The sequence below is a fragment of the Chenopodium album genome, chromosome 18 (assembly GCF_948465745.1).
Source record: "Chenopodium album chromosome 18, dcCheAlbu1.1, whole genome shotgun sequence".
NCBI classification, from domain to species: Eukaryota; Viridiplantae; Streptophyta; class Magnoliopsida; order Caryophyllales; family Amaranthaceae; genus Chenopodium; species Chenopodium album.
This window is the reverse complement of record NC_137851.1, coordinates 12,782,163-12,854,251: the sequence shown is the minus strand read 5'-3', so window position 1 is coordinate 12,854,251 and position 72,089 is coordinate 12,782,163. Positions and strand designations below refer to the sequence as shown.

The 72,089-nt window shown below is 35.0% G+C and overlaps 7 protein-coding genes across 7 annotated transcripts; 2 read left to right on the top strand and 5 right to left on the bottom strand.

Annotated features, from left to right (window-relative positions):
• Positions 1 to 257: 257 nt before the first annotated feature.
• Positions 258 to 1,773, top strand: LOC145591847 (F-box/FBD/LRR-repeat protein At1g16930-like). Its single transcript, XM_081648339.1, has 2 exons — positions 258 to 1,376; positions 1,546 to 1,773. The coding sequence occupies exons 1-2, from the start codon at positions 258 to 260 to the stop codon at positions 1,771 to 1,773; spliced, it is 1,347 nt and encodes a 448-aa protein (XP_081504465.1).
• Positions 1,774 to 9,721: 7,948 nt separating this feature from the next.
• On the bottom strand, positions 9,722 to 11,062 carry LOC145591846 (F-box/FBD/LRR-repeat protein At5g22660-like). The gene has a single exon (XM_081648338.1). The coding sequence runs from the start codon at positions 11,060 to 11,062 to the stop codon at positions 9,722 to 9,724; it is 1,341 nt and encodes a 446-aa protein (XP_081504464.1).
• Positions 11,063 to 24,477: 13,415 nt separating this feature from the next.
• On the bottom strand, positions 24,478 to 25,767 carry LOC145591845 (F-box/FBD/LRR-repeat protein At5g22660-like). Its single transcript, XM_081648337.1, has 2 exons — positions 25,363 to 25,767; positions 24,478 to 25,221 (listed from the first exon to the last, which is right to left on the bottom strand). Exons 1-2 carry the CDS (start codon positions 25,765 to 25,767, stop codon positions 24,478 to 24,480), a joined length of 1,149 nt encoding a protein of 382 aa, XP_081504463.1.
• A 13,739-nt stretch (positions 25,768 to 39,506) lies between these two features.
• On the bottom strand, positions 39,507 to 40,858 carry LOC145591844 (putative F-box/FBD/LRR-repeat protein At1g66300). Its single transcript, XM_081648336.1, has 3 exons — positions 40,375 to 40,858; positions 39,943 to 40,270; positions 39,507 to 39,873 (listed from the first exon to the last, which is right to left on the bottom strand). Exons 1-3 carry the CDS (start codon positions 40,856 to 40,858, stop codon positions 39,507 to 39,509), a joined length of 1,179 nt encoding a protein of 392 aa, XP_081504462.1.
• Positions 40,859 to 42,450: 1,592 nt separating this feature from the next.
• LOC145591843 (F-box protein At4g09920-like) lies at positions 42,451 to 44,698 on the bottom strand. The gene is made up of 4 exons (XM_081648334.1): positions 44,694 to 44,698; positions 43,233 to 44,075; positions 42,658 to 42,996; positions 42,451 to 42,526 (listed from the first exon to the last, which is right to left on the bottom strand). The coding sequence occupies exons 1-4, from the start codon at positions 44,696 to 44,698 to the stop codon at positions 42,451 to 42,453; spliced, it is 1,263 nt and encodes a 420-aa protein (XP_081504460.1).
• A 1,855-nt stretch (positions 44,699 to 46,553) lies between these two features.
• On the top strand, positions 46,554 to 49,568 carry LOC145591842 (PKS-NRPS hybrid synthetase cheA-like). Its single transcript, XM_081648333.1, has 3 exons — positions 46,554 to 46,607; positions 47,025 to 49,047; positions 49,312 to 49,568. The coding sequence occupies exons 1-3, from the start codon at positions 46,554 to 46,556 to the stop codon at positions 49,566 to 49,568; spliced, it is 2,334 nt and encodes a 777-aa protein (XP_081504459.1).
• Positions 49,569 to 53,871: 4,303 nt separating this feature from the next.
• LOC145593127 (F-box/FBD/LRR-repeat protein At5g22660-like) lies at positions 53,872 to 58,144 on the bottom strand. Its single transcript, XM_081649638.1, has 2 exons — positions 56,491 to 58,144; positions 53,872 to 54,373 (listed from the first exon to the last, which is right to left on the bottom strand). The coding sequence occupies exon 1, from the start codon at positions 58,036 to 58,038 to the stop codon at positions 56,557 to 56,559; it is 1,482 nt and encodes a 493-aa protein (XP_081505764.1). The 5' UTR covers positions 58,039 to 58,144; the 3' UTR covers positions 53,872 to 54,373; positions 56,491 to 56,556.
• Between the last annotated feature and the right edge of the window lie 13,945 nt (positions 58,145 to 72,089).

Sequence of the window (72,089 nt, the reverse complement as noted above, 5' to 3'; positions counted from 1 at the left end):
GATTTTTACTGTACAATTGCAGAAAGTGGGTATATGAGGGAGATTGTTAAACGCATCGTTTAGAGTGGGGGTGTAGGGTGTGGTACCTACACTAGGGTCTAGTGTATAACAATTACACAACCCACTTGATTTGGACAATTTTGGTCACTGGACTAGCCTCCTTTCTTTGCCTTTTTCTGTAAACTCCGGTACCTAAAAAGGGGGAAAAAAAACACAGAGAGTGAGAGTAAAGGGCGAGAGTGATGGAGAAATTAAGAATGGGTGATTGCAAAATCATGAAATACTACACCAGAAAACGACCCAGAAGCTCAATTGAGGAAGAAGAAGACAGGTTGAGTTCATTTCCAGACGCCATTCTCACCGATATTCTTTCTCGCCTCTCCATTTATTCCGCCGCCAAGACCTCCGTCTTATCTCACCGGTGGCGCCGCCTCTGGACCGGCGTCCCCCTCGTTGATCTCGAAGTTTACAATGAACCAGAATCCACCGCCGAAATCAGCTACATCCTACGCCAGCTTACCTGTCGGAAACTCCGCCACTTTGGTCTCACTTTGGAAGGGGGGTATCATTCTCCTGCAATTTGTGTATCAGAATCAGATTCATGGTTCCGCGAAGTTTGCAGCCGAAATGTGGAGAATATTCACATCTATGCAGAGTATGGTATTTCCTCGAATTCCTTGTCATTACCCGCTTTTCTGTTCAATTCTCAATCTTTGGTAACTTTGACAATAAAGGGTTTGCTTAATTTGCCGAAAATTAAAGATTTGTGTGTTAATCTCCCGAATTTAAAGAAGCTTTCCCTGAACTACCTTGATGATTTCCCTCTTTGTTTGGAGACTTTAATTAAGTCTTCCCCACTTTTGGAACATTTGGGTTTAGTCTTCCATTTAGGTCGGTCTAGTCATGTTGTAAATATAATTGCTTCCAAGTTGAAGTCATTGTCTATAAATATGCTAGGCAGTACTCGGGACACTAGAGTATGTATTGATGCACCCAAATTGGCAGACCTTAAAACTGAAGATTGGACTTCAATTTATTACTTTCTCTGGAATCCATCTACATTAGTTAAAGCGTGTATTGGATTGAAGAGTGTTGACGAGTATTGGGTGGAATTAGAAGGTGGAGAGGAGGATGAGCAGGATTACGGCTCATTATCTGGACCACGAAAAAAATATATTCGCCAGATGACCAAGTTTGTTGGAGGATTATCTAGTGTTAGCAAACTTGAGCTGAAGCTAGAGAGTTGGACCAATATTTTGAGATATTTTAATTATGTGAATCTGCCAATCTTCTCAAATTTAACCTGTCTTAAGACAAATTGCTTTAAGGATTTGCTCATTTCTTTAATTTGTTTTCCCAACTTAGAGCATCTTCAGGTATGCTTAAAAATAAATGATGATAAAATGGAAAAAAGGAGTTGGTGTGCACCGGATTCAGTTCCAGATTGTTTAGTAACTAAGCTAAAGACTATACTAATAACGGGACTATGATGATGAACTCAGGCTTCTAGCATACATTTTGAGTAATGCAATTGTTTTGAAAAAGCTTCATGTAGATTTTTGTCAAGAGGCATATGTTGAATTTCTTGATAATGAACGTGAAAAAGCATATGCAGCGTGGAAGGAATGCCATTTCTGTAGGTCATTGTTAAACCTTCCAAGGAGCTCCTCGATGTGTGAGGTTGTGGTTTCTGGTTGGTTTGTCAAAGCATCAAGTAATGCCGTACAAGACGAATACCTTACATGTCAAATGTATTTGGGTGAATATACCTGAAAGATGCAACTTGTTTTCCAATGCAACATTCTACCGTATGGGTTGCAGACTTGCAGGTGTTGACTATTAAGTTACATGTAATTTTTGTTTAGGCATAGTTACATGTAATTTTGGTTTAGGCATAACAATGTATCTAGAAATGCTGGATATTACCCTCAAAAAAAAAAGAAATGCTGGATATTTATCAAGGTATCCTAGCCTTGCAATGTATTTTACTCTTTTCTATAAAGTTTATATGATGTATTCAAGTTCGTTTACTTCTCTGTATATGGCTATGCATGATAAATCTTTCATTTATTAATGCCTTAGTGTATGTAGTATGAGCTCTGAAGTACGTCTATAAATGCAAGGAAATAATTTAAAAGCTCACTAGTGTATCAATAGATTAAGAGGCTGTTCTAAGCTAATTTTGGAATTAAAAGATGAAGAGGATGATGAGCAGGATTACGGCTCATTATCTGGACCACGAAAAGAATATATTTGCCAGATGACCAAGTTTGTTGGAGGATTATCTAGTGTTAGCAAACTTGAGCTGAAGCTAGAGAGTTGGACCAATATTTTAAGATATGTTAGTTATGTGAATCTGCCAATCTTCTCAAATTTAACCTTTCTTGAAACAAATTGCCTTAAGGATTTTCTGATTTCCTTAAATTGTTTTCCCAACTTAGAGAGTTAGAGCATCTTGAAGTCTGCTTACAATTAAATGATGATAAAATGGAGAAAAGGAGTTGGTGTGCACCGGGTTCTATTCCTGATTGTTTTGCAAGTAAGCTCAAGACTATACAAATAAGGGGACTAAAGATCGTTGGTGATGAACTCAGGCCTCTGGCATACATTCTGAGTAATGCAATTGTTTTGGAAAATCTTCTTGTACATTTTTGTACAGTGGACGGGGCATATGTTGAAAATGAACGTGAAAATGCATATGCAGTGTGGAAGGAATGTCAGTTCTGTAAGTCATTATTAAACCTTCCAAGGAGCTCCTCGACATGTGAGGTTGTGGTTTCTTGTAGGTCTGTGACACAGCATCAGGTAATGCCGTACAAGGCAGATACCTTACATGTCAAATGTATTTTGAGTGAATATACCTGACACGCAACTTGTTTTCCAAATGCAACATTCTAGCTTATGGATTGCAAACTTGCAGGTATTGCCTATTGACTACTAAGTTCTGATTGATTTTTGGTTTATGTATAATTACATATAGTCTTGGTTTAGGAATAACAATGTTTCTAGAAATGCCGGATATGTATCAAGTTATTGTAGCCTTGCAATGTGTTTTACTCTTTTCTGTAAAGTTTATATGACGGATTCAAGCTCATTTACTTTCTATATATAGCTATGCATGGTAAATCTTTCATTTATTAATTTCTTAGTGTATGTAGTATGAACTCTGAAGTACGTCTATAAAATTCAAGGAAATAATCCAAAAGGTCACTGGTGTATTGATAGATTATGAAGCTTAAATTCCAAAGCTGTTCTAAGATAATTTTATGAGTTTATGACTAGCATTTCCCTACATTAACATGTACAACTGACTAATGAGAACAGGGTTCTTCGCAACTGGCGATCTATTTGTAAATACTAAATAAAAAAGAAGATCAAAGTAAGAAACTGCTAGGCTGCTAGCTCCATTTTATTTGTATAGATATTGAAATTTTATAGGGAGTAAAGATTACTAAGAAAAGGTGGGGTGGGGATGTAAGGATTAAGGGCTCAAACTCACTTGCAATTTACCCACAACAACAATGAACAAACAAGCATAACAATCAAGAACAACCATGAAAGAAAATTAAGCAAATAAAGGAGACAATATTACCGTGGGAAAACCCGAAAATCGGGAGAAAAAACCCACCCTTGCACTATGGAGTAGTATTGATGATGAATGAAATCAAGATTACAAGCATGAATTGTATGGAATTCAAATGCTCCTCACAAACTCTCTCAAACCCTCTCTTAGTGTTTAATGTTTGTGAATCATGAAAAATAAGAGATCTAAAGCAATATATATAGTCTAGGTATTAGGAGATAATCAAAGGCTAAGATTAATCAAGAGGGAGGAAAAAGTTAATCAAGGCCACACAAAGAAAAACGGGCCTGAAAAACAGAGCAACTCCGTGAAACCCAGTGGAGCGGGCGCTACCCAAAACATGAGCGGCCGCTCAAGCAAACTGGAAGAAAAATAGACAAAACGAGCCTCGAAAGGAGCAGGCGCTCCTACATAGAGGAGCGGCCGCTCCGTATTCTCCTACTGGACAGCTTCTCGTAAAACAGTCATATCTTCCTCGTTTCTTGGCCAAATTTAGCTAATGACCAGTCGTTGGAAAGCTCTTGAGATAAGCTATCACCTCCAATTGGAATCATCTCAAAATATTTTCCAGATTGAGAGATATGCTCATTTGAAGTCAGCCCTTTTCTTAAAGTGGTCAAATTCTTCACCTCATTGATTTCACCTTATGCCTCCTTGATTTATCCATCTCCACACAAATCCTAACAAGGGATTCTTTTTTTTTTTTTTTTTCATGACAATTTCCGATGAGAGGACATTGCAGAAGCTGTATTTACTGGTAATGGGAGTTTAGGAATCCTGTATATTCCCTTTTGGTTTATAATGCTAAAGTTAGGCAGCTTCTCTTTGTTCGTATACAGTCAAACTCAGATTTTTGCACTACCCTAGTCATCTAATTAGCAAGTGGCTAAAATTGCTAGGATATCTAAGAAAGGAAAGAGAGTAAGAGAGGGATGACCTTATGTTCACTTAATCACTTGTGTACTACCTGGGTATTGAGTGGTCAGACACTCCTCTTGCTAGAGGTGGCTCAGTTGGCGTAGCAAAAACCATGTTACTGCTGCTTTAACTCTGAGAATTCTGAACTCTCTAGTGCGTTAGATTTATATCCTGATCATCCTGAATTGCATTGCAATCTGCATCAGTCCCTTGCATGAGGAAAAGCTGCCTTGCAGAATATCTAACATTTTTACAGCTGAACTCCATTTTTCTCTAAAAATCCCAATAGATAGGCCCCAATAAACCTTCAGATTGCTCTGCAAACTGAACTCCATTTTCAGTTTATGAGAATCCCAATAGATAGACCCTAGTAAACCTCAGCCATTGTTTTCTAAGCACCATACAGGGAAGTAGCAGAGCATTAGCTTCAAACTTGTGCCCTTGCATTTCTCATTGTTCTGTACACATGTGCTGACATGATATATGATTACCATCTGCTACAGAAATAGCTTCTAATGGAATCTGATCCAACTTGCACCCCAACTTATTAGCTACATTCACATCCACAAAAATATGAGTGCTACCCGAATCAATCAAGATATGCAAGTCTTTTCCATTTACTACAACCTTTACTCTCATAGTTTGAAAAGATTGGTTACCAGCCAGAGCACTCACTGAAATTTGAGGTTCCGAATCACTTTTCTGATTTTGAATCCATCTCTTCTTCACACTCTTTTCCTCAAGAACCAGAAATTTCAACAAAAAAGCTGAGGCTCCTTGAACTGACACTTATGCTCTCTTGAGTAAGGCTGGTCACATTAATAGAATAATCCCTTGGCAATCTTTTCTTGCCTAACATCAGCTGGAATATGCCTATAATTTCTTGAATTTTGTGATGTTTTAGTCAAGGAAGAAGAATTAGGTTTAAACTGAGTGGGTAGCAAGGGTGGTTTTGAACTAGGCAGTGAAGGATAACTATGGTTCAACTTAGACCCAGGCAAATTTTGCTAGTAATATTTATAGTTTTGAGCAGCAGCTCAAAGACTCTTCTTGCAGTGTGGCATATTCAATTGCCTGAGCAATTGTAGCTGGCTTAAAGTGATTTAACTTTCTTGACTCTACATTGTGTGTCTCTGGTTCTACCAAGCCACTAATAATCGACTTTGCTGCGATATTGATGGGACCGGATCTTCTTTCGAAATGAATGCAATAACCTTTCTATATCTCTTTGGAAGTCTCTCTGTTCCTCTTCCTTTTTTTTCCTTTCAGCTTGTATAGAATCTTAAGTCTCAACTGCTTCAGGTTATTTGATAATATTAAGGACTGACCAAGAAAAAGGTGTAAGAGAACAGGGTTGAGGAATCCTGGGGTAGGGTACGAAAGCCTATTAACGTTCTCCCTCAAAGTCTCAAGCAAAGTAAAATAAAACAGGGAAATGAAAACGTCTTTAGGCATTATCCCCAGCTGCCTTTCATTGCTTCCATTCACAGGTTTAGGGAGTTACTCCAAGGTCCGAGGTGAGTTCATGACCATGAATTCGGAGAACGGTCCAGTTCTGAGACCGTGCTGAAGGGCGAAAATTGCTAGCCCTTGGTCCAGTTGGGAAATGCTGGATGACTCGTTGCTGAAGCGAGTCAGATAGTCGCGGAGGCTTTCGGCCTCCCCTTGCTGCAGACCCATAAGTTCTGCAGTATTCTTCTCCTGGCGATTTGCCGTAGAAAACTTGCTCTTGAACTTGGCGGACAGATCGTCCCACCCAGTTATCGAGCCCTCCTTTACTCCCTTAGAGATCCACACTTGCGCGACCCCCTTGAGAGTGGTGGGAAAATATTTGCACCAGGTCGCTTCGGACCTGGGGCAGAGGTGCATGTGTGCCTTGTATGTGGCAATATGGTCCTTCGGATCCGAACTCTCATCATAGGTAACGTGCGACGGGATTTTAACCGTTGGCACAGGGTCTTCCAATATCCATTGCTCGAATGGAGAACTGGAAGGAAGCATCACGACCTTGCCTTTATTCCTAGCCGAAGGGACCGCGCTCCGCCCTCTCAGAGAGGTAGAAGTGGTTTTCGTCCCTGGCTGGGAAGTCTGGACTTCGGCTGCAGGAAAGGAGAGGCGGCTGTGCACACTCCGCTCCCTGTCGCCGAGACGTTCAAGAGCGCTTCGGCGAACGGTTTCTGGCCGAGAGGCAGAATTGCTGCTCCTGTTTGTTTTGCTCAAGGTGAGCTGGGTAGTAGGTTCCTTGAAGAAATGAGAGTTCCTGTTTCTTTCTCTTTTGGTTCTCCAGGTTTCCTCTTCCCATTCTACCAATTCCCTGAAGGATGAGGGTTTCCCCCCTTCCCGACCGAGCTTTCTTCGCTGATGCCTGGTTTGCGGAGGAGTTCGGTCCCGTGGAGGTGGCATGTTCTGGGCCTTCATGGCATTCATGAGGACCGCTAGGGCTCTCACTACCTCCTCCGAGTTGGGCCCTGTCTGGGGTGTTCTCTGCTGAGAGCGAGAGTGAGAATGAGCAGCAGTAGAGGGAGAATGAATACTCCGAGGTTGACTCCGAGTATGAGAATGAGTCCTATGAGTAGACTGATTGTCTTCATTCGACCGAGGTGGACTCGGTTGATGATTGGATCGAATTATGGGAGAAAGGGTTCTCTCCCTTGATTGCCCCCGGAACTGAGCTCCTCGGACGGGCTCCGGTCCCGCGGAGGAGATGAAATAGGAGTAGGGTGGTCCAAGGGCCCCCCACCTAGTGACTTTCGGCGTTTCCTCGAAGGAGAAGCACCGTTGTTCTTGTTCTTGTGATTCTTAGCCATTGATACTAAAATTATGGTAGAACGAATGAGATTGGCTTAAAGATTTTTTGAAAGTCCTCCCCACAGACGGCGCCAAATTGTTTCGGGTGAAACAATGGGACCTTGCCGAAGGTCCTGAGAAGTGGTGAAGACTGGGTTCAGTCCAAGTGATGTTGGGCCGAGGATTTCCTGCACAGCAAACACACGTAAACTAGCCTCGGGGGTATTGTCGAGGAAGGCCCCTCAGATGCTAAAGTCAGTACAATGTGTAGAGAGAGAAAGCTATGCAAGAGAATTAATTGCTTGAGGCTTTATGTGTGTGTATGTAAAATGGTGAAATTGATGGCTTTTATACCTTCGCACATATTGGAGAAGTGGGCCTAGGCCCAATTGACTTGCCACGTTTGACTGACCTTGACTTTAGCACAAATGGAGAGTTGAACCTTGACCTTGGGCTTTTAATTGGGTCATTTATGGACTGGGCCCAATTGGACTAAATTGGACCTAAACACAATGTACCTGAATTAATATATCTGTGTAAGATTTGAGTTTATTCTGCTGAAAGCTTATGAATGGAAGCTAAAAAGAATGGCAACATGGTTTTGTGAGATGGGAGTTTGTTGAATTATTGGTATTAGATAGTTCAACCATATCTCCAAGAAAAATTGGTGCTGGTTGTATGAATCATGATGGGTATCCAATTGATCGGCTTTAATGACATGAATCATGATAGACTCTAATGTATATAATGACATGAATCACAAAAGAAAAGCATAGGAAAAGGTTCAAAGTGAGGAACTGTACTGCTTGCCACGTCTCTTCTTAGTATAATGAGTTTATATTGTATAAAAATAACTATGTAGAGGTGAAATTGGGTTCTTCAACATGTAGTAATTTGGCTAAGCTAAAGTTCCTCTGAATTCCCATTCTGTTCAGACTGCTAATGGTAGTTACTTTCTGTCGGTGCTCAATTCATTCATAATTCTACACTCACCTTTTGTTTTCTGCGCGATCTTACAAACCAATATGGCCAGAAACTAATAATATGGTACTGACAACATATGACCAATCTTTTGTGAAATTCCTTGTGGAATTTTGGAAATGTATTACATCTTTCCGAAAAACTGCTCAAAAATTCCAGTTTGTTTACCATAATAATTCACCATATGTTATAAAGCTATAAACGAGTCACATTGCTCTGCACCACTAATAAGTTTTGACGATAATGGTGTGAAGGGATCAACTTTAATATCCAAACAGAGAAAAAGATTATAATGGTGTACCAGAGTCATATTATGGTGTAACAGAGAAGAAAATTTTAAGATGCCTAAATCATGCATCTTGAAATGCTGGATTTTTCAGGGTGTATTGGGTTGCAATGTATTGGTCTTTTGGTTTATCCTATACTCTATATGTTCACTTCTACTTGATTATAAAAATTCTAGCTCTTTCTACTTAATTGCACTATTGACTGAAGGATGAAAACAGTAGCAGACTAGCAGTCATCTGATTTCAGAGGGTCTTGTGCTTTTGTCATTACGTCTACTCTTACAAGTAGCCGAGAGTAGAATTAGAGTTCACAGCAACTAATAGAACATTAAAAAGCCTATTTGATGGAGTGCTCCTTATAATATTTGAGGATGACAATTTTATTGGGGACTAACGCTTACTTAATGTTACAAAAATTGAATTTGATGTTCATGCTGCAAAATAGCCTATCCTATGCCATACATTGTGACACTGAAGTATTTTGGATGATGTTAGGAAAACAGGTCAGCCAACATTTGTCCTCGACGCATTAATTATCTGTATGTGCTATATGTTTGATTGCAATTAAGGTCTTTCTTGGTTAGTTTGGAGCGAAGTATCTATGTAAGTGTGAGGAATGAAAAAAACCAGGAGAACGCTAAACACTACTTTAACTTGTTACAATTTGATGGATTTCTAGACAATTTAAGGTTTTGAATCTGAAATTCTCAAATTCCCCAAAATCAAATCACAAAGCAGCATATCACACAGTCAAGTCACATAAAAAAAGACTTTCATGTTGAGATAATCACACAAATACTAATACAGAGTACAATGTTAGATAGTAGTACTTCGTATTAAGCTTGATTCATCCAATAATGGTTTAGCCCTTTTCAATCACACGAAAAACAAAATCCGCAGCAATTATCTAAAAATTTGCAAATACTTTCTATTTAATTACAAGCATATACTAGTATATACATACAGATGGAAATCAGGCAATCACTTCAATTATCATAATAAAATTACAAACCTGCAAGGATCAAATTCACTAAATGTTCAAAACTCTTCATTATTATTATTATTTCTCTTCTAAGCAACACAGAGTACGAATAAGACTTAAATCAACTTAAATATCTTATACTGAACAACCAAAAAAAATTAAGAATTTTGTAGTCAATACCTGCTACCCATACATACATACATACCTACCATAAACCATAACCTCACAAGTAGATGAGCTCCTTGGAAGCATCAACAATGACCTATAGAACTCACATTGTACATTTGATTCTCTATATAACTGTACGACAAGCTTTTCCAAAACAATTGCTATACTCAGAATGTATGCCAGAGGCTTGAGGTCATAATCCTTGCAGTTTAGGTCCCATATTTTTATATTCTTGAGCTTACTTACCAAACTACCTGGAATAGAATCCGGTGCACACCAATCCGGCATAGGATCATCAAACCACCATAAACACGCGTCAAGATGCTCTAAGTTGGGAAAGCAATGTAGTGAAGACATCAAATGATTAAAGAAACTTGTTTCAAGACGAGTTACATTGTAAAAGATTGGCAGATTCACAGGATTACGATATCTGAATATATTGATCTGAATATTATCTAGGTTCAGCACAAGGTGGGTAACACTAGACATTCCTCTAACAAACTTGATCATCTGGCAAATATATTTTTCGCTCTCCATGTCGCCTTGCCATGTATTAGCGTCAATACATGATTTGACTAATGTAATCGGATTCCGGAGAAAGTAATAAATTGAATTGCAATCCTCAATTCGAAGGTTCACCAATTTGGGTGCATCAATAGATACTCTAGTGCGCTGTGTCCATTCCCGGTGCGAAATTTTCATATTTATAGACAATGACTTCAAATTGGGAGCAATTATATTCACAACTTTACTAGACAAACTCGAATATGAATCTAAACAGAAGACTAAATCCAAAAGTTCCAAAAGTGGGGAAGACCTAATTAGAGTCTCCAACCACAGACAGATATCCTCAAGTTGATGTAGGGTAAGTTTTTTCAAATTAGGCAGATGAAAACGCATTTTCTCAATTTTTGGCCATTTAAACGAACCGTGTAAATTCAAAGTTACCAGATATGGAGAATTGACCAGAAAAGCGGGTATGCAAAACGAGGGTATAAAGTAGTCACGTTTACCATCTCGCGGTACATTGAATGTGATATTCTCAACATTTCGGCTGCAAACTTCTCGAAACCAAGACACTGATGCTCTGCACTTCGGATCATCGTAAAAATCGTTCAAATTACTCAAATTGAGAGCAAACTTGTGGAGCTTCCGAGATGTAAGCTTCTGTAGGATGTGGTCAATTATGGCGGTGGATTCTAATCGAGCATCAACGCAGGTGACATCGGCCCAGAGGTATCGCCAACGGTGGGATAAGACGGAGGTGGCGGCGGCGGATTTGATCGGAAGGAGTGAGAGAATTTCGATGAGGATGGCGTCTGGAAGCGAGCTCAATTGATCTTTTTCGTCTTCCATTGTCAAACTCTTGCTTGGTCCAATACTCTGATAGTCTGATCTATTGCTAAAATTGAAGAACGATTTGCTAAATTGGTGCTAAAAAATAAAGAAATTACTAAAATAGTGTTCACTTTAAAATATTTCTCATAGTAGTGTTCACGTAGGATTGGAAAACTTTAAACCTAATTTTTATCGCTTCGTATATAAAATCTAAATAAAAAAATCATTGGAGTCTTAATACTATTCTCTAAGGGTTTTAATTCACCATTGTTCCAAACATTGATATTTCATGTTATATATATTTTTGACAATTTATATCCATAACAAATATGCTACAAATGGATTGCAGCAATCAATTCACTTATTTGAAGCAGGGGAAGCATGAAATGTCTAGCTTTGGTCATATCATTGTTAGGGACATCCTTAAACTAGCTTCTTTAATTACTCGCAAGTCAGCAGATGTGGGAATGTGGTTGCCGACAAACTTGCTCAAAATAGTACGTAGAAACTATGAGCATTTGAGAGTTTGGGTGGAAGACTATCCTTCTTGTATTAGCTCTGCTATTTTGCTAGATATTCTAGTTTAGCTTAATAAAATTCTTGGTTACTAGGTCTGCTATTTTGCTAGATATTTCTAGTTTAGCTTAATAATATTCTTGGCAAAAAATTTTGTATACACCCGGTTTACACTAATATTAGTGTATATCGAGCAGTATAAGGGTAACATTTAGCTAATTTTAGGGTAACTTTAAACATAATATAATTTTTATATAAATAGACAACAAGAAAAGTTTTATAAAGGTAATTTAATTACATTCAATTACTAATAATTGATTTTTAGTCATTTAAAATGTGATTCTTTACTAATAAAGCTTAGATAATTTTTATTTGTATTTGGTTACTTTTATGCATATTGGGGTAACTTTTATTCATTTCAGGGGTAACTTTTGATCACTTTAAGCTATCTTGGTTACTTGCTGTCAAAGAAAAAAAAAATGCTAGAAAATTTTTAAATATTTATATTACTGCATCATATTCATACTCCATAGTGCTTAATTTCATTTTTACTATTAATTAAATACAAAAGCATTAATGATGAGACTCAATGCTAAATAAAATTAAGATATCGTAAGCATTATTTAAGATAAATTTTTTGATGTTTGACTTAATAAAGATATATCTTATATGCATAAATGAAAGTTTGGATTGAAGAAATCCTACCTACTGTAATCTCTGATGTTCTCCTTGATTAAGGTTTGAGTAACTAATAGAAAAAACCCTCTTCGTGTCAAAAAACATAAAAAAATAAAAAATAATTTGATGGTATACATATTTTTAGGATTTTATTATAAAAAGGTCTCTTCAATGATTTTTTAACCATACCCTAGGTTCGTAAATTTCCGAACCTACATGAACACTAAATTGAGAAATATTTTTAAGTGGACACTATTCTAGTAATTTCTTTATTTTTCAACACCACATGGGCAAATCGTTCAAAATTGAATGAACATAAATGCTTTGTTCTCATTGATGGCCATCATGACCAATATATAATACAAGTTTAACATAAGATAGAATTAAGAAAATAACTAAAAGATAACCAAAAAATATTCTAGCCAATATTCTAGCCATAAAATATGGTCACAAAACATATCATATTATTTCTCTAAATATGGTCACAAAATATATCATATTAATTTTCTAAATATATCCTCAGTATCTATATATACATACGTAGGGCCTGTTCTTCACTTCAGCTCTAATCAGTTTAATTCAGTTATGATAAAAAAAAAAAAAAAAAAAAAAAAAAAAAAAAAAAAAAAAAAAAAAAATAAATAAAAATTGACAATAGTCATTCTATTACCATCGTTTATGATAAAACAACTCCACTAAAATTTCAATAAGCCTTCCTTGAGTGTAAGCTATACTCTTTGCGTCCCCCAAATATTACCCAATTTTCCTTTCTAGTTTTCCACCAAAAGACCACCCCACTTCATTATCTATTAACAAGGACCCTACCCTCCTTCTCCACTACATTTCTTACCCCGTAAAACAAAGGAAAATATATGTCTACCTACATAATACAGGTTTAAGGAAAGTGAAAGACTGGGAATGGCCGGGGCTAACACAAAAGGATGGAGGGCGAAAATCTTTAGCATCAGAATCATTCATTTTAGTTTGTATATAAAGACACTATACTAGTATAAAATTTACTCCATATAATTCTACATGTTGAACCCACCAAATTCCCCTTCTTTACTTGAAAAGCTTTCATGTTCTTCATAAACTCATGTAGTAGTGCAAATTAATAAGAAGGAACTTTCCTCTTTTTAGTTCCTAGCTGTCCTAATTTGTACTGAAGCACAAAGAGAAGCTACCTACTTATAGTAGCAAGAAAAAGAAAGGTAAAAGGCCTCCCTCCCAATCTCCCATCAACAATTGGACATGGGTCTACATGGTTTCCTGAGTTCTTGATGTTACAAGGAGTTCCTCTATTCCCCAATTTCTTTCAGTTACAAGAGAAATATGACAAGAGGAAGACAAAATATCAGAATAAATACTATACCATACTATTTATTTTAATATTTCTTCACTTAATAAGCAGTTCTAGATTCGAAAATGGAGACCTTGAGTTGCATGGTTTAGTAACCAGCTAACCACTTACTTCGGACTTGTCTGTCCGTTGTTAGATACGTTAAATTAAACAATGGAATTGATATCAGTGGTGCTTGGTTCTAATTGTATACCTCGTATATTTTTTTAACTGGATGTGCGAACTGAATGTGCAAAAAATAATTCATAGGTCAACATTCAAAAGGAGAATCAAACAAATAATGAAATAATAATACAATGATAATACATTTACTTTTGATTGATTAATGATTTGCCCATTTTCAATCACATCGACAAAAAAACCCTCAACATCAATATTCCAAAAGCAGCAATTTGTCTAGAAACATACAGAAAAATTACACACTATCTTTTTCTATTTTTTTTTTTTTTTTTTTTTTTTGGTAAGTAAGCAAGAAATTATATTATCTCATCAAAGAAATCCAACAATTACAACTAAGCAGACAAGACAAACAAAAGCAACCCAACAGGGCAGCAACAAAACAAAGACAGAGAGCCTAAGCACCATTCAACAAAAAATTGGCCCATTCATGATCTCTATCTTTCCATTTAACCTTATCTAAGCTATTAATCCTGCACCTAACATCATGCTTAATAAGGTTACAGAGCATATCAATTCTAAATTACACACTTTCAATACAGAGTACAAACATATACTAACAGTTGAAAATCAAGCAATCACTTGAATTATCATAATAAAATTACACACCTAAAAGGATCATATTCACTAAACATCAAAGATCTTCATTATTACTACTTCTCTTCTAAGTAATACAGAGTATGAAATAGACTCTAATTTCAACTTTAATATCTCATATGGAACAATCAAAATCCACAATTCAACAACATTTGTACGCTTAATACTTATGGTCAAAAGCATTAATACATCGAAAAAAAGGGATCTTTCCACGTTAACAATCACAGTATTCTAATTTATACTGAATGTATATATGCCTCCCGAAAAAGGAAAAAAATGGAATCTTTTAGTTTCCAGTAGTCAAGGTAACAGCTGAATTTAAGCACAAAGAACAACTAGTTGTGGCAATGAAATATAGCAAAATTTCGATAAAGGTCCCAAAGCAGAAGATACAAAGAGAATTCAAAAGTTAAATGATTCAAAACCATCATGTGATTTCTCGAAAAGATTTTGCACTAGACATGCTACTTTTTCTTTCCAAACTTTTAAAATTACCTTGGATTTCAGACCAAAACATGTAACAAAGAGCAACGATAAGATTGAACTTGAACACAAACTTAGTTAGCTTTATTTAAAAAGATATGTATATCTATGATTTTCATACGCAAAAGTCAAGAGACAACCTTCAAAGTTCATTCTACAGAGAGCATTAATAAATGAGAGATTCACATAACCATAAAGAGAAGTAAAATAACTTGAATATAACATATAAACTTAATACAAAAGAGGCAACGACGAGTACATTACAAGACTACAATACATACATATTCATATTTTCTAGAAACATTGTTTAGCCTAAACCAAAAATCATTAGGATTTAGGAATTTAGTAGGCAATACCTGCAACCCATAAGCTTGAATGTTGCATTTGAAAAACAAGTTGCATATGTCAGGTCTATTTGTCCAAATACATTTGACATGTAAGGCATTAGCTGATGCTGTGACATAACTACCAGAAACCACAACCTCACAGTCAGAAGTTGAGGACCTCCTTGGAAGTTTAAACAGTGACTTACAGAACTCACATTCTTTCTCCACTGCATATGCTTCTTTCACATTCATTGTCAAGATTAACCCTATCTATCACTCTATGCAAAGCTTTTTCAAAATATTTGCATTACTCAAAATATACTCTAGCACCCTCTGGGTATCGTCGGTCTCCTGTCTTCCAATTAATTGTATAGTCTTGAGCTTACTTACTAAATAATCTGGAATAGAATTCAGTGGCAACCAACAGCTTTGCTCCTCATGTGTTTGTAAGGGTGGTGACCATAGACACACCACAATATGTTCTAACTTCTAAGTTGGGAAAACAATGTAAAGAAAACAGCAAATCCATAGAGCCCTTTATTTCAAGATGGGTTAGATTAGAAAAGATTGGCAGATTCACAGAAGTACGATATCTGAACATATTGGTCCAACTCTCTAGCTTCAGATTGCTAACATTAGACAATCCTCCAACAAATTTGGTCATCTGGTGAAGATATTCTTTTTGTGCTCCTTCTAACGAGCCATTATCCTCCCCATCCTCTTCATCAAAATCATCCCAGAACTTGGCATTATACGTCAGTATGCACTTTGACTAACGTAGTTGGATTCCAAAGAAAATGATAAATAGAATTGCAATCATGAATCTTAAGGTTTGCCAATTTGGGTGCATCAATATTTACTCTAGGGCGCTTCACCATGCTCTGGTACTGAAATTCCATTGTTATAGACAATGACTTCAAATTGGGAGCAATTATATTCACATCAGAGGTTGACAAAGTTGAATACATTTCTAAATTGAACACTATTTCTAAAAGTTCCAAAAGTGGGCAAGCCTTAATTAAAGCATTAAACCAACAAGGGATATCATCTAGAGTAAGTATTTTCAAATTAGGGAGATGAAAACGCAAACCCTCAAATGTTGGCCGTTGAAAGTAAGCATATAATTTCGAAGTTACCAGAGATTGAGAATTGAACAGAGAAGAGGGTATACATAAATAGGCTGCATCTGGCGGTGCCGTGAATATGATTTTCTCTACATTTCGGTTGAAAACTTCTGGAAACCATACTATTGATGATACTGATAATCTGTACAGTCTGGAGACCTCCGGGTAGTCGTCAAAATAGTTCAAATCGAGAACAAACTGGTGGAGTTTCCGAGATGTAAGCTTCCGTAGAACGTTGTAGATTATGTCGATGGACTCTGATACACAATCAAAGAAATTGACGCGGGTTACGCCGGTCCAGAGGTGTCGCCAACGGTGAGGTGGCGGCGGCGAATTTGATCGGAAGGAGTGACAGAATTTCGATGAGGGTTTCGTCTGGAAGTGAGCTCAATCGATCATCTTTGTCTTCTTCCTTTTCTACAATCTGGGTTTCGGCCATTTTCTACTTTCACTATTTCAGACAGAATAAAGTGGCTGGTAGCAGCAAGGGTTTTGGGTGGAGAGAGAAATCGAAGGAAGTGTTTTTTTTTAGGACAGCCGAGTGTTTTGTTTGGTACATGGAGACATGGAGTCATGCACTCATGGATATTGAGTAATTATTAATAATTAAGGATTGGAATCGGAACCTTTAATCCAAATGAAAAAGGGAAAATGGCCGGAAATAATACCACATTTTACAGATTTTTAAAAATAAAATTGATCATTTGATTATTTGAGGATAGAACGACTTTTTGACACGCAAATTAGTTTTTGGGTCTGGGCGATGTCCGAATTATTACATGAAACTGCTCATTAATATATGTTGTAATTTATGAATCAATTTTTTTATAATTAAATTTGTTGTTCATATTGTCATTTGCTAGATATTAATATTTTATATTCAAAAGATCACATAAAAAAATTACATAGCTTGGTGTAAACACTTAGTTCTAAAATTAGAGGTTGTGAGTTCAAATCTTATGGTGAACTTGTTTTTTTATTTTTTTTTATTTTATGTGCATGACATATAATGAAAACAAATGGAAGGGAGAGCGACGTGGCGTTATGAGCAGTTGTATGGGTGACATGGCGTAATGAGGAGAGATTACATGACACGTGGACCTTGTTAGAAACATCTGTTAATGTATAACTAGTCTGTGGCTCGGGCAATGCCTCGGGTCATTTTATGTATATTATAAATGAGGTTTTAAAATAAAAATTATGTGATAAAATACAAAAAAAGTATTAAATTGGTTACATTTATTGTAAATAAAGGAGAAGTCTAGTACAAATAATATAGAAATATTTAAGTAAGATCAAATAGATAATCTCACAAACCATGGAATAATATCGGTGTGTCGTGATGCAAATCACTAACTTGAAAATGAATTTCGGCACAACCAATGTGCTCAAGTGTATTCGCCAGCACATTTCTTAAGGTTAACACACCACTTTCACACAAAGACACTTTGGGGTGGATGGTTTGATTCAAGCAACTTATGCCCAATAGAAATTGTGTTTAGACTATTGTGCTTGATGTATTTTTCAAGTGTGAAAAATAGAAAAAAAGTTTCTTCTTTTTATAGAAAAACATGAAAGAACATAGAAGAAGAATCCCAAGCATCAAAGGAGAGGTGAATAATCATCTTAAACATTCTCTTAAATGAAGGGTTATGAGAGTTATTTATCAAGAGAATAATGGTGGTGTTTAATCACCTTAAATATTCTCTTAAATTGGGGGCTATAAGAATTACTCAAGAAATTAAGTGAGAGAATCCAAAGACCAAAACGTTGGAGTCTAACTATGATATGGCGCCACGTCATCTGCCTAGTCATGATGACACGTGGCGGCCTCATGTTTTCCCGTTGAGTTTTAATATATATATATATATATATATATATATATATATATATATATAGATAAGTGTAGATAGATATTCAAAGTGGTTAATAATCTGTTTAGTAAGTTAATTATAACACGTGTCACAGTATAATTGATAGTTTTTTTTTCCTTACAATTTACTTATTACAAAAAAATTGATTTTAATTTTTTAAAAAGATAACCCTCTTAAAACACCTTTTAAACAATGAAATAACCAAAACTTAAGACCGGCTTAACCACCAAATCTAAACCACTACTATCACCTCCTTAAAATACCTTTAAACAATGAAACCACCATTATAATCTCCTATCGCCTCACGAAACCACCATTACTATCACCTAAACCACAACCACAACCACAACCAACAACCTAAATCACAACAAACACCTCTTAAACCCACCTAAATCGGGATCTTTTACCAAAACGGCTAATTTGACAAAAGTATTTACCAAAACGGCTAATTATGAATTTTAATTCCAAAACTAGTTTTTTTTTTTTTTTTTTCCTTTTGAACCAATTTTGTTCAGGGTTCACTTTATTGATTTTTTTTTAATTTTGTTTTTTTGGTTTTATTTTAATTTTGTTTTTAGGATTTTTTTAGTTGGAAATTTTAACGATATACGGAGTACAAATATACTAATTTTTTTTATCTAGATCGTATCATTTAAATTTGGAATTTTAGGTAGTATTGTTCTATCAACACTACCGCAAATTTTGACTATAATAATGGTTTTAAAGGTATTGTTAATATTTTTCATGCCTATTAATTGTATACTTTTGTTAATGTCAGCTAATTTGAATATTTTTTAGTTTAATGTGTATAATAAATAAAATTTACAAATATTTATGTGATATATAATGGTAGACAATGAATATGTTCTCAGTTGTTTTTTATTTATTTATTTTTATTTTTTTTGTTAATTGGAAATTTGGAACAATTTTTTGAGTTTTTTATTTTTTTTTAAAATGTTGATGCTTGCACCTCTTAACAAAGTAGAGTCTCCAGAGAATTATTGCAAATATATTATGTTGAATGTTATTTTTCAAATTAATGGGATTTTTTTTTTTTTTTTTTTTTGGTGCAAAAGAGGGGAGAACCCCTAACACAAGAAAAACACACTAACAGAAATTAAAACAAAGAAAAGAAAACAAACAAATTAAAATAGAAAACAAAAGCACACCTTACGAAAAATAAGCTAGCTACCCTTTCATCTTTGAATATCTTAAACTATGGCATTAGAATCCCCTCCCCCCCACCCAAAAAAATAAAAAAAACCAAGAGAAAAAAGTCTTTAAAAAGACCCCATAAAGTAAACCAAACTAGTTCAAAAGAAAATAAGGAATAAATAATTTCCTTCCAAGTTAATAAATTAGCTAGTTTTGAAATTAATACTGATAAGTAGCCGTTTTGGTAAATAGTTTTATAAAAGTATCTATTTTGGTAAAGATCCCCTAAATCACAACAACCGGCCACCTCCAAAATGGTTGGATTTTTGTACGGGGTTGAGTTTTTTAGGGTAGGGGGGTTTCGATAGTGGTGGTTGGTTTTCTAGGTTTGTTGGATAATGGGATGGTTTTTGGCTTAAACCACCATTTGCTTTGATGAAAAAACATTTTCAATGAAAAAGAACAATTGCAAATTAGTTTTTCCTTTGTTTGGTTGCATCATAGGGACTGGAAATGTGAGGATTGATGAGAGGGAAGCAATGGCGAGGCTCGGCAGGGCAAGGTGGGCGATGGCTCAAGGCCTCCCAAAAAAAAAGTGCCCAAAAATTAGTATATATACGTTGTGTTCAAGACCCACTACCAACACTAATATGATAGCTTGTAGAATAAGTCAAACAAGGTAGTGTGTAGAATAAGCCAAGTATTGACTTGGTTGCTTTTGTGGTAGTGTGCTTTGTACACTTTGTAGTTGGCTTGTAGAATAAGCCAAGTTTGGTAGTTTGCAATATAAGCTATAGCATGGGTCTTGTTGTAGCATCACTAATCATAAGAAGAGTGGTCACACAAGCATCGTAGTAGTGAGGAAAACACAACACTTGCTCTAAGGTTTTGAGAGAAACAAAAGAGAGTGAGTGCTTGTTGTAGCTTGAGAGTGCAAACACTAGAGAGCTTGAGAAGCTCATTAAAAGTGTTTGTAATTGCGGTTATGTAGCTCAAATTTAATAGTAAGATTGTCTTTGAGAGGGTAACAAAGTTACCCATTATTTGCTTGTGTTGTGGTTTATATTCTTTGACATAATTGCTGTTTAGCTCGATTTCGGGCCACGTTTCCCCAACAATATATATAATTTGTTTCACTAATAATTGCATAAAACATAAGTGGATCAATGATTATGTCGTGTTTAACTTATTCTCTAGACCAGAGTTTGAATTTCACTAGAGCCTTGGAGGAAAGTAAAAAAGAGATAAGGAAAAGGGAAAAATGTTTTGGGGAGGGAGAAACAAAAAGCCAAACATCAATACCTTCAACGGATAGGAATAGGGATCACCATTGGGAGGTAACGATGGATGGAATATATATAAAAAAAAAATGAAGAATAAATGTTAGATGACACATTTCTTTTATCAAATTTGTCAATGCTAAATTCATTCAAATGTATCTTTTATTAGACTATTATAAAAGTCAAAATAAAGTTTTTGAATAATAACAAAAATCAAAACTTGTCATCTAATTTGGACCAAGGAAAGTTGTTAACACTTATTAACTTCTTGCCAAGTTGCCATATCGTATAGAAAATGATAAATAAAAATCAGGATGAAACTAATTAAGGTTGTGTTAAATCTGTTCATGTTCAATTTTTATTAACCTTGCTCTTTGTAGGCACATTTGCTAATAGCTTTTGGTAGATTAAGCTGTCTCCTATCATTTCCCCTTATATTAAGATTTAACGCTTTAAGCTGCCTAAAGCGAACTAGTATCCTCAAATTGCTAGAAATACTTGTTGCTTTTTTTTTTTTTTTTTTTTTTTTTTTTTTTTTTTTTTTTTTACTTGAAGAACTAGTATCCTCAAAAACATACAAGACATTTGCTTAGCCACCAACACGGCAATATTTACCTCATTCTAATCTTTCTATACATCGTTATACAATGATCCTCCGATCCCTTCGTAGTTCATACCCTCTAAGCTCTCAAGCTAATCCATACAACGTTATCTAAGTGAAGCACATTAACTCTTCAAATATTACAGACCCAGCAGCAATTCACAATTAGCCATCAGAAAAATGTAAGACTGGCAATTCATAATTGGTCATCAACAAACCTTGATCTAATACCAAGGGACATACCATCGCTTACCTTAATAATAAGAGCTTACTTTGAGCTCCAATTTGTCAAGCTACTAATTGTACTAAGGCAAAAAAGACTTCACTCAATCCCAACAATGTACCACATATATTGCTCGTCTAAAAGACTAAAAACTTACTTTAAGACTGTTCCACTTGCAGCATTTTTATCTTTATCTGCTCTTAGTATCATATTGAGACTTTTGCCTAATTCTAGTCTTAATCTCTCTACACATTGTTGTACAAAGGCTCCTCAGTGTATGCACTCTAATCTCCAAACTATTCATTTTGCATTTTCAAGAAGAGTCACATTAGTCACGCGAAATAAATAAACTGGACCTTTCTCCAAAATCATTAAGACCTTTGCTCATCATAAGTAGCCATCTGCTGCAAGAAAAACAGAGTAGACTACTATGATTTTAACATGCTTGGGGACATCCTTATTATTATAAACTGACCTTTCCAAAACAATTTAACAAGTAATAGTTGGTAAAAAAGTCATAGGTCCAAATCCAATTCAGTCAACTTTCCCAAGTAAGAAACTTACTCACAGGAAAGGCAGTTCAGATTATCATGATATAAAGTATCAAAGTATTAACCTTAGTAAAACCAGAGAATGTTCAAATATATCATCATTTAGCCTCTCAAAAACCTATCAAGTGCAATTTCATTATCCAATCTCCTTATTCTATTTCATTCCTTATTTATACGTCAATGCTAAATTTCTCTAGTCCAACTTTTAAGGAAGTTTGATCATCCACGAACCCACCAGACAACTTTTGAATTTTGATCAAGTATATAGACACCCAAGGAAGCTAATTTTCACAAAATACAAGTTTCGAAATCTTTCAACTTCTAGACGAAAAGAGGCACTCTACCATACTGATGCAAGTATGTTATAAACCTGACGTTTAAAGCTTTAGCAAAGATTAAACTGATGCTGGTAGGAATGGTAGTACCTGCATAGGTTCTTCTGAAGCTTAAACATTCCCTTTCCTGATTTTAAGGGAGGATCTATGGTAGTCAAGATATATGATGCTCATTCTTAAGAAGTTTTTAGTCAACAAATACTTGAACTTCTTCAGGAAATTCAATCATTCAAGGGAAGCAGGAGCTTCAAATCAAGTTGACTAGTCAATTGGATAATTCAAAACCAGGATATTCTAGTTATAGAGTCGTACAGGAGCTTCACAACCAACTGGCTCAAATCAATCTGTTACTTTGCCAGCTCCACTAAATCCAACTCGGTTCCAAAGGCGTGTGAGCTAAAACTGATTGACGTTACAGATTTACAGTGCCAGAGGTCACTAAACCTAGCAACTTAAGGTCTCTCTTTTTGCTGATCTAGAACTAGTGAGCTACTTATGTAGCCTGTAAGTGATGAGCTATTAAAATAACGGTATGGTAAAACGGAAAAACCTGTATGATATACCTTCTAATTCCAAATTACATCATGCATATTAATCCTATAATACTCTAGAAATAAAGTGCATCAGGTAACTAAAATTCAAATGTATAAGGGTTTATCAAACAAAAATAAAAAAGATTGACAATAGCCATTCTTATTGCAGGTGATGCTTTAGTGCTTTACCATCGTTTATGATAGAACAACTCCACTAAACTCAATAAGCCTTCCATGAGTCTAAGGCTCTAAGCTATACTCTCTGCATCCCCCAAAGATTACCCTATTGTCTTTTCTAGTTTGTCACCAACACTGTGTTTGGATAGAATTTTTGGAAGGAAAGGGAGGGGAAGGAAGATGAAGGAAGGGGAGGTGAAGGAAGGGGAGGGGTGAAGAAAACCAAATCCCTCATTTGGATAACAGAGAAAATGAAGGAAGAGAGAATGAGGGAATTTGAGTTCTTGTGAATTTTATCCATGGCTGAATAACCTGAATTAATGTGTTAGTTCTTGTGATAATATGAATTAATTTCTCAATTTTTCAAAATCAATAATTCACATATAAAATTCTGGAAATGTAAAATTCTTTCATACAGAGTATAAATTTTCCAAAATAAAAAGTTCTGAAAATCCATTTCTCTTCCCTGTCAATTTTCCAAAACGAAATTTTCTGAAAATTGATTTTTGCAAATTAAAACCAAAATTCCAGAAATTTGATTTTCGAAAATCAATACAAAAAATTCTGATGTTGGTTTTAGAAAAAGAAGACCGCAAAAAAATGATTTCCAAATATCAAAAACCTTTTTTTATTCCAGAAAACCAATTTTTGAAGATCATAATCAATTTTCTGAAACTTGATTCATGAAATTAAAAGTCAGATTTCATGAAAAATCTATTTTTGTAATTTAAAACCAGAAATTATATATGTATCTCAACATTTGAAATTTTAACACTTTAAAATCAATTTTGGAAAACAAAATTTCTTAAGATCATATTTTTGGATATGGCAGCGAATGATGCAGCGAAAGATGATGGCCTATGGTGGCAAACGAAGATTTCCTTCCATTTCTTCTCTAATTTGGAAAGTGGAAGTTTCCTTCCATTTCTCTTCCTCCCAATTCCCTCACCTCCCAATTTTGCTATCCAAATGGAGGAAAACTCATCTCTTCCTTTCCCTTTCCTCCATTTCTCTCCATCCAAACAAGCTGCAAAAGATTGCCCCACTTCATTATTATTAACAAGGACCCTAACATCCCTCTCTACTACATTTCTTACCTCACATAGTGAAGGAAAAAAATATCTACCTGCCCAATACAACTTTACAGAAAAACTGGGAATGGGGCAAACACAAAAGGATGGAGGGAGAACATCTTTAGCATAAGATTCATTCATTTTAGTTTGTATAGAAAGACATTATAACATACTCCGTAAAATTCATAATTCTACATGCTTGAACTCTCCAAATTCCCCACCAACAAAGATTATCTTAATTCTTATACTTGAAAGCTTCCACATTCTTCCATAAACTTTAGAGTAATACAATGTAATAAAAAGGAACTTACCTCTTTTTAATTCCTAGCTGTTCTAATTTGTACTGAAGCACAAGGAGATGATATCCCACCTACTTATAGTAGTAAGAAAACTTAAGGTAAAAGGCCTCCCTCCTATTATCAGTGGACATGGTTCTACATGGTGTGACATAACAACCAGAAACCACAACCTCACAAGTTGAGGACCTCCTTGGAAGTTTAAACAGTGACCTACAGAACTGACATTCCTTCCACATTACATATGCTTCTTTATGTTCATCTATGAGATTAAGCCTTTCAAAATCTATGCAAAGCTTTTCCAAAACATCTGCGTGACTCAGAATATACGCTAGTACCCTCAGGGAATCGCCGGTCCCCTGTATTCCACTTAATTGTATAGTCTTGAGCTTACTTGCTAAACAATAAGGAATAGAATCCGGTGGCAACCAATCGCTTTGCTCCATTGAAAAATCAAGTGTTGGTAAAGGTTGTGACCATAGACACACGACAAGATGCTCTAAGTTGGGAAAACAATGTAAAGAAAACAGCAACTCCATAGGGCACTCTGTTTCAAGGCGGGTTAGATTGGAAAAGATTGGCAGATTCGCAGAACTACAATGTCTGAATATATTGGTATGGAATTCTTGCTTCAGCTTCAAATTGCTAACACTAGACAATCCTCCAACAAACTTGGTCATCTGGTGAGTATATTCTTTTTGTAATTCAGGTAACAAGCCAATATTCTCCTCATCCACCATGTCCTCGTCCTCTTCACAATACGACCAATCTCCATTATTCTTCAAGTCAATACAAGTTTTGACTAATTTAGTGGGATTCTGGAGAAAGCAATAGATTCAGAGAAACCAAAGAGGGATATCATCAAGATAATCTAGGACAAGTTTTTTCAAATTAGGCAGATGAAAACGCAAATCCTCAAATTCCGGCCACTGAAACAAACCGTATAAATTCAGAGTTACCAGAGATTGAGAATTGAACAGAAACGAGGGTATACGGTAGAAACATTTACCACCTCGCGGTACATTGAATGTGATATTCTCCACATTTCGGCTGCAAACTTCTCGAAACCAAGATGCTCTGGGGTTCTTATTGTTCAAATCGAGAACAAAGTTGTGGAGTTTCCGAGATGTAAGCTTCTTTAGGACATGGTCGACAATGGCGGAGGATTTTAATTTCTTACAAACAAAGAAATTGACGCGGGTTACGCCGGTCCAGAGGTGGCGCCAGCGGTGGGATAAGACGGAGGTGGTGGCGGCGGAGTGGATTGGGAGGAAAGAGAGAATATTGGTGAGGATTTCGTCTGGAAGTGAGCTCAATCGATCATCTTTGTCTTCTTCCTTTTCTAAAATCTTGGTTTCCGCCATTTTCAACTGGAAAGAGAAAGGAAGAGAAGCTGGGATAAGTTTTTCTTTTGGGAAATTCTCTTTGGTAACACGTAGTTTTTAATTTTCTCAGTGGTAAATTGTAAAAATTCTTATTATATGTGGTAAACTCTAATTTGTTATATTAATTCAATGGTGACATTAATGATGATTGTATGCAATTATGAGTCTAACTCTAGTTAAATTTTTTAACCATGATTAGTTTTTAAGTTTTTTAATAATTAAATTATTTTATAAATAAATAAAGAAAAAAAAAAATCAAACAACCCAGCCCAAATCTTGTCGGCGGCAGTCCCCCTCCCTCTCCCCTGCCGGCGCACGCCCCCTACCGGCCGACCATCCCCAAACCCTGCGTCGGCCGCCCAGAGGCGACCTCACTCCCTCCTTCCCACACCTCGACTCTCAAGTCTCAACCCCTCATCCCGATTCACATCATCCTCTGGAAAATTATCACCATTAACAGGAATTCAACATCAAAATGGTGATATTCAAGATTTCAAGCTCATGAAACCTCTTAAGATAATTAAATCGACCGGAAGTAAAACCATAATTTCTGCTTGGGCTTGGGTGACATTGATTGAATCGGAAGTAAATGGAAGTAAACGTAAAACCTCTTGAAGTAATTGAATCGTCGATTGGGCTTGGGTGACAGCGGTGATGCATTGACGCTAGGCTGAGGCGGCTTGGGACTGGTTGAGGTTCGTTGCTTCAGCGAGGTTTTAAGACGAAGGTGAGGAATGGTGGCTAGGACAGGGAGGAGGATGGGGCAGGATCGAAAAAAGACGCCAGCGATTGAAGGTAAAGGTCGAGGGGTGGGGAAGGTGGTTGGCTGATTGATGCTGTTGTATGGTTGCAATCTTGGTTGTTATCGGTTGAGGGGGAGGTCGGCGCGCCGGCGTGGGTGGGAGCGGAGATCGAGTGGTGGGCTGGTGGCTGGTTGGTGGGGGAAGGGGTGGCTTTATTTTGTTTTTAAAAATTATTTCTTAATTTAAAAATTCAGGTTTACTAATGATTATAAGAATTTTCGCAATTCACTTATGAGAAAATTAAAAACTATAGTGTTACCAAAGAGAATTTCTCTTTTCTTTTTTATATTCAATTAAAGACAAAATCAAAAGCAAACAATACATGTAGAATGAGCATCACAAAGAAGTACGATTCTTCCAAACATAATAAACTTGCATCCTTTTCTAACACTTCAAATTTACAATTAATCCAATATAGGTCATAATAATGGGATAGAAACCTCATATCTTGAAGAAATGATTGAATTTTCTAAGCAATTCTTAGAGGAGAAGCACAAGTGCTCTGCAGCAAATGAAATTGTCTAAGGTTATGGCAGTGATTCACCTTATAGAGGTTCTCAAACTACAATTGGAATGACAGGCTCTATTTCTATTTCTCTCTCCTAGAGCTCGGCCAGATCGAGAAGCCTGAGTAATTTAGGTTATAAACGATAACATCCCTGATATTTTGTTTCAACCTCTATAGCTTGTGAGTATGATCATCGAAATTTGGCAAGAGAATGATCGATGAATACTCAAAAAATAAAAAAAAAATAAAAATAAAAAAAAATAAAAAACAATGAATAGGGTAATTAAGGTCACTTAATAGTTTATATAGAAGATAACTACTTCAATATTGAGAAACAAGGACCTACAATAGCAAGATTTCAACCTCTATCCTCGCTACACATGCCCTAATCGCATTCTTAGGACAAAACCACATTTAGATGGTGCAGCAATCACTTCTCTATTTCCAGAGAAAGAGGTCAAAGGCCTCCAAATCTTGAAAGATGATCAATGGTACAAGTCTCGGTCATCCTAGGCACGCAACTTTGGTAACTTATGAGAGGTAAAGGGTGCTCTATGCACATTCACAGTAACCCCATAAGAATATCTTGTGCACTTGGATACACACATAGGGACATATAATCTAACCTATAGTCTATAGCCAAGCCTGAGTGATTGCGTTGATGGTTACAATGATAACCACAAGTCACGAGACTTCACAATGAATAACCATTACCAGCAATTACATTTGAGGTCAAACTCAAACACTAATCACACAAATACTACATCAAATTATTATTATCTAGTCGAATGGGCCGTAAATCAAACCACCAAACATTAGAGTACAAATCATTAGCAAAGAAAACAAGATAGAGGTAGTAGATGCCACAATGCTCCTGATAATAGTTCGTATCACTTTATAATCAATAAAAACTTAATAAGAACTGGCATACATAATGTACAACAAGTTAAGTCATAAGTAAGCATACCAGATGATGAATTAAAACATAAGAATTTGGTCACGCATGAAGATAATTAGTTGAAGTGGTGACTTCTTGTACCATTCTTAGTTCTTTGGACTCCAGGACTCATCCTATATTGGGCGATAAATGCATTAATAATATATGAGAAAGCAAAGAGGATTTGATTTACATTAAAGGAAAATAATTCACTACAATGAAAATTCTTCCAAGTTTATAACTTCTACTCATAGTAAAAAGGTTATTCGTCTATCTTTCTTTCTTGCAAAAGTTTACACTATCTTATTGTAATACCCCGTATTTTCATACGTATTTTCCTAATTAATTAATTAATTATTATTTTCTAAAAAGGGTATTTTAGTAATTCAAACTTACTATTTAAATCTTGGAGCCAAAATGATATTTGAATTTTGGCGCCAAAAGTATTTTAAAAACAAATTATTATTTTGGATAAGATTTATTATCCATTTATTTATTTAAAAAAAAACCGGATTATTTACATATTTCGGATATTTTAATTAAAGCAAAATAATCTTTTAATTAATTAATTATTATGGCGAAATTACCTAATAACTAGCTAGGATTTTCGAATTTTCCATGTATGGAAAATCTGATTTTTCTTGGTTATTTATTGGTAAATAATTGGTATTTAATTAATTAATTATTTAATTATTATTCTATATTATTTATACAATTATTTTATTCCTTAAAAACCGAGCAAAATATTCCTAAATATATCTAGAGGAATCCGAAAATTAGAGCTATGGTAAGCTCCATATTTTCGGCCCTCATGAAATATTTTGGGGGGAATTTAATTGGTAAAATTATATTTTTAATTATCTCCCAAAATCTCCTATTTTCCTTAATTCTAATTCTCCATCTTTTTAATATCCGATCATCATATTTTCTTGCCATTCATTCTTCTTAATTATTCCCCAAGTAATTCCAATTTCCTTAATATTTTTCATGACATACATACCTTCCATATTCAATTATACACAATCTCTTTAATATCAAAACTTTCCTTAAATCTTTACTCACTTCTTCAAGTAATCCCTTAAACCCTACTTACCATAATTCTTCCTACATTTTCCTACCATAATTCATACACATGCTAGCCTATAAATACCCCTTTAATTCATGATCAAACCTCATACAAATTTCTCATAATTCTCTCTCAAAACCCCTAATTAATTCCTTGTTCTTTTTCCTCTTTTCTTGCGCCAACCACCACCACCACCAAACACCACCTCCTACCACCGGCGCCACCTGCCGCCACCGACCACCACCGGCAGCAGCCACCTGCCGTCGTGCTGCTGCCCTTGCCGCACCTCCTCCTTCCTCTCCTCCTTGGTTTCTTATCTTTCTTCTCCTTTTTCTCTTATTCAATTATTATTATTATTATGGGAGATTTATATAAAAATTATTATGAGTAGTTTTAAAATTAGATTTTTAATAATGTTTATGTTGAATTAGTTTAAAAGGTTCATGTACATATAGTTGGGAGGGTTTAATTTTATTATTTGTGATTATTTGTTAACCTTATATTAATTAAGGTTATATTTATTTGTAGGGTATTTTTGATCAAGCTACTTGAGAGTTCTTTTGAAGTGTTTTTGGCTAAACGAGGATCAAGGTACGTTAGGTGGCTAAATACCTTGAAAGTGATCGATTTGAATGAACATGTTTGAATGATTTATGTTGCTTTAATTAAATTGACTTGAATTATGGTTTATGACATAAAAGTATGTTTAAAAGATTGGTTTTAATAATTAAATGGGAGTATTGATTTTTATAATATGTTTTGATAAATTAATTTATTATTCATGTTTAAAAAGGATTGATTTTGAAAGCATGTTGGATTTATAAAAAAAAAAAGGGTTTGGATTATTATTATTAAAGGTTGATTATTTGATTTAAAAGAGAAGTTATTGAATCATTGATTTATTATTATTTATGCTTTATAAGCATGTTGGTAATCCCACTATGCGGATTTGGTATATTGATAAGGCCTTGGACTTTGCATGACCGGGTCTTTCCTCAAGAATAGCCTTGTAACATAAGGAGACTAGCTTGGGGGGTGTGCACACTTGGGAGAGGAATTGGTTTAATTGATTTTATTGGTTTATTATTGAGGAATTGGTTTTTAATATGAGGAACTGGTTTTAAAAAAAAATTGGTATTGGTTTTATTGAATATTGGTATTGGAATATTGAGAATCGGTTTTGAATTATGAGTTGGAATTATTGGATTAATTATTGGAATTGATTTCAAAAGCATGTTTACAAATAAATTGAGTTTAATTATCTTACGCTTACCATACTTAGCATATTTTGCTAATCCATACTTCTTATTTGTTTTGTTTCGCCCTGTTTACCGTAATGGTAAGCAGTGTTATTTCAGGTGGAGTGAATAATTTGATGCATTGGAGTCCCGGGATTTGGTTTCATCAATTAGGAGTTTTGGTCTTGTATTTAATTTGAGTACTCATGACATTGGTTTCTATTTATAGTTATTATTAATAAAGAAGAGTTTTGAAGTTTTCGCTGCAAAGTATTGTTTTGTTTAGTAAGTTGAGTAGCCTTGCGTCATCACGCGGCGGTAATACGCCTAAGTCTATCTCTACGGTATAATTATACGTATTATACTAGTATTTCTGTAGAGGGAGATTTGGGGGTGTTACAGCTATCATTAACAAAAACAATCCTAAAGTAATACATTTTCCTTACACTAATGTAATCAGTCTTTCTTATTTGATGTTATTTCTTCTCCATTTGCTTCTTTCAGTTCAGCGAAATACTGACCAAGGTTGTGCTTTTTTCAATCTCGTAAAAAATCTCAGCAAAAGTCATGTTCCATTTTTCCTCAAGTATTTCAAAATGATTTCCAAGTAGTAACTTCATGGAAGCACATGACACCGCAAATGAAACATAAGATTCATCATAGTCATGTGACTTAAATTTAAAATTAAACCTTGTAGTTTTTATTGAATAGGGGCCAGAGTCCCTTAAGTCGAGTGGTATTTGATGTAAGATCCTCCCACGGCTCACATAATAACTCATATTCAACTGACAGTCTTTAAAGATATAACCAAATTTAAAGCAATAGTGTTATATTGAATGTTATTCCATAAGGAATGTAATAATGCTGCTCATAGAATTTAACGAGTTTAATGAGATTGGGTTGATAAATGTAAAATATATATAGCAGTATCAAACTCTTTATCAAACAATGTAATCCTCCCTTATACACATTATCATCTTTGAAAAATGACATGTCAATGACATTCTCTTACTCAATGGCGAATCTAGCATTTTTTATAAGTAGGTTCAAATGATATAAAAAAAGTTATATTTATAATTATTCATAAATTAACAAATTACGTGAAACTACCTATATATTATATTGCACATCATTGACACATATAAAACTATGTGTATTCATATGGAGAAGATGTTAGATTACTAATCATTTTTATATTATCTTTCTCAAATTAAATAATTCAATATTAAATAAATCATCTTTTAAATGTTTTAACAAATTTCTTAAAAAAAAATAAATTAGTGGGGTCAATTGACCCCATAAATTAAATCTTAGATCCGCCCCTACTCATTCTCTATGTCTTTTAAATTTGACACTTGCAACCAGTCTTTAAATACATGTGCCATTGAAAGTATTAGCATTAATACAAAATTACCTTTCTTATTCGAGTAAATTACGAACCCGATAACTACTGCTACCAATCCATCTAAAACGTGCTTCGAGTTAGTCTGTTGCAATAGTAGGAGCCATATCTTCGTATAACCTTTCCCAATCATTGCAATGTTGAATTTTTTTTTTTTAATTTCTTCAATTTTTTCTAAACTATGTTAATCTCATGTACGCCAAAGAATTAAGGAATAATTTCGTTTTAACATAATGGAAAGAGAGGGATGAGAGAAAATCAGTACTCTCTAAAATTGAGAGAAAAAAAGCTCTCCTTTGAATAGGGTGATGTGTTCTAATAATGTGGTGAAAGGGAAACCTACTATTTCGAATAGAATGACAGCGAAGACACAGGGAATTCCAAGGATTATGAGTTCTACAGGAAAGGAAGAAGATGATGTGTTGAATGGCCTATGAATGAGACTCAGATAATGAAAGGAGATCATTTGATCCTTAAACAAGGAAGAGAAACGTAGGCTTTGACCAGAATCAAAACTAACTAGACGTTGTACTTCCAAAAATAAGGGTATTTTGTGTAATCATTTAACAAAGTTAGGGCACTTGATAAATTAAATTTTATTGCTAACGAAACTTTAACATTAGGGGTATTTTGAAGTAACGGTGTGAATATTAACAAATGTCAGTGGTATTTGGCCTGATGAATTTTGAAAAACTTGAGGGTATTTGGTGAATTTTTGAAAAGTTCAAGGGCATTTGGTGAAAAAACCGATTATAAAAAGTAAAAGTAGTTGAGAGAATTGGAGGAGAACGAAAGAATATAAAATTAATAAAATATGATTTATATATGTTAGGTGCTTAAGTCCAATAGTTGATCGAAAGGAATTAAATATTGTAAAAACTTTACAAGTAAGGAAATGGAGCAAGTATTTAAAAACGACCAAAAATGAAAAGTGGAGCAAGCTGTAATTTTTTTTTTATTTTTTTGACGGGAAGCTGGATTTAAAAACACTAGTAGAATATACTAAATGGCAAGCGGTTCAAACCCCCTAATGGGAAGCAGTTCTGAACCGCATGCCCTTGGGGGGCTTGCCATTGTCCATTTAAATGGCAAGCGGTTCAGAACCGCTTGCCATTTGAAGAGAAAGGGCAGCGGTTTTGGTACCAAACCGCTGCCCATTAGGGCTATTAAAAATAAATTTTTTTTTTTTTTGGTTTTTTTCACTTAAATTGATACGCAATCAAAATATATGTAAAAAAATTAATATTTTCATTATTAATTATTATAATATTACATCTTCATTAAAAAAGCATCTTAAAAATAATTAATACAAAGTAATACACCACCACCACAATCAACCACCACGCACTGCCACCACCGGCACCACAATCGACGCCACCAACCCACCACTGCCACCACAATCGATGCCACCAACCCACCACCGCAACTGACGCCACTTGTATCTGGAACAACTAAAAAAAATAGCTCAAAAAATTTACTCATGCAAATAGAACATGAAATTTGAAATTAAAACCCACAAAACCCACCAATACCACCACCACCAACTCGGCAAACCCACGACTACGACCACCACCAACCCACGGAAACCACGACCACCAACACCACCACTAATCCCGTGAAAACCACGACCACCACCTCCAACCCACGAAAACCACGACCACCAACACCACAACCAATCCCACGAAAACCCTTAGATCTGGAAATTAAACCCACAAAACCCACCAATACAACCACCACAAAACCCACGACTACAACCACCACCACAAAACCCAAAACTACCACAAAACCCACGACTACAACCACCACCACCAACCACCAACCACAAAAAATTCGAAAACAAAATTAAAAAGGAAAAAAAATTAAAACAATAACTTACCTAGAATTCCAACACAATCCACCAAATTTAGCCTTGAATTTGGTTATATAAGGCCAAATTCGACCATAAAAACTCCAGATCTAGAGTTTTTATGGTCGAACTTGACCTTAAAACCATTAATTTGGGTATAACCCCGATTTTTGCTTGAAATTAGGTTCGAATTTGGTTCGCATGTACTCGTATCACCACCACCACCAAGCAACTTAAAAAAAACTCGATTTTTGGTTCGGATTTTTGCTCGAAAATGAGGGGAGGCTTGAGAAATGGAGAGAGGAGAGTGAGAGGGAGAGAGGCGTGAGAGAGAGGCGTGAAAGAGTAAGAAAATGAGAAATGGAGAGTAGTGAGAAATGGAAAGGAGTAAGAAATTCTGATCTGAGAGGAGAAAGAGTGAGAAATGGAGGGAGGCGTGAAAATGTGAAGGTAGGGTTTGTTTTTTAGGAAATAGGAATGGCAAGCGGTTTTTGGGTGAACCGCTTGCCATTTGCCTTTTCAGTTTTTTTTTTTTTTTTTTTTTTTTTTTTTTTTTTTTTTTTTGGTGTTATTGGAAGCGGAATTCAATAACCGCTTGCCATTTGGGGCTTCCCATTTAGTTTTTTCTACTAGTGAAATAAAGGGAGTAACACATTTCTATTATTATATTGTACATTTCACTTTGTTTATTCCCTTCGTTTTTAATTACTTGCTCCACTTTTCATTTCGACTATTTTTAATTATTTGCTCCATTTTCTTATTCAAAAAACTTTTATAATATTTAATTCATTTCTCTCAACTAGTGGACCCAATACAAATCATATTTTATTAATTTCATATTCTTTCTCCTCCAATTCTCTCAATTACTTTTGCTTTTAATAATTTTTTTATTCTTTCACCAACCCTACTACCTCCATATTTTATTACTTTTTCAATTTCTCCTAAAATTCTGCACATGAAGAAATGAAGCAAATAATTAAAAACAGAGGGAGTACAGTACCTTCTTTTTTGAATTGTTCGTATTTTAGACGTCGTATATTACTATTGATTTTTTTATTTTTGTTCAACTATGATGTAGTGTTTTAGGTTTGTAATCAAGTATTTTAGGTTTGTAGTTAAAATTTTTATCATGTAGGTTTTACCTCGTAACTCATTAAAATTACTTGTTCTCATGATGTGTTTGAGTTTAAAATTGTTTAGTTTTCCATTTGTATAGAATACATTGTGGTTCCTTGATAGTTTTTTAGGGGTTACTTTTATGTTAACTAGGGGTCACTTGTTATTTTATTTAGATTTTTTTGTGTTGGATTTCTTTATAGGCTTAGGTTTCAGTATATTTAAGGGTTACTAGGTTTTTTAGGGCTTACTATGTGGTTTATAAGGGTTATATTATTGTTGTTTAGTAGGGGTTACTTGTTAGTTTTATTCAAATTACCTAATTGAAGTTGCCCATTCTATGTTTTTGAGTTCATATATTGTTTAGTTTTATGTATGTCTTCCTTCAAATAAAGATAAATGGGCTTGAAACCAACCCAATGCCCTCCTTTAAACCGAAGCAAGAAGATGCCTTTTCTTTAAGATATCTCTCCAAATAGGAGATTGATGAGAATTGTTAGGAATGCAATCGAAAAAGGCACAGGTTTTTCAAATATTTTTTACTACTAAGGATTCCAACGCGCATAATGCACGTGATATGGCTAGTCTTTTGAGAAGAATTATTACCGATAGCCTCTATGCCCCATGCTTGTTTGAGTAATATTTCTTTAAATCAACCATAACATTAATGATAAATTTTAATTATTTCTAAAATCATTAAAATGTAAAAAAAAAACCCTTTGCCCCCACCAGCTAGCCAGCCTGGCCTGCTCACACCCACGACCGCTCCCAGCCTTTCCTTCGTCGGCCCCAACCCTTTCCCTGAAAATCCTTAGGATCCCCTCCCCTCATCCGATCCCCAGGCCCTAACTGCCCATCCCACCCTCAAAAGCCCTAGCGAACCCACCCCCAGAGGGGAGGAGATTTTAAGGATTTTCAGGGGAGGGAGGTGGGGAGGAAGGAATGGGGGTTTGTGTGCCACCATTGGCCTAGTGTTAGGGGAGAGGGGTTGGGTGCCATTGTCGGCAGGGGACGGGGGTGGCGCCGGCCGAGGGGAGGGGGCTGGAGTTGCTGTCAGAGTTGTTAAATGCTGACCCGACCTGAACCTGATTATTAACCGACCCGTTTGAACCCGAAAAAATGGTGACCCGAACCCGATATGGCCCGACCTGAAACCAACCCTAGATCTAGTTACCCAAAATTTTGAGACCTGAACCCGAACATGAACCGACCTAGAGATGACCCGACCTGAATATAACCCGTAAATTATTGACCTGAACCGAACTCGACTTTAACCGAAATTGACCCAAACCCCCTTTAACTCGTCAAAATCCAAATTTAACCCAACTCGAATTTAACCCGACTTTTTACCAAACCGACCCAAATTTGACACAACCTGTTACTAACCCGACTCAAATTTACCTGACCTATTACTAACCCGACCCGAAATGCAACCGGATCTGTTACTAACCCGATCCGAAATCAACACGACTTGTTATTGACCCAACCCAAATTCAACCTAAATTACTCCTAACCCATTTCACACTCAACCTAACCTGTTATTATTCACTTGATCCGATTTCAAACCTGTTATTGACTTGATTCAATTTCAAATCACCTTAAATTCGATTTAGACCACCTTATTAATATTGATCAAAGTATAATTAGATAGTTACGTTATCACTTCACTTGTGTAGTTGTGTGCTTGTGCAAACGAGTTACTGTGATAAGTTCAATAGTCAATAGTTCAAAACATATATACAGCTCCTTACATAGACTAATTATAGGTATTTGCTCATTTCTAAATGTTAGAATATATTAACCCAATATTTAAAACCCGAACCCGAACATGACCTGGCTTGGAAATGACCCGACCTGATTGTAACCCATAATTTGACTTGAACCAAACCCGGCTTGAACCCGAGAATGACCAGACTTGGAAATGACTTGACCTGATTATTACTTGCAAATTTTTTACTTGAACCAAACCTGACTTAAACCCGAGTATGACCCGACCTTATTATAACCCACAAATTATTGACTTGAACTGAATTTGACTCAAACCCGAGAATGACCCCAACTCATTTTAACACGTGAAAACCCGAATTGAACCCGACCTATTATTCACTCGACTCGAATGTAACCCGACCTGTTATTGACACGACTTAAACCCGATCCAAACTTGATAAGATGTATGACCAGAGGAGATCCGACTCAAGAATGACCCAACCTGAACCCGACCCACATAGGTTACAACATTAACCCGAATTGACTTGACCCGAGTTGACCCGGCCCACACTTACCCAACTCAAACCCGACCCGATTACCCGAATTGACAGCTCTAGTTGCTGCCTTGCTGGTGGACCAGTGGGTGGGTTAGTGTATTTTTTGTTTTTATTTATTTTAAATGATTTAATCATTAAAAAAATTAAAAGCTAACTATTGTTAATGATTTTAATTGAAATAGATATTTCTTTTGGCAAATCGATAATACCAGATTACCAAACCAAAGATAATATTTTTTTCTTTTTTTTTCGCAATTTATGAAAGAGATATATTAAAAGTTTAATGTTAATTACGACCAAAATTTTACTACTTAAGTATTGTTAAGAGTTTGGTACTTAGGTTAAATTAGTCAATATAGTAGTAATAGTAATTTACACTATTATGAATAGCCAACCTCATTGCCACCCCCTAATGTTTTAGCCCACAATTAATAGTAATTTAATAGTATGTATCAAGAATTATGTCAAGTGATATTTACTCTACATACAAGTATATAATAAAGTTGGCTTTTTCCTTTAATTTTGTAATTTTTACAAGTCTTAATTTTATTTTATTATGATTTTTTTATTAAATAAGAATTGATATGCTTCACAATTTTAATTATACAATGGACATGTTAATGGCTAAATGCCTAAATTAATAATAGTAAGAATTTTCGATTAAAAAAAATTGAAAAATAAATAGCAAAGAAAGCTTGAAAAGTTTGATATTTTTTAAAAAATACCCAAAAATAATAAATTCAATAAAAACATTGTGCTTTGGGTTAGGGTTTAGAGAATCAGAAGAAACATCAACATGACATAAATGTAACACACTGCAGATCAATTATGTCTCACTACAAGCTCTCTGCGCTCCAGAAGAAAAGAGTTTTGAGTAAAAATGGTTATCTTGATTGGTTGGTTGCAGCTCCCAATCAAAGCCACACACCAGTTAATGGAGAAGCCAGTGCAGTTGCTATTTTTGATTACAAATTCTGATAGTTCAAGCAACATACCAGTCTTGAACACAGAAATCCAACACTAAAATTCCCTAGTTTATACTTTTCTTCATTCTAATTGTATATTAGACAGTGATGGTTCATCATACTTATGGTGATTCGTCACGAATTCTGAGTCTCAGAATGGCACAGAGGAACAGGACTCTGGTTAGTTATTCCTGATGGTGCAGACACGCAGTATAGTGCTAAACAAAGTGGCAATATTAGAATAACTGAACATTATTCTGAAAGATGTGCTGTATGACTGAACTTCACCTGCAATTGGTTTCCACACGGAAGTAGACAATAAATCATGGTCATATAATTCAGTACCTTCTAGCTTATTGTACATTTGTATTTAACATGAATTATAAATAAAATTAAGGTAAAATGAAGCCAACTTTAACTTAAGAATTTCAAAGTCGAAAGATGACTAGGGGAGTGCAAATACCTGAGTTTGATTGTATAACTGTATAAGCACAAAGAGAAGCTGCCTAACTTTAGTAGTCGAACAGATAGGGAATATACAGGCTTCCTGAACTCCCATCATGTGTAATCTTCATGTTACAAAAAATTTCCCACCCCCACCTTTTCTTAGTAATCTTTACTCCGCGTTCACATGTCAAATGTCTATATACAGATAGAAAAGTATCAAGCAGTTTCATAACTTTTATCATCTGCCTTGGTTAAATTTACAAATAGATCACCAGTTGCGAAGATCCATTTTCTTATCAGTCAGCTGTACATGTTAATATAAAAGGAAATGATACACATACTTAGTTTAGAACAGCTAGGGAAGAATACATTTTTGTGCACCAGATACTAAAACTACGAATCAGCAACAATCAGAACTCAGAAGCTATTTACTGCCCTTTGACCTCGTCTTCTCCTTCTAACCCCTCCTTCTCTCACTTCTTCTGTCCCTCCCTCACCTGACCTTGTTGACTAAGCTACTTCAATTTATCTTGAGCATAGTTTATGAACACAGGCTAATTTTCAATATGACAGTACAGAGGGCAGGAAGCAAAACGTACACTCAACCTGTTTTCTATACTCATTGATGAGAGGCTAATTAATCTACGATTTTATTACCAGTGAGCTTTTGGATTCTTTGCTAATTTAATAGATGTCCTTCAGAATTCATACTACGTACACTAAGTCATTTAATAAATAAATGAGAGTAAAAGAACTCAAATATAACATAAAAACTTAATAATAATAAAAAAAAAAAAGAGTAAAAAAAGCAGTACATTGCAAGGCTACAATACCCTGATACATGATCGGCATTGCTAGAAACTAGTTAAGCCCTAAACTACATCCAATTATTCATAAAGCAAAAAATCAATCGGAATTCAGTATTCATTACCTACAATCCATAAGCTTAAACGTTGCATTTGAAAACAAGTTGCATACATCAGGTTTATCTCTGCCCACAAACATTTGACATGTAAGGTATCATCCTTGTAAGGCATTACCCATTATACATACTAGAAACCACAACCTCACATGTCGAGGAGCTCCTTGGGAGCTTAAACAATGAACTACATAACTGGCATTCCTTTCACACTGCATATGCTTCTTCACGCTCATGTTTGACATATTCCCCATTCACCTTATGGAAACCCAAATGAAAATCTACAATAAGCTTTTTCAAAACAAGTGCATTACGCAGAATGTATGCCAGAAGCTTGAGGTCATCATCAATTCCCTTCAGTCCCCATATTTGTATAGTCTTGAGCTTACTCATTGAAATAGAATCTGGTAAACACCAACTACTTTGCTCCATTTTATAATAACCACAATCTAAGGACATCTTAAGATGCTTTAAGTTGGGAAAACAATGTAAGGAAAACAGCAAATCCTTACAGAAATTTGTTTGGAGATGGGCTATATTAGAAAGTTTTGGCAGTTTCACAGGGTTTCGATAACTGAATATATTGGTCAGACTCACTAGCTTCAGGTTAAGATAGGTAACACTAGACATTCATCCAACAAACTTGGTCATCTGATGAAGATAATTTTTCCGTGCTCCAGATGATGAGTCGTAATAATCCTGCCCATCCTCCTCTTCATCATCTGAATCCAGCCAACACAAATCATCATTTATCAATCTAATACGTGCATCGACTAATGTAGTTGGATTCCGGAGAAAGTGATAAATTGAAACGCAATCATCAATTTCCAGGTCTACCAATTTGGGTGCATCAATAGATACTCTAATTTGCCTGCGAGTGTATAGCATACTTATACACAATGATTTCAAATTAGAAGCAATTATATTCAAAACAGAACTAGACAATGACCCAATTAAATTGAAGCCTAAATCTAAATATTCCAAAAGAGGGCAAGATCTAATTAGAGTCTCCAAAGGGTCATCAACAAGCCCAAGCCGGATAGGGTAAGTTCCTTCAAATTAGGGAGATAAAAACATAAATCCCCAATTTCCGGCCATTTAAACTCAATTGAACCATATAATTCCAAAGTTACCAGAGATTGTGAATTGAACAAAATAGCAGGTACACAGTAGAAACAATCACATTGAAAATCGACACTGATATTCTCCACATTTCGACGGCAAACCTCACGGACCCATAATTCTGTTTCTGACGCACTAATTTTCGCAGAATTGGACTGTTGCAGACTGAGATCAAAGTAGTGGAGTGTCCGGGATGTAAGCTGTCGCAGGATGCTGTCAAATGTGACAGCACATCCTGAAGTTCTATACCTTTTTATTTCAACGCAGGTGATGCCGGTCCAGACACGGCGCCATCGGTGGGATAACACCGAGGTAGCGCCAGCGGAATGGATAGTGAGGCGAGAAAGAATGTTAGTGAGAATGTCATCAGGAAGTGAGCTCAACCTGTCTACTTCTGCACTCGACCTTCTGCGCTGTTTTCTGATATAGTATTTCATAATTTTGCCTCACTCATTCTCTATTTTTTTCACTCTCACAGTCCCACAGTCCCACTTTCCCACTCTCAAGTAGGAACACGGAGTGTAAATTTATACAATTGTACTGCTCTCTTGGTCCTATAACGTTAATGTGAATTTTTGAAACTCCCTACTAATTAAGAAAACAAAGGTTTATTATGGTACATTGCACTTATATGGTACACTGTACTTAGATTTTTTTTTTTTTTTTTTATTGGAAAAGGTACATTGTTAAATTTTCATTTAGATTAATGCACTAATCATACATTATACTTGTAATTTTTATTGAAATAAACTCGTACACACTATGCATATAAATTCATTGGAAAATACATGATGTTATATAATACATTGTAACTTGCATTTTATTTTTATTGAAATGGAATTGAAATATACACAGTATTATGATCTGTACTTCATTGTAGTACTTATATATTAGGTATATATGCATTTCAATATTGGGGAAAGGAAAATGGAGTTAATCTTTTTGGGCACAATTTTTTTAATAAAAATGAAGATAATTGTATGATTTTGGAAGAATAAAAGGTAATTTAGGTAGTAATGAGAAGAAAAAAGAAGGCAACTTCCAATTGCCAATCAGATGACTAGATGAGTGCACAAAGACCAGCTGCCATTTTAGCAGTTTGAACATGAAGGGAAGATACAGGCTTCCTTAACTCTCATCATCAGTAAATACATTCTGCACTGTCCTCAGATATCTTCATGTTACAAAAAAAACCATACCTTTTCGCGGTAATATTTACTCCGTATAATATGTCAAATATCAGTACGGATAAAAAAACAAAAGTAGCAAGCAGTTTCTTACTTTTATCCTCTGCCTCAGCCTTTAATTTACAAATAGATCATCAATTGCTAAGAACCCTGTTCTCATTAAATCAGCTGTACAAGTTTATGTTCATAGTCATAAGTCATAACATTAGCTTTACACAGGCTTGGGAAAAAACATTTTTGTGCACCAGGTAAAACTACATATACGTAACAATCAGACCTAAGAAGCTATTTAGTACCTTTTGAGCTCTCCCTCTCCTTCCAAACCCCTTCTCTGTTTTCTCCCCCGCTCCCTCCCTCGCCTAACCAAGCTGTAAAAGCTTTACTCTTCCAGATACATTTTTGTGCACAAGATAGTAAAACTATGAATCAGCAACAATCAGAACTCAGAAGCTATTTACTGCCCTTTGACCTCATCTTCTCCTTCTAAACCCCTCCTCTCATGACATTATTTCTTCTGCCCCTCCTTCACCCTAACCTTGTTGGCAAAGCTACTTCATTTTATCTTGAGCATAGTTTAATTGGACATGAACACAGGCTAATTTTCAAAATGACAGTCCAGAGGGCAGGAGGCAAAACGTACACTCGACCTGTTTTCTATACTCATTGATGAGTGGCTAATTAATCTACCATTTTATTACCAGTGAGCTTTTGGATTCTTTGCTAATTTCAATAAACATCCTTCAGAATTCATACTACGTACACTAAGTCATCATTAATAAATAAATGAGAGACTAACCATAGTCATAGAGAAAAGTAAAAGAACTAGAATATTACATAAAAACTTAATAGAAAAGAGTAAAAGACCAGTACATTGCAAGGCTATATCCAGGATTTCTAGAAACATTGTTAAGCCCTAAACTATACGCAATTATGCATATAAACCAAAAATCAATCGGAATTCAGTAGTCAATACCTACGACCCATAAGCTTGAATATTGCATTTAAAAAATAAATTAAGTTCCATACGTCAGGTTTAACTGCCCACATACATTCGACATGTAAGGTATCCACCTTGTAAGGCATTACCAGATGCTCTGACATACCAACCAGAAACCACAACCTCACACATCGAGGAGCTCCTTGGAAGCTTAAACAGTGTCCTACATAACTGGCATTCCTTCAACATTGCATATGCTTTTTCAGGCTCATTTGTGACATATTCCCCATCCACCATATGATAAACCATATGAGCCGTATGAAAATCTACGCAAAGCTTTTCCAAAACAACTGCATTACGTAGAATGTATCCCAGAAGCCTGAGGTCATCATCAGTTCCCTCCAGTCTCCATATTTTTATAGTCTTGAGCTTACTTAATCTGAAATTGAATCTGGTGTACACCAACTATTTTGCTCCATTTTATCATCACAATCTAAGGACACCTTAAGATGCTCTAAGTTGGGAAAACAATGTAAGGAAAACATCAAATCCTTAAAGAAATTTGTTTTGAGATGGGCTACATTAGAAAAGATTGGCAGTTTCACAGGGTTTTGATATCTGAATATATTGGTCAGACACTCTAGCTTCAGCTCAAGATAGGTAACACTAGACATTCATCCAACAAACTTGGTCATCTGGTGAAGATATTCTTTCCGTGGTCCAGATAATAAGCCATAATCCTGCTCATCCTCCTCTTCATCATCTGAATCCACCCCATACCCATCATCATATATCAATTGCATACACGCTTTGACTAATGTAGTTGGATTCCGGAGAAAGTAATAAACTGAACAGAAATCATCAATATCCAAGTCTGTCAATTTCGGTGCATCAATAGATACTCTAATTTGCCTGGGATGGTATAGCGTATCTATACGCAATGATATCAAATTGGGAGCAAATATATTCACAACGGAATTCGACAATGTCCAATCTATGGATAAATATAAATGGTTCAAAAGAGGGCAAGATCTAAGTAGAGTCTCCAAAGGGCCAGCACCAATACGCCCAACCCAACATAGGGTAAGTGACTTCAAATTAGGGAGATGACAACATAAATCCCCAATTTCCAGCCGTTCAAAATCTGTGCCCCCTAATTCCAAAGTAACCAGAGATTGTGAATTGAACAGAATAGCGGGTACAGTAAAGGAATCATTAAAGTCTACTTGGATACTAATATCCTCAACATTTCGACTGCAAATTTCACGGACCCATGATTCTGTTTCTGACGCACTCATATCCCGAGTACGCAACTGATATCGCACATCGAGATCAAATTTGTGGAGTTTCCGGGATGTAAGCTGTCGCAGGATGCTGTCAAGTTGTCGAGTTTCTGAGTACGCAATAACGCAGGTGATGCCGGTCCAGACGTGGCGCCATCGGTGGGATAAGACAGAGGTAGCACCAGCAGAATGGATAGGGAGGCGAGAAAGAATGTTGGTGAGAATGTCATCTGGAAGTGAGCTCAACCTGTGATATAGGAATTCATAATTTTGCTATCACCCATTCTCTATTTTTTTCACTCTCACAGTCACACTCTTACTCCCACTCTCAAGTGCGAATTATAAATTTATACAACTGTACTCTCTTGGTCCTATAACATTAATGTGAAAATTTTGATAATTATAAGAAAACAAAGATATGGTACATTGTACTTAGATTTTTTTATTGGGTAATACTTGGTACATTTTTATCATGGTACTGTACATTGTATATAGATTTTTTTTTTTTTTTTTAATTGGAAAAGGTACATTATTAAATTTTCATTTAGATTAATGCACTAATTATCCATCTATTAACTAATATTCTCTCCGTTTTTAAATACTTGCTCCATTTCTTCATTTGCGGAGTTTTAGGAGAAATTGGACAAAGTATTAAAATATGGAGAAAGTGGGGTTGGTAGAAGGTAAATTGGAGGAGATAAAATCTAAAAGTAATAAAATTGGATCCACTAGTTGAGAAAAATAAATTAAATATTATAAAAACTTTCCAAATAAAGAAATGGAACAAGTATTTAAAAACGGCCGCAAAAGGAAAGTAAGGCAAGTATTTAAAAACGGAAGGAGTATTAAAACAGAACATGCTTACATCATTTTTGACACATGTCAAACTATCATTAAAAATTTTCCCGTCAAAACAATATATGATGTCATTGTGAATTTTTTTTTTTTTGTTATTTTACTTAGCGTATTTTTTAGAAGTACATTGTATAGTTATTTTTGGAAAAAAACATGCATCATTAATGCAATATAATGTATACTACTTTTAAATATTTTCAACACAACTAATCAATAATAATTTTTTTCTCAATTTAATTTAATATTTTGGTCTTATTATTTCAATTTTCTTATACACACTGCATTTTATTGAAATATACGGGCAGTAATCTAGTTGTACTTATAATTTTTATTGAAATATACTCGTACACACTATGCATATAAATTCATTGGAAAATACATTTTTTTTGAAACCTCATTGGAAAATACGTGATGTTATAATACATTGTACGGAGTACTTTATTTTATATTTTTATTGAATATACGAGTACACAGTATTACAATCCGCAGTTCATTGTACTTAGTATTTTATTGGAATTACACATTTCAATATTGGGGAAAGTAAAATGATGGAGTAAAATTTTTGGGCACAATTTTCTAACAAAAAAATGAAGATAATTGTTTGATTTTGGAAGTACAAAAGGTAATTTAGGTAGTAATGAAAGAAAAAAGAAGGCAACTTTCACTTGCCAATCAGATGACTAGGTATCTTCATGTTACAAAAAACCATACATTTTCTCAGTTATCTTTACACCATATAAAGCGTCAAATATATATATACTCCATCCGTCCCCGAAAGAACAACTCTTTTGGGTTGATTTCGCGGGTATTAAAAAAGTTAAATAAAAAGAAGTAAAAATATATTGAAAATAAAAGTATATGGAAAAACAAAATATTATAAGGGAAGCTAATTTTGCACAAATATTGTTACAAATTGATGGGTATTTTAATGCAAATGGGTCGATCATTTTGAGACTAAAATTAGGCCAAAAGGGTCGAACTTTTAGGGACGGAGGTAGTACAAATTATAAAAAGTTATATAAGCATTAAAACACTCTTGAAAATTGTATAAAATTAGGAATTCATGATAAAAACACGAGTAGATCAGTGTAATTAGTGTATTATTATCATGATTTTCTAAATTTAAACAATTTTCAAGAGTGTTTTTAATGCTTATATGTCCCTAAGGCTTATGTATAGTATTTTCCATTATAAAATAATTAAAAAAAAAAAAAGTATGGAGTTGTAAGCTTCTTACTTTAATTTGCCTTAGTCTTTACTTTAAAAATAGACCACCATAACCTGTTCTCATTAATCAGCTGTACAACTTTATATAAAGGGAATTAATAGTCATAACATTTGCTTTAAACAGCTTGGGAAGAATACATCTTTGTGCACCAGATAAAGCTAGAAATCAGTAACAATCAGAACTCAGAAGCTATTCACTGCCCTTTGAGCTCACCCTCTCCTTGTAAACCCCTTTCTCTCAGGACATTATTTCTTCTGCCCCTCCCCCTCCCTCGCCTAATCTAGCTGTAAAAGCTTTTCTTATTTTTTAATCTTTGAGCAAGTTTAGTTGGACATGAACACAGGCTAATTTACAAAATGACAAACCAGGACTCCAGGAGGCAGGAGGCACATTATACACTTGGCCTGTTTTCTAGACTCGTTAATGAGAGGTTTGCACAGGACACTAGTGTCCAAGTATCAAGGGTTCAAGGCAGTCTATGCTATGTAATAAATCAAGTGAACTGCTAAACAACGCCCACATTTTTATCGAAATCGCCCACATTTTTATGTAAACTTCCAACATTACCCTTTTCTTCCTCTCTCTCCTAACACAACCACCACCGCCCCTCACCACCATTGCACCGTCGCCACCAGCGCCAACATGACGGAAAGTGATAGCGGCAGGCCGTGTACTCCGCCGGATCCACTTTGTGAGGTAATTTATTTTCGCCGGAACTCAAACCGCCCAAAAAAAACGGTCCACTGTGGTCAAACCGGGCGGTTAAACCGTGGTAAAACCGTGCAAATGGGGCGGTCCAACCACGGTCAAACCGCCCGGATTACACGGCTTTACCACGGTTTAACCGCCCGGTTTGCCCGGTTTGTTTTTTTTTTTTAATTAATATTGTTTTTATTATTATTATTTAATTGTTATTATTATTATTATTATTATTATTATTATTATTATTATTATTATTTCATTGTTGTTATTATTATTATTATTATTATTATTATTGTTCTTGTTGTTATTATTATTACTATAACTATGATTATGATTATTATTGTTGTTATGATTATGATTATTATTATTTTGATTATTATTTTAAAAATATTTTATTGGGATGTTTAATAGGCATCACTACCGGATTATGGTGGCGATGACATCGACTACAGTTCATATTTTAGAACGTCAATGATCTTCCCGACTTTTGAAGAAGCATTTGAATGGGCACAAAACATTTCCATACGTTATGACTTTTTCCTTACAAAGTCTTCGTATAAGAAACAACGAGATGGTCGACCGGTCAAGTATCTTAAGTGCGATCGTGGCCATAGAAACACAGCCGAAGATAGAGATATGGAGAATGCTGTACGGAAAAACACGAAAAGAAAGGGTGTTAAGTGTCCATTTCGTATCAAGGTCACATGTATGGTGGACGATCAAGGGTGGAAAATCATTCCTTCATCAGGTTTGCATGGCTTGCATAACCACCCAATGATGGTATATCGAGAGGGTCATCGGCAAGTGAGTGGTCTAAGTCCGGCTGCGAAGCAATTGGTTAGTCAAATGAGTTCAGCATGTGCTAAACCTAGTCATACAATGGCGGCAGTGAAAGATGCGTTTCCCACTGAGAACCCTAACATGAGACACATCTACAATTTCAGAAGTCGTGTTAGGGTTGATGCTAGTGAAGGGAGAGATGTCGTCAACCAGTTCCTTCACTTGGCCAATGAGCGCAAATACGTTAGTTGGGTAGCTGCTGACCCCGACACACGTGTTGTCACCCACGCCTTTATGGCACATCCAGAGATGGCGAATATGTTACGAACATATCCACATGTCATAGGGATGGATTCCACTTACAAGACAAACAGATACAACATGCCGTTTTTCGAGATTGTTGGGATCACACCGACAAATCAAAACTTTTTTATCGCGTATGCTTTAATGAAGACAGAGTCCTATGAGAGTTACAAGTGGGTCTTGGAGAGATTGAAGTTGTATATAGGTTTTGAAGTGACTCCTAAGGTGATACTAACTGATCGAGAGTTGGGACTTATGAAGGCGGTGAAAGAGATATTCCCAAACACAACTCACTTGCTATGTAGGTGGCACATCAACAAAGATGTGTTGGCCAAGGTATACCATTTGTGTAAGAAAGACATGGTGACTGCCGAGAAATTTAGGAATGGGAGGTGGTCAAAAATCATGAATGCGACAACTGAGGATGAATATGAATTTGAGTTGCAACAAATGAAGGATACTTGGGGAAGGTCAAGGCATACCATTGTGGATTATGTGAAAAAAACTTGGCTTGTGCACAAGAACAAGTTTATTCCGGCTTGGACAAATAAGGTGCTGCACTTTGGCAACGTGAACACGTGTAGAGTGGAGAGTCAACATTCTGTGCTTAAACAGTGGCTCGGAAGCTCCAAAGGGACAATGGATTCTATCTTCAACCGTGTACACCGCGCCACTGAGGGTTTGCTTATTCAAATTCGTCATCATTTGGAGGACTCCAGACGACGAATTGGAGTGGAGTACAGGGGAATGCCCTTGCACAATCTCAGTGGCTATGTTTCCTTCCATGCTCTCAAAATTCTTAAGCAGGAGGTGAACAGGATGAGAGAGTTATCTGATGATGTGTACGAGCGTTGTGGTTGTGCGATGTTGATGACACACGGACTCCCATGCGCTTGTACTATACACACCTCGATTCAGGGTGGTACGGGGTTGTATTTGGATCAGGTCCATCCTTTTTGGAAAACCCTAGTCATTGGAGACGGTGTTGACATTCCTATCTTTGAGGATGAGTTGGAACAGGACACGACGCAGTTTAGATCCCTGGTTGATGAGGTACTACTTCGTGATGCCAGTTTTGTGCGAAGTGTGAACCGAGTGTTGTTTGCGGAGCTTTACCCCGAAGATGTAGATTATGAAGAGCCCGAGATAAATGAGACAACCAGGGGTCGACCACAAGGCCAACAGTGGTCCTCATCTACCAGGCGTGATCCAAGTGGCTTCGAGCATATTCCGGGCGGCCGTAGTCGTGGTCGTGGGCAACGTCGCGGCCGAAGTAGGGGTCGTGCTACTTCTACATCTAGCTCCGGACGTGATCGATCACAATCATCAGTAAACATGGAAACGCCTTCTGGTATATGCTTTATTATTATTATTATTATTATTATTGTTGTTGTTGTTGTTGTTGTTATTGTTGTTGTTGTTACTTGCTATTATTATTATTATTATTATTATTATTATTATTATTATTATTATTATTATTATTATTACTTGCTATTATTATTATTGTTGTTGTTGTTAATATGTTTTACATTTAATTAATTCTTTTGGGATTTAATTAGTGCGGATGTTGTCGGGTTTTTATAATGCTAAAATACTTTCCCGGTGATTATTACAGGTAGTCAGATGAACATCGATGATTTTTTATACGTCGATCATTTTCCGAAATTCATGTTGCCGTTTTTGGAAGGTTGGCTTGACCCAATAGGTGACGGAAATTGCGGATTTCGATGTATTGCAGATTTCTTTTTGGGTGACCAGGAGCAGTGGATGTTGGCCAGGACTATGGTTGCAAATGAGGTTGCCGCGCATCCTAACATTTACTCTCAAATTTATGCTGATCAACTGGAGAACGAGGTTTGTCGTATCAGATGAACTGGTGGGAGATGCACAAGTGAACATTGGATGGTAGTGTTTCAGGACTTGTTTCCGATCGCTAACCTATTCAACACTGCCATTATGCTTTTCGGTGCTGGCGTAGATGGAATAGGTGTGTATCCATGCATCACTGTGCTACCATGGAGTGCCCCGTCCACTGCCACGGGCCCATAAAGGGAGTTTGCACTCCTCACAGTGGCAAACTATCACTATGTTCGATTGGACATGTCACCTAATTTTCCAGTCCCTCCTGTAGCAGGTTTTTGGTACGACGTGCGCGATTTTAGTGTGCAAGACTGGGATCAACGATATGTAGGTCGGATAGCAACATGGCATACTTTAGCTACAAATTAGTGATAGAACTTTGCAATGTTTAGTTGTAGAACTTTGCATAGTTGTAGAATTAAGCAATGTATTATGCAAATTTAAATTCAAATAATAAATTTAAAAATTTTTACAACATAACCTAAACAAATGAAGTTAGTTTCTAAATAAGAAATGAAATCAACTACATCCTCATCATTGCGTCCCACGCCGCAATAAGGTCCTGGGCCTCAACCACTGTCTGGGTAATCTCACCGCCGCTTTCAGCAATGAATCATCGTATAACATGCATGGAGCGACCCATCCACTGTAAAAAATACAAAAAATAATCATTACCAATATTAAGTTGCACAGTAATCTATGGAAAACAAGTAACAAATACTTACGTAATCAGTGTTCGTCCTCCCTGGAATTGGTGGGGGGGCAAGAACCGCAGTATCACTGATAAGCCGAGGATGGGAGTACGTGTAAAACCAGGCCAAGTAGTCAGGTGTGCATGTGGGCTGTCCATCCAATAGAGGTGGATGGAACGACAGGCCGAAACAGCAGCTCCCAGGACCAAACTTATCCCATAACCCCTGACCTCGAAAAGTAACGCTATACGACCGGACATTAGCAGGTCTGTACGCGCTGTCAGGCCTAAAACCGGGCCGCGGTATCCCCTGCACATGACCAAGTTGCCGTAAAACCCTATCTGGGTTATACGGCTCGACGATGTCCCGAAACTGTATACATCCCATGTACGTGGTTCTCGGGACGTCCTGTGCGGGGGTAAGTGTATAGGGCCGCCAGTTAACCTGCACACGCAATCATAAGAAGAATGTTACATTAGTTTTGAAGACGTTAAATAATAATATAATATACGCAAGCTAAGTTCACATACTACCTCAGCATCAGTCATCTGATCAAGTCGGGTACGGAAAGATATAAGTCGCTGGTGATCCCTCGACTCTGAGTGTGGATCCCACATTGAGGCCCGTGCCTCACCTGGCTGTACCACTAAAGCTCCCTGACAAGGCCGAAAACATGAGAAGTACTCGTATATCCACGCCTGCAGAAGCGTGAGACAACCTCCGATAGCCTTACACTCAATACGGGAGGCGATACCCAACTGCCGATACAGGAAAGCAAGTGTAGCTGACCCCCAAGAATATCGGTGAAGATCGTCATAAGACTTCTTCACCTCTAAAATGCAGGAGGGAAGAAGGCGGTGACCACTCTTGTCAACGAACAAGGTGCTACCAAGTAGTGTGACAAAGAAACCCATGAACTCGACGTCTGGGACCCGATCCAACAACTTGCACCGTTCATAGATGCTAGTCACCGCTACAGCACCGTTCTCCCAAATAGCTTTCGGCTTCACCAAAAGCTCATCCCTACTCAGCCCCAACAACTCCTGAAAGTCAACCTGGAGAGATGCACTGTCGCTAACCATGTCAACCAAGTCACCCTCAACGGGGATCCCCAGAATATAAGCGACGTCGTGTAGCATGATCGTCATCTCACCAAAGCGGAGATGAAAAGTGTTCGTATCCGACTGCAACCGTTCAACGAACGCAGAGATCAGAGGCCAATCAATGTGGAAATGCATGATAGACGGCAAGTGCTGTAGTCCAGTGACACTAAGGCGTGCACGTAAATCCGCACTCAGCTCTGTCTCCCATTCCTGCAACGACCTACACCACTGAATCCTACTGTGGCACCTCAACGGATCACGATCATCCCCGACCCAAACACGAAAAGCAACGTGAGCTGCATAGCTAGGGATAAGACTGCCATCAGCTGGACCACCTGGCATCGCCTCCTGAACAAGCCAAGACGTATCTGAGTCTCGAGAACCACGAGACCTACGAGTACGGCCGGTGCTCGAAGTCGTAGTCGTAGAACCCACAAACCTCCCTCCTCTTCCTTTCCTCACGAAAATCCCAGACGACAACTCCCCGTGCTCGAATCCTCCTCGCCCACTCTCGGAAGTCGTGGCATCCTCCGTGTCATCATGATTAGAATCATAATCATCCATGACCTGATCTAGCTCGTGCTGAGCATCCGAAGGCCAACCCAGGACATCATCCGCTGTGCGAGAAGCTGCCCTCTCCCTCCTAACAGAAGCATCAACACCACGAGATCGAGTATGTCGAGGACCCGATCCTTCGACACGTGTGAACTCGATATTTAGCCTTCTAACGGTCTGTGGCTATTATTTAATAAAAAAATGTAATACAAATAATTAATACTCAATTCTATAAATCTAATTAATATTCACTAATAATAAAAAATTACATTATTTTATTTTCCTAAACATAAATCTAATTTATAATCACTTAAAATAAACAATTACATTATTTTATTTTCCTAAACATAAATCTAATTAATATTCACTACCAATAAACAATTACATTATTTTATTTTCCTAAACATAAATCTAATTAATATTCACTAATAATAAACAATTACGTAATTTTATTTCCTACAAATAAATCTAATTAATATTCACTTAAAATAAACAATTATATTACTTAATTTCTTAAACATATTTCTAATTAACATTCACTTAAAATAAACAATTACATAATTTTATTTCCTAAACATATTTCTAATTAATATGCACTTAAAATAAACAAATATATAATTTTATTAATATGCAAAATAAATATATAATTAAATTAATTTTTTTTTTAATTACGTAAACCGCCCAAGTAAGACGGTTTGACCGTGGTCAAACCGCCCAGGCAATACGGTTTTACCGTAGACAAACCGCCCAGAAAATACGGTTTGACCGTGGTCAAACCGCCCAAACTACACGATTGAACCATGGTCAAACCGTATATCCTGGGCGTTTTGACCATGGTCAAATTGTCTAACTTGGGCGGTTGTACCACGGTTGAATCGCACAGACAGGGCGGTTTGAGTACTTTTCCAGCGAAAAAAATATACCCGCTCCGCCTGGGCTGCGTCCTCCTCCCTCGCGCGTGCTGCGTTCCTCGACCGTGGCATTCTCGAAGTTATGGGCGGTGGTGGTGGTGATATTGAAGTGGTGGACCTTGTGGTGGTGGTTGCAATGTACGGTGGTGGTGGTGATTTAAAGTGGTGAATGTTGTTTTGCGGCGGTAGCGGCGGCAATGGTGGTGTTGGTTGGTGGTGGTGGTGATTTTAAGTTTTCTTGAGAGGTTTTAAGCGAGGAGAGAGAAAGAGGTGATGTTAGAGAGTGAAAGAGAGAAAGAGTTTAGGATTTTAAGTAGGGGTAAGAACGTAAATTCATCCCTAATTTGTGGGTGATTTTGATAAAAATGTGGGCGTTATTTAACAACCCCCTAAATCAAATAAAGATGTCATAAACTGGGCTCTTTTCAAGTTCATCAATCATTCAGCTTCTGTTCACTATCACTGGTAACTGGTAAGAGACGAAATGATCAAATTCCCTGAAACAAGACCTTCCTGCAGAAATATGTAAGACGCTAAGACCTTTGCACTTCTTAGTACTTTAACCTCAAGTATTAAAAAATGTTTTCTCATCAGCTGCAAAGCACACTAAACAAACTGCCATGGTTTTACCAAAGGACACACTTAGTACTTTAACCTCAAGTTGTCATTGTACAGCAATCCAACTAACAAATTGATGATTAGGGACATTCAGATTATTCCGAATCCACCTTTTCCAAATCATCATCATCTTTATCTTTTTGGATTTAACCACTTACAGTTAAGAGCATTCATACTCCTGTCAAAAAAAAAATAAAGAAAAAAATAGCATTCATACAGCCAGCACCTATTCACCTTGAACATTCTAAATTTCTAATACCAATAAATTTTCATCTCCTAAAATATGTGACCACATCTCTTAAACTCACATATGTTTTCACAGGAATAAACTAAAATCTAACGCTGATAAATTGATTTAAATATAAATTCATAAATAAAATCCAGTGATTAGGGCTTAGATTTACAGCAAAAGAGATATATACTCAACAAAATGAGGCAAATACCTAGCTACTTAAGAAAGTTCTAGATTTTGTCCACTTGGGGTTGTATCAGTTCCATGGGATCAAAATTGCGATGAATCTCCTAGGCTCAAAGGAGTCCAAGCTAAACTTCCTACACATTTTTTAATACTTGCAGCAGCTCCCTTAACATGTGTATCAAATAAATAAGCAAAAGCAGCTAGGCTTTATGCCTTTTGACTTTTTCATTTTCATTTTCCTCTTCCTAAGTTACATCCTTTTGACTCTTAGGCTCCACTTGGTTTAATGGAAAACATTTTTAATGAACAATGAATTACCATGGATAACACATTTTAAGGGAAAAAATAATGGGAAATATCACTTTCCTTCCACCCAACTAAACACTCTCTTAGGGAGCAAAGCAACCGCCTTGTATGCACAACATTCTTTTTTCTGCTCCATCCTTGGTTCCCTTATTAGCATAGCTGAATCTTTGCCATCTCTTGGCCAGTTTGTAATCTATCATATAACCTGAAGTTACTGACATAGTTAAAAGTTCAAAAAAAAAAGGATGAGAGAACAGAAAATAGAAAACAAGATAAAGAGGTTCAGTTTAAAATATTGTTATTTACCTCAATATCATTTATAAAAACAAATCTTTTCAACAAGATATGGACGGCTACAAGGATCCCACAAGATTGGAGGAAGAGCACCTTGGTCCCGGTTTATAAAAACAAAGGAGACGCTCAAGATTGTTCTAACTATCGAGGAATTAAGCTTATGAGCCATACTATGAAGTTGTGGGAAAGGGTGATTGAACAAAGGTTGAGGGCATGCACAAGCATTTCAGATAACCAATTTGGTTTTATGCCTGGGAGATCTACTATGGAGGCAATCCATTTGATAAGACAAATGATGGAGTTTTATAGGGTAAAGAAGAAAGATCTTCATATGGTCTTTATTGATTTAGAGAAGGCATATGACAAGGTGCCAAGAGAGATACTTTGGTGGGCAATGTTGAAGAAAGGTATCCCACGAAGGTATGTAGACCTAGTTAAGGATATGTATCGGGATGTGTCAACAAATGTGAGGACATGCGGAGGGTTGACAAAAGATTTCCCTATTACAATCGGATTGCATCAAGGGTCTGCATTAAGCCCTTTTCTTTTTGCAACGGTTCTAGATGAATTAACTAGACCAATTCAAGATGAGGTTCCATGGTGTATGCTGTTCGCAGATGATATCGTTTTGGTGGATGAGACTAAGGATGGGGTTAATGTCAAGTTGGAGCAATGGAGGCAAAGGTTGGAATCTAGAGGGTTTAAGCTAAGTCGGAGTAAGACTGAATATTTGGTATGTCGTTTTGGCACTCAGAGGGGGATAAGCAATGAAGTGGTGAGTTTGGATGGAAAGGATTTGACCATGAGTGAATGTTTTAAGTACCTAGGGTCGATCATCCAGAAGAATGGTGACATTGATCAAGACGTGACCCACAGGATTAAGTCAGGGTGGCTTAAATGGAGAGCGGCCACGGGAGTGTTATGCGACCGCAGCATTCCCTTAAAGTTGAAGGGAAAATTCTACAGGACTGCCATAAGACCAGTGTTGCTCTATGGTACAGAATGTTGGGCTTCTAAGAAAGAGCATATTAAAAAGATGGAGGTTACGGAAATGCGCATGTTAAGGTGGATGTGTGGAAACACTTTAAGAGATAGAATCAGAAATGAGGTTATTCGCAAGAAAGTAGGTGTGGCGGGCATTGTAGATAAATTAAGGGAAAATCGTCTGCGTTGGTTTGGACATGTAAGACGGAGACCCGAGGGTGCACCGGTGCGAAGAGTGGAAGAGTGGGACCATGGAGGGATTAAACGAGGAAGAGGGAGACCAAAGATGACTTGGTTGGAAGGAGTGAGGAAGGATATGAAGTGCATGGATTTACGTGAGGATGAAGTTTTGGATCGTAAGGGATGGAGGAGAAAGATTTATGTTGATGACTACACGGAATAATCAAATTTGGTTCATGTTAGCCGACCCCACTTTTGGGATTAAGGCTTTGATTGATTGATTGAATATCATTTAAGCCTTATGGCATACTCCAAAGTTGGGGTATTCTACAAAGTTATTAATCATCACTGACTGCTGTTTGCAATTGCAAGTAGAAGGTAAACTAGAAAATCACTTCTATATCTTCTTTGATTTCAAACGACTACTTGTGTGTTCACCCTTTACTAAAAATCAATATGCACTTAGCACAATTTAACACTTCACAACTATTGAATTCTAAGGTGGCTATGTGATCACCTGGCAGGGTAAAAACAGTACTCTGATCATATAAATTACTTGCCTGCTCATTTGTGTAATATAAGAAATTCATTTACTATTATTGTAACATACAGAACATTACATTATAAGTCATAATTGGAACAAAAAAACACCATAGCTATATGGAGAAGAGAAAGGACTAGAATCTACAATAACAATTGACATTGTATTAGGGAAGAAGTTTACACACAGAACTAATCAAATAGACAAGTACAAAGCAAGCTTTTATACACTAATACACACCAAGCTATATGCACTTCAAAAATAACTTTAAGCAGAAACCAAGCTATATGCATACATTAAATTAAATACAAACGAAATTGGGTAGTCAATACCTGCCACCCAAGTGCTCTACTGTTGGATTTTGAAGAGTAAGAAGTTGCCACTATGATGTCAAATCATCAATCAGCCAAATACATTTGACATGTAAGGTATTCATCTTCAAAGGCACTACTTGATGTTGTGGCAGACCTTCCCGAGAACACAACCTCACAAGTTGATGAGCTCCTAGGGAGCTTGAACAAGGACATACAGAACTTACGTTCCTTCCATAGTAGATCTTTAGAGTCATCCCTCATACAAACATCTAAGCAAAGCTCATTCAAAACAACTGCATTACTCAGAATGTATGCCAACAACTTGAGGTCATCGTCAATCCCAATAAGCCCCCTTATCTGTATAGTCTTCATCTTACTTACCAAACAATCAGGCACAGAACCTGGTGCAGACCAATGATTAAGATCCATTGGGGGATTACCTTCCATGTTAACCTCAAGATGCTTTAAGTTAGGGAAGCATTGCAACGAAAGTATCAAATCCTTCCAACCATTTAGCCCGATACCATCCAAGGTCATTTCGAAATTGGTTAGATTACGGAATACTGGTAGAAACCCATCACCCACAGAGCTAAGGTGAGTAAATATATTGGTATCACTGTCAAGCTTTAAATCAAGGCTACTAACACTACACATCCCTCCAATAAACTTAGACATGTGGCGAAGATAATCGCCACTAGGCAACCAATCCATATCATCTTCATCCTCAAGATACCTTTCTTCCTTAATCAAATCAATACATGTGCTAACCAATCTAGTTGGGCTCCGAACGAAATCATAAAACGAAGTACAATCGCGTAAATTAAGATACTCCAATTGAGGCGCATCAATAGATATATTAATATGCTGTGTCTGACCAACAAACTCCAAATCAATCTTCAACAACTTCAAATTAAAAGCACAAATATTCACAGAATCCGCAATTTCAGACTCAACAACATCCAATTTAAACACCAAATCTAAATCCTCCAATTTTGGACAACACCTAATTAAATTCCCCAACCAAAACGGCACATCAAGAAGATAATTCAAACTCAATTTCCTCAAATTCGGAAGTACAACACCTCCAATTTGATCATCAGCAAAATCAAATTTAAGCTTACCAACCAATTCCAAATCCAAAATCACAACAGAATTAAACAAACAAACAGGAACATAAAAGAATTCTTCATAAAACGAACATCTTACATCAATAAAAACACTCTCCACATTCCGGCGACAAACTTCACGGAAACTCGATTCAAGCGAATCGGATTCCGGCAATTCTGACGGCGAAGTGAGTGAAAGGTGGAAAACGCGGAGTTTCGGCGCGGTGAGCTGAGCTAAGATGTGGTCGGCGGTGGTGATGTAGGTTAAACCATCGGCGTGAAATTCGAGGCGAGTGACGGCGGTCCAGAGGCGGCGCCAACGGTGGGATAAGACGGAGGTGGTGGCGGCGGTGTCGATTGGAAGGAGAGAGAGTATGACGGTGATGATGGCGTCGGGAAGTGAGCTTAATCTGTCGTCGTCGTTGTCGTATTGTTGTTCGTAGTTGACGTTTTCAGTCATCTTTTCTGGGTTTGGAGGATATTGGAAATTGGTAGAGGTGAAGTTTGAATGTTATTGAAAAAGTTGTATGTTGTATCAGATATTTGTTTGCTTGGTGTAGACGTTGTTCAAGGTGGTGGACTGGTGGTTATTTGTGTTTGGGGCAGTCTAATTTTGGCTTAGTTGTGGGATACTTGATCAGTTAGGGTTACCTGATCAGTGTTTTTGGTGTGTGTCAAACGGGCACACATAAAATGCGGCGTTTAATAAATTTTCACCTTGAATGGGTTTGTTGAAGCTTTTGTGCCAATGTTTTCTCATTACAAGTCATTTTTAACACTCCCTCCATTTCGCATTAATTGCAACAGTAGGTTTGACTCATAGTTTAAAAAAATTATAAATTAGGCTCATAGGCTTATAGTATGAAGTATTGTTAGTAAGAGATATAAATAATAAAAAGAGTAGTGTGGGTGGGAAGAAAAATATATAATAAAATATTTCTGAAAGTGGGGTTAGTGGGAGAGAGAAATCTATCTATAAATATAACTAAATTAATTATCGATAATATCATTGCTATCCACATGTCAACCACTTATAAAAAAAATTTCCGCCAAAACTAATTATGACATCATTATATTTTTTTTCAACATAAATAAAAGTTTAAAAATGGTAAAGTAGGTATACATTTTCCTAATAGATTTTTATATTTAATTTGGCTAATTACACAATTTTCATTGGAGAAATTAAAGGAAGGTCAAACTATTTACGTATATTAAAAGGCGTTCCTAAGAACGTCAATGTGCCACGTAGTTCCTTTTTATTGTGCCACGTCATCTTCTCAACATGTCAAGATGCCACATCATCACTCAAACAATGCAACATCATCCAAGCAACCAACATTACTCCGTATAAAAACGAAATGATAAGGAGCATCTAACCCTCAAACCTCTTATAACAATTATAACTATTTCACCATGTAAGCCAATTATCAAATATGATATTATATATATATATATATATATATATATATATATATATAAGGTTAAATTAAAAAAATATATACTAAAAAAAAAAAACCTTAATTTTAGTTGACAATAACACTTACAATTTTAAAAAACCTTTAAAAAATTTTATCGATTGCACGTCTACATTAGTAGCAACCCAAGGCAAAGCCCGAGCTACTCACTACTTATTGTTAAAATCGCGCATTGTACGAGTCTAATCTAGTTATAAAATAATGGTGTGTCCTTTCCAAATATAGTAGTGTTGCAACTAATATAAAACGATTGAAAATAAAAAGTGTTGTAACTAATGCAAAATGAAGGGAGTAATGACTATTTTCTCTAAAAAAAAAAAAAAATTGTGCCTTTTTTAAAGTCGGATCTATTAACTAATATTAAAACAAAATATTGTTGACATCATCTACCCTCATACAATCCTACATGTCATATTCTCAGTGAAAATTTTTCCCCCAGTTTAATTTGTGATGTCATCAATGATTTTTATTATTAGTTTAAATTTTTTTTTTATCTGCACTATATACGTATTACTTGGAATTGGATAATGCTAATCTAATATATACTACCTCCGTTTTTTATTAGTTGACACGTTTTGACTTTAGCACTATTCACACACCTCCCTTTGACCATGTTTTGTGATTTATATGTGAAGAAAAATATAATCAAGTGGGATCTTGTTAGATTCGTTATAATGTATATTTCAAAATATCAACTTTTTATAATTGTTAATTATCGGTAATTAAAGATATTAATGATTGAATTTGTGCATTGGCAAACGTGACTAAAGAAACGTGTCAACTAAAAATAAACGGAGGAAGTATATATAAAGGGGAGTTTTTTCCCGAGTTTTTAGAGAGCTACGTAGGATTTAATTTTCTTAGCGCCATGTAAGATTATAAATTTTTAATTATAGCCAATCAAATAAGAGATTATTATTTTCTTTTAGAATTAAATAATTCAAATGCCATGTAAGCAAAATTAACGAATGAGATTTTCCGTTTTAAATTAACTAAATATAAAATATTATCTTTTGATATCAGGAATTTTATCAAAATATATAACAAATTTTAGCACATATATATATAAGCTCTTCTCCTAAATAATGCTACCAAAAGACTTAATTCCCAAATTACCGTCACTTTTTCAAAAATTCCATAAATACTGTTCACATAAGCAGGGAAAAAAATAACCCATTCTTTTTTATCGGTTCAAATAGAAACCGCTACTTCAAGTAGCGGTTTTCAAAACTAAAGACCACTACTTGAAGTAGCGACTTTCAGAACTGAAAACCGCTACTTGAAGTAGCGGTTTCTGTTATAATGTTTTTTTAAAAAAAGTTCTTTCAACTTAAAAAAGTTGAATAAAACAGAGTCTTGATTACATAGCTATAATACTCCATAACTATAATACCCCAAGCTTTTCCTACAAATTTCACATAACTATAATACTAAGATTGATATAGTATTGTAATGCAGTATTACTAAGAAGAAAATAAAACAAATCTAGAGTTATTTAAGTTTGTTAACACTTCGAATCAATAAAAAACAACACTTAAAATAAATAAAAAACAAAATCAAAACTTAATTTGATTAGATCTAAATTACATAATTACAAAAATTGAAAAATTAACAAGTGGATTGAATAAATAAAAACAAATTAGGGATTAACTTAACAATTGAATTGAAAAAAATACCACGCTTACATCCCTATATTACAACAGCAGTGAGTTATTGACGGTGATGGTGGCGGCAACATCAATTCTTCGGCGTAAGCACCGCTCCTAATGGTGGTAAAATCAAATGGGGTTCTTTCAAGAAGTAGATCGATTGTGGGAGATGAATATTTTATTGGAAGCAAAACATGAGAGAGAAGAAATATACTTCATATGAACACTCTTTTTGTACGTATAATTTTGATACCTAAAACCGCCACTTGAAGTGACGGTTTACTAAGATGAAAACCGCTACTTCAAGTAGCGGTTTTCTGTAAAAACCGAAAAAATAAAAAACTCGTTTAAACCGGTGACGTGGACGGTAATCTCGGAATTAAATAAAAAAGAGACGGTATATATGGAATTGAGTATTTTCTCAGCAATATTTTGAAAAAGAGCTCCATATATATATATATATATATATATATATATATATATATATATATATATATATATATATATATATATATATATATATATATATATATATATATATATTATTTTAAAAAATTCAAACAAACCGTGCATTGTACGGGTTTCATCTAGTATTATTTATTTGTTAATGCTAATCATTTTTAAACCCTACCTTTTCTTGAGATTTCATTAATATACTTCCTTTAATCATTTCTTTTGACTATTTGGATTATTAACTGTAATTTGTACATAATATGGTTCATATATACATTCTTAACTGTAAATTATTCTAATATCTAAATTTAATCTTTATTTACAATGTAATGCAACAGAACATAAATTATAAGAAGAAAAAAAATGATAATCATGCATCGCACGAGGATAACCTAGTTTTAAAACAAAATGAATAACGCCGAAATTCTTTTTGGCAATTAGGAAGAGATTTCCCATGAAAAATAACATTTGTCATTCTTTTTATTTTTTGTGTATATGACATTAACCATACCCTCGTCCAAGAAGAAAGAAGAATCGGAGAGTAAATTATTGATTGTGTTACTACTTATTACTACCTATGTTTTATATTATTTGTAATTTTAAAATATTATTTGTGATATATAAAATATTACAAAGTTGCAAATAATATGAAAATTAAAGGAAGTATTATTTTCAAATTATACCATGAGAGCTAAAGCTGTCAATTCGAGTATTCAAGTCAGGTTCAGGTTGGGTCAAATCAGGTCTCGAGTTAAATCAGGATTAAGTTATGTTGGGTCAATTTAGCCTCAAATTATGTTCAGGTTCGGGTTGGGTTAATTTTGGTTCAGGTTATTCCGGGTCGTTCACCCTTTCGGGTGTAGGTCGGGTTCGATTCGAGTCAAATTCAGATCAGGTTCAATTTCAAGTTCGCGTTGTGTTGAGTTTGGGCGTGTTAATAGATGGTGCATTCGGGTTCGGGTTCGGGTTAGTGTTGGGTCAGATAATTGGTCGGATAATCTTAAAGCTGGATCATTCTTGGTTTTGGTTCAAGTTTATTTCGAATAAATATCGATGTGGTTAAGTTGAATCTATATAGTTACGCGCTGCATAATTTGATCAAGCAATATAAAGATTTTATTAAACCTATATACGAAGAAATAAAAGGTATATAAGCTGAACAAAAAACTTTATCAATATGTTGTTAGGGATTGAGGGTTTTCATAATTATACCGATATTAAGCTGAACAAAAGGTATATAAAATTATATTAAACATGACTCGGGTCAATAACAGGTTGTATTGGGTTATAACCATTATTTTCAAGTTCTAATTGGGTCGGAATGTCAGATACTAGTTCAGGTTCGGATAGTTGTTGGGTCGGATTAAATCGGTTGACGGTTACTATCAAGTTGGGTGCAGGTTCGGGTTTAGGTTTTAAAGTATTAGATCAAATCGGTTGTCGGTTAATATTATTTAAGATTTTTTTTATTTGTTGACAATTCTCTTAACAACGTATCCCTCGTCTTTTTGTTCATAAATTGACTAAAACATATTCACATCTCAATTTTGGCACTTTTTTTTTTTTTTTTTTTTTTTTTTTTTTTTTTGGGAAAAAACAATTTTAGCTGACTTTAATGATTTGTTAAGGAAAAAATATAATTATGTGAATCTTCTTGCATTCACCTTAACTATGGCCATATTCACTCCACCAATCCACCTTACAATATTCACTAAAAATAATATTAGTTAAGTATGGAATATAATAGAGAATTAGTAAAATAATACTCTAAATATAATATCAGTTCAACAAATATAATCTTGGTTCATTAAAAATAAATTAAGTTCATCAAAAATAATTTTAAATGATTAACAAAAAGAAGGTGAGGTGATATGATCTAAATCTTTCACAAAAAATCAAAATTTTCAAAATAAAGTAATTAAAATTTTAAAAATAACCTAAGTAAGCAAAAATACATAGACTATCAACTAAATTTAAGTCATTTAGGTACGCATTGGGTTTAGCAGCCAACAAATTGGTAATTGACTTGAAGGTGGCCTTGAGCATTACCTTGACTGTTGGTGTCAAGTTGGTTAAAGATCTCATATGACCAAGGTTGTTAGGATCAGGATCCGACCTTAGATCGATGAGGGGGCGTGGGATCGAATCGATAGAATCGAATCGTAGGATCGTAAGATCCTACTTAATAACGAATAATATTATATATTATGCTATTATATATTATGGTATAAATTGACTTAAAAACATTTATTCTAAGGGGTTTCAATGCAAAATGACATTGGTTTGCTTAAGAAAGGTCGATCTTCATTTAGCTTTGTTCGTATGGTAGTTAGAAGATTAATAACACAAGTTTAAATTGATAAATTATGTGCAAAATTGTCAAGAATGAGACCTTAACTATGACAATTGCAAGTTGTCAATTGATAAAATCATATTAATGTCTCGGATTCGCTAATTTATTGGCGATAATTATTGAATACATTAAATTTAGGTGCATACAACTTAATGAGTAATTTATTTCTCCTTTGATGCTGCACGAATTTGTGAGATTGCTGTATTTTGGAAAGACGCAAGGACGTCATCAATGGTTTACAGCCTATTCTTCAGTGGAGAAGTTAGTAGATTAGGAGAAAAATATGTTTCTGATGCGATATATGTTCTTTGTAGTCTTTACTTGATTTCTGTAAGTGCCGTTTGGCTTGTTTAATTTATGCTATTTCTATGGTTTCTCCTCAAAAAAAAAAAAAAGTTAGTTTATCCCTAGACCCAAGACTAGGCACCTATACCTACACCCTCTCCTAAAAGATGCGCAAAATACCCACTACACAGCAACTACTACAGTACTTTTTTTTTTTTAAAAAAAAAAAACCACCATTTTCATTTATTCATTTCAATTTCTCTGCACATTCTCTCTCCTCAACCATTCTCTCTCCTCATCCATTCTCTCTTTACATCATTTCTCTTCCATTTTCTCTCTCATCAAAAAATTTAATGGCAAAATTATTACAATATTATAACAAATTATCACAAGAAATCTTTCAATCACTATGAAATTCAACAAAACAAGACAAAATTTGAAAGAATAAGTTATTTGTTCAAATTTGGAACAAAAAATAGTATAGTTTTATTAATTTTTTTTTTTGTTGCGATTGTATTTTAGAAACATAATCGAAACATCAACATTGGTAAATGTATCATTGTAAGTATCATACTATTGTTTTAGTATTTTTTTTATTCAAAAACTAGTAAATTAAACCAGTACATTCTTCAATTTTTTTTACAGAGCGAAGGAAACAGTAGTATTAATAATTAGTTTGTAGTGATTTTTTTTTGGGACAAATGTTTATTTTCATTTTGATAAATGTTCATTTATATATAGTATACTGTCATTCACATAATAATGTTAATTCTTTTTCAAAGTTTGGAGTGAAATTTTTTTTTTTTTTTGATGAATGTTCATTTTTATTATTGTAAGATGTTCAATTACATATTAGTATGTATATAGTCATTCACAATTTTACATATTAATATTTTGATAAAAGTTTATATTTGTGTCATCTTTTTCCCAATATTTCATGTTCATTTCAATTTTGAATTTCAATATATGTTTTTTCTCATATAAATATATGGTCAATCCCATATTGATAGCTTCAAGGGTTTATTCACATATATATTTCATGTTCATTTGTCGTTATCTTTCACAGTCATTTTCAAACTAATATATGTTCATTTATATATAAATAAATATTCGTTTCCATAAAAATAGTTGATTATTTCCAAATTAATATATGTTCATTTATATATTAATAGATGTTCATATTGATCATGTCAATTGTTAATTTGTTATACTCATCCATGTTCATATGCCAATAAAAATTAGTTCATTTCAACACTTATATATTCTTGTTCAAATCTAGTGACTTATATGTTTTTGCCTATTATGAATCATGGATAAATTAAATTAGACCATGCAATAGCATAAAAAATGAATTGAAGATGGCAAACAGAAAAAAAAATCAAGAAGGCATGGAGTTGTCAAGCAACTTAAACCAATAACACAATTATCTTGAATTGTTCGAATTTGGCCTGGATTAATACCCAATAGTTCATTTTTTGGTGATATACAATTTCATTTTGATTTTTATGGACATAAACCTTTCTTTTTCCTTAAGTACTACTATAAATCACGTCCTTCAAAGGAAAATATATAGATAGTATATATATAATGTTCATATTAGGAAAGCAACATGTTCATAAACAAAAAAGTAAATATTCATAACTACTTGAATTGGTGATTGAGCATTAACAATTGTAAATTTTAAACCTTCACTAACTATATATATTAGAATATTTGAGAAACAAGTTATACTTTGTATGTCATAATTCATACAATATTATGTATTGTTTATTAATCATTATCAACATAATAAATATTCATTTAAAAAGTTAGTAATAAACCAATAAAGAAATACTCGTATAACCTTAGCAATAAAATAATAAATGATACTCCGTACAATGTTCATGAACCAAAAAGCATATGATCAAAATCAATTACAGAAAATCAAACACCTAATAATTACCAAAACATAGCTACATTAAAAAATGTTCATTTATTATTACATAGATGAACAAATTTCCTAAACAACAAATTTGACATGCAACAATAAACGTTTTTCAGAAAAGAAAATGTTAAATCTTTAGATACTTTTTTTTTTATTTATTATTTTTTTAATAATAATCATTAGAAACTTGTTTATTTACCAATCTATTCATTAATTTGAAAAAGACATGTTAATCACGATAAGAATTTTTTTGAAAGAAACTAATAAATCAATATTTTTTTTCCATGAACATCTACCATTACCCCACAAATTAATTAAAAAATAATTACAAAATATATAAATTTAATACATTTTTCTATAATAATGGTTCACAATTTAAATGTTCAATTATAAATAATTATATGTTCATTTGAAAAACATTATATGTTCAATTATGTAATAATTACATGTTTATTTATAACCATTATTAAAAAAATGTTCATTTACAAAATATCGTATGTTCACTTATAAAGTTAAATACGTTCACTTATAAGAGTTATATATCTTTATTAAAAAAAATAAAAAAAGGAAAAATCAATAAATATTAAAAAGAGGAAAAAATTAAAGGAAAAACACATCTGTAATTTTCTCTTTTCCTTCAACACCATAGCTACCTTATGAAGCTTCATATTTCTCTCTCATGATACTCATATCACAAGAATTCATCAATGGAAGGAGTAACTGCATATTCAATTATTTACCACAATCCTCAATTACACTAAATAACTTCTAGATTTTAGTCAATATTCACTCTAGAATTTCATGATTTCATCAATAATTTCTTCAATCCAAGGGGCACCTCAAAGTAAGCTACCTCCCATGGAAATCAAACATACGTCATAATCAAAATCACAACTTCAACCAAGTGAAATTAACCATCATAAACCCTACTATTTAATTAAATAAACACAAATATAATTATAATAAGCAAATTAAATATTTAAACGTCAACTACTGTTGCCTCATCATCATTACTACCACAACAAATTAGCAAAAATCGTCAATTTTGGATCAAATTATTCGAACAATTATTGTGTTTGTTTGTTGAAATGGCTTCGCTACGGCGGTGGAAAGCGGTGGTTTATCATTGGAGTAATACTCATGAGTACATAGGGGGATTGGGAATACTAAATAAAACGGTGTAGTTTGATAGGGGTGTAGATAGTACTAGATACACTTGGGTCTAGGGAAAAATTTGTAGGTTATACTACGTACAGCTTTAGTTTCATATGGGCTTAACTCTCAAAGTTGATTACAAAAACGTTGGGCCTTAAATATGCTACGTACATTAGTACATGAGATCCCAACAGTATTAAGCAACACAGAGTGAAGCTAATGAGGCTTATTCAAGTGACATGCTGCAAAAAGCTGTCATATCTATTTTCAAGGCTTAACTCTTAAGGGTAAGATACGAACATAATACATTAATCACAACGATGACAATAATTTATTGATGTTTATTTGAAAAAGTAATAAAGTATGTAACAAAGATAGACAAGTAGTTCTATCTCCAACGCCTTTATATAATACAAAAAATATGAAGTACATATATAGAGTAACAAACAACATTTTATATTAAATCTTTGCCGAAATTAATTGCTGTATATAGTATAAACTGAGAGTGAGGGATAACTCAAATGGTTAAAGTTTCTCTCCCAATTTTAAGCAATTTTGAGATTGATTCTCAATCACCTACCCTTGTGGCTCTCTAAACACCAAAAAAATTATGTTAGTATAAACTAGGAGTATCTTCTATTATATCCAGTGTATCGCCCGGGGCACTCTCGAGTTAATAATTAAGATAGCATTGGTCAAAGTTCCGCATTAGCAAAATATTCCAATCAAATTGCGGTATTTTGAAAAATATGGAGTACTACACAAATCAAATAACTAATGATGTTTTTATCATTTCTAATACAGCTGCTCATAACTAAATTATAGAAAGGGGTTTTTGTGAAAAACTACCTCATATGCACCAAATTTTGTGAAAAACTACCTTATAAGAAAATTGTTGTGAGAAACTACCTTATAAATACTAAATGTTGTAAGTTGCTACTATGTGCTTGATTTAACAATGAAAGAGAAGGGAAATTAGGGGTTGTATGGGGCCTATGGAGAAATTGTGGGAGGAGGAGAAAAAATGATTGAAAATGGGTCATTTAACGTCCCTTATTCAATGAATTAATCTGGCAAAAGATAACTTCTTACAACCTTAAGTGATTTATAAGGTAGTTTCTTACAACATTTAGTGTTTATAAGGTATTTTCTTACAACATTTAGTGTTTATAAGGTAGTTTCTTACAACATTTTTTTAATAAGATAGTTTTTTACAAAAATTGGAATGTATAAGGTAGTTTTTCACAAAAATTGGAATGTATAAAGTAGTTTTTCGCAAAAAGTCCATATAGAAATATAATTCTTCAATCAAATATGATATGCCAGGAAGCAAAGGAGGCACAAAAAATTAGGGGTTTCCAATCATCAAATAAAGCTCTCGATCAAATGGGACTGTTAATTGCATATTACAGATTGATCACTCTCCACTAAATTTGCTCTCGATCGATCACTGATAGCAGACTAAACGAACAAATCCCCTGAAACAAAAGATTTATAACCATTTTATCTTCTTAATTAAAATTCAATAGACTACTTAGCTTGTGCAATCACTTGTTATATATAAATAAATATGCCCTTATCTCGATTCTATATTTCTATGCTAATGACTATCGAATTTCTTAGTACTCAGGCAATTTAAGACCGAACATATATACATGAATTAGCCAATTCCAAGTATAGAGCATGACATTTCGAGTCATATACACACCATAATAACCATGTCATGCTGAGGCACATGACTAGAATTTACTTAAACAACTGAAGTACTATTAAATTAAGGAAAATGTTACACATAGCCCTTAGGGCTACATATAAGCATTAAATTTACACTTGAAAAATCGTAAAAAGTTAAGAAATCATAAAAATGTAAACACTAATTACATAGATTTACACGTGTTTTTGTCATGAATTCCTAATTTTATACAATTTTCAAGAGTGTATTTAATGCTTAAATAGATGATTAAATAACAATAACAATAACCAATAACCAAAAATTAAATATGATTATTACATAACAATAACCAAAAAGATGATTAAATAGCAAGGTTTAAGGTCATTAACACCATCGAGCACTTTTGAGAAGTGATTCTAAGCATAAAACAAACTACTGCATACATCAAACCAGAATGAAATTAGATAAAACTCAAAGAGAACGTCTGATTCTTTCAGGTGTAGGGGTAATTCCGTTTTCCCAATCATCACTTGACGTTTCAAGCCCCCATAAACTAAACACAATCTCACAAGTTGAAGATGCCCTGGCTAGATTGAACAAAGACTCACAGAAATTACGTATTCCCCTTAATCGATCATCTTCCTCACCAGTAAAATATTTACCACACGATACATAAAGCTTTTCCAATACAAGTGCATTGCGTAGAATGTACTCCAGCAACAAGAGCTCATCATCAATAGCATCTAGTTCGTATATGTCTAATGTCTTCAACTTACTTAAACACTCTGGTACACACCAATTCATGGGAACCATTACGGGATTTGTATAACCCATATTAGTTAGGCATACCGAAACATGCCTTAAGTTAGGAAAACATCTCATCGAAAGTAGCAAATCCTTCCAGCCACCATAATTTAACCTCGTTTCAAGACGTTCTAGATTAGGAAAGGTCCCGAGATTTACAGAGTTAAGGCAATGATATAGGTTGGTATTCTCTTTACCCGCTAGCAGGAGAGAAAGCTCCCTAACACTAGACAATTGCCAAATAAACTTGAACATTTCCGATCCAAGCGGTACATATAAATAATGCCTCGGATTCCAAAGCAGGTGAATCGATGCTTTGACTAATTTCGACGGATTCTGAATAGAGTAATAATCTGAAGTGAGGCTAGCTAGATTAAGGGTCTCCAATTTAGGTGCATCAATGAGGATTTTGGGCTATTGATGAAGTAACAACAATTCTATTCGCAACAACCTCAGATTCGGCGCTGATATATTTAGAACAATCTGGTGTTTGGGTTCGGGTTGGGTTACATACTCCTCGAATATCAATTTTGCATCGATCAAACGTTGACAAGACCTAAAAAGATTCCCCAAAAACTGATGAGGGACGCCAACAATATTTTTCAGACTAATTTTCCTCAAATTCGGGAGTTTAATATCTGTATTTTCTGGTAAATCAAGCTTGATCGTACCTGTTAATATCAAAGCTTCCAGATTCTTGGAAGAAAACAGAAACGCGGGAATAAATAAGCATGGATTGTTAATATCAAAGCTTTCACTATCATAACCGTGTTTCTCTTTAATAATAATCTGCTCCACGTTTCGGCTGCAAAGTTCCCGGAAACATGCGTCTGTAACACTAGGTTTAGATAAGGTGGACGGCGAACTTAACTGAAGTTTGAAAACATGGAGTGTCTAAGAGGTCAGTTGTCGAACGATATCGACCACAACTGTGGAGAATTTGTTTGAGGCTAGTTCGCATTCGTAAAGTACATTGAAAGTGGTGACACCAGTCCAAAGGTAGCGCCATCGATGAGATAAGACGGAGGTGGCAACGGCGGAATTGATTTGGACACGAGAGAGTATATTGGCCAGGATATCATCAGGAAGAGAACTCAATTTGTCTTCCATGCTCTCCATTCTCCTATTGAGTTGGTTTATTGAACCCTCCTATTTCACTCCTTTGTTTCTTCTAAATTCTCCAAAATCTCTATTTCGTACTACGTATTAAGCGGGGGTTAGGTAATTGTGTTCTTTAAACTGCGACTTATGACAGAACGATTTGTCAAATTGGTGTTAAAAAATAAAAAAATTACTAAAACAGTTTTCACTTTAAAATATTTCTCAAAGTAGTGTTTATATAGGATTGAAAAACCCAAACCTGACTTTTTATCGCTTTGTGATTAAGTCTAAATAATAATAATAATAATAATAATAATAATAATAATAATAATAAAATCATTGGAGTCTCATAACTAGTTCTCTCAGGGTTTTAATTCACCTTTGTTCCAAACATTGACGTTAGACGCAACATTGACTAAGAAGCATAATCAATTTCCGGCATCACTACCTTCGTCTATATTCATAAAAAAAAATGGTGCTAAGAAAATTAGTTTCTGTTTAGAGATTGAGTTTTTGACTTAATATGTGTTACACTATAGAACTAGACAATAGGTTTCAAGAACACTATGGTGATTAATAAGTGTCCTTTGATAATTTAACTCCGACTAAATAATGTATTATGTTTCATGTTACATATTTTTTGACAATTTATATACATAACAAACATGCTAGAATTTTTTTTTTACATTTATTATTACTACTTCGTATTCATAATCCATATTCTAGCTAGTGCTTATAGGGGTAAAGGCTACACATACAATTGTTGTATGTGGTCCCTATATACAACCTTACTTTGTCATGTTTTTATTGGCTACAATAATGGACCCATGTTCCATTAGAATTCAATTTATATTTGACTCCTAATTTTCTCCCCCTTTTTTGATGATGTGTCAAATTTCTAGTGGTGTTGTATGTAGGGACAACATACAATGATTGTATGCGTATCCATTTTTACTATTAATAAAATACAAAAACATTAATGATGAATTAACGAGGCTCAAGGCTAAAAAAAAATTTAGTTATAGTAACTTGTAAGCATTATTTAAGATATCTTATGCATAAATGAAAGTTTGGCTTGGAGAAATTCCATCTACTGTAATAGCTGATGTTGTCTTTGATATATCAAGGTTTGAGTAATTAATTAAAGGAACACTCTTCGTGTAAAAAAAAATAAAAAAAAATAAAAAGAATTTGATTGTATACATATTTATTAAGATTTTATTAGAGAAAAGTTATCTCTTCAATGATTTTTTAACCATTACCTAGCTTTGTAAATTCCAAACCTACATGGACACTGTTTCGGATGTTTTTGTGTCCCTTGGGAGAGTTACAACTCGAAAACTGGATTCGACAAAGACGCCTGTACCTGCAAAACAAACGGAACTCCGAATGGTCGGAGGTCCGCCTCTGAAGATTAAGTTAGTACGGAATCGGAGTAAAATGTGCGGAAAGTAAGTTATCTGCTCGGATTTCGAGCTCAGGTGTTCTCTATTTTAGAGAGCAATAAATGCCTTAATGATTGAGACGTAAAGTTCGAGGTGTCAAAGTTGTCCCAATTATTGGGGGAACTCCCCCATTTATAGGGTCTTAGAAAAAACGTGCCCTACCCTAGGGTTTGATGGCCTAGGGATTAAAAGCGC

Coding starts and splice junctions, on each gene's coding strand:
- LOC145591843 (XM_081648334.1), bottom strand. Junction 42,997..43,232: donor TATCTTCACCAGATGACCAA/GTTTGTTGGATG, acceptor GGTGTACACCAG/ATTCAATTTCAGATTAAGTA. Junction 42,527..42,657: donor GGATACCTTACATGTCGAAT/GTATGTGGGCAG, acceptor AATTGCGTATAG/TTTAGGGCTTAACAATGTTT.
- LOC145591847 (XM_081648339.1), top strand. CDS start 258: ATGGGTGATTGCAAAATCATGAAATACTACACCAGAAAACGACCCAGA. Junction 1,377..1,545: donor CCAACTTAGAGCATCTTCAG/GTATGCTTAAAA, acceptor GTTTTGAAAAAG/CTTCATGTAGATTTTTGTCA.
- LOC145591846 (XM_081648338.1), bottom strand. CDS start 11,062: ATGGAAGACGAAAAAGATCAATTGAGCTCGCTTCCAGACGCCATCCTC.
- LOC145591842 (XM_081648333.1), top strand. CDS start 46,554: ATGACGGAAAGTGATAGCGGCAGGCCGTGTACTCCGCCGGATCCACTT. Junction 46,608..47,024: donor CGCCGGATCCACTTTGTGAG/GTAATTTATTTT, acceptor GATGTTTAATAG/GCATCACTACCGGATTATGG. Junction 49,048..49,311: donor AAACATGGAAACGCCTTCTG/GTATATGCTTTA, acceptor TGATTATTACAG/GTAGTCAGATGAACATCGAT.
- LOC145591845 (XM_081648337.1), bottom strand. CDS start 25,767: ATGGCGGAAACCAAGATTTTAGAAAAGGAAGAAGACAAAGATGATCGA. Junction 25,222..25,362: donor TGTTCAATTCTCAATCTCTG/GTAACTCTGAAT, acceptor TGCTTTCTCCAG/AATCCCACTAAATTAGTCAA.
- LOC145591844 (XM_081648336.1), bottom strand. CDS start 40,858: ATGAAATACTATATCAGAAAACAGCGCAGAAGGTCGAGTGCAGAAGTA. Junction 40,271..40,374: donor GCCGGAAATTGGGGATTTAT/GTTTTTATCTCC, acceptor TGGAATATTTAG/ATTTAGGCTTCAATTTAATT. Junction 39,874..39,942: donor TATCTTCATCAGATGACCAA/GTTTGTTGGATG, acceptor CAATATATTCAG/TTATCGAAACCCTGTGAAAC.
- LOC145593127 (XM_081649638.1), bottom strand. CDS start 58,038: ATGACTGAAAACGTCAACTACGAACAACAATACGACAACGACGACGAC.